This window comes from Megascapheus bottae, chromosome 26 (assembly GCF_031878675.1).
Source record: "Megascapheus bottae isolate mThoBot1 chromosome 26, mThoBot2.hap1, whole genome shotgun sequence".
Taxonomy (NCBI): Eukaryota; Metazoa; Chordata; class Mammalia; order Rodentia; family Geomyidae; genus Megascapheus; species Megascapheus bottae.
In genome coordinates, this window is record NC_143534.1 from 1,936,238 (window position 1) to 1,987,264 (window position 51,027).

Genomic DNA, 51,027 nt, shown 5'->3' on the forward strand with positions numbered 1-51,027 from the left:
CTCCTATAGATTTGTATAATTTAAACAATGTGTATATATTTAAATTTCCTTGTTTGCTGTAACCTGAAAGGTTACTATGCATGGAAGTAAAGGGTTGAATAAGCCAAATATAAACAGATGAATCACAGGACACAGATAGGCCAGTATGGCCTCTGGTGTGCCTGGAGAACAAAAGGTTGGTTTTACTGGGGAAAGAGGAAGTGGTGAAAGTTCATTGCCAGCAGCCAGAGCTGTCTTAAAGTCAGGCAGGTGTGCAGTTCCTGGCTTTTCAGGGCTCTGGAAGCAGGCATTGGTCACCTTAGCGTGTTCCCAGAGGCTTCCTGGCTATTTGGCTAGATGAGACAGGACTGTCCCCAGAGCCCCAGTGGATAAGCTGAGCTCTCCAGTGTGTAGAGGAAGATGTCAGCCTGGATTGCGGGGCCAGCAGCTGGTGGATAGCTCAGCAGACATAGTGGGACAGATAAAAGGACCCGGCTTTCTCTAAGGGCACTTGGGTTGAAGGAAGCAAGCCTACCTTGTTTGAAAGCTACAGGTGGTTTTGATGGTGCAGAGAGCAACAAACATAAAATGAATTTTAAAAAATTCATTCACTACACGGTTCTGCAGATGTGAGGACACCCGGTCTCGGCCGTTTTGAGCAGGTGTGACTGGCAGTGTCCCCCTGCCCTTTATCTTGTGGAAAATCTTCCAGAGTAAATGGCGTCCAAAAGGCTTGAGTGAGTAAGTAATGATTTTAGATTTCCTGGTGGAATGGGGTGGGCGAGGAGGGGAGGACATTATGGAAAAGGATGAACCAAGCACCCACGCGCAGCTGAGCGCTGAGCTCTGCACCCAGAGCATTTCTGGACTTTCGTCAACCACGATCTCCTTGAATACACAGCCACGGTGGTTACCAAGGCTCTCCTACCACTTATATACCATGCAATTATTCCAATTATTCACCTGGTTTAGCACACATGACCTGTTCAAAAAAAGGAAGGTTTTTTTTTAATGTATTTATATTTATGATATCCTATTGAAAACAGAATTATTCACAGGATTTTTCTCTTTAAGTAAAACATTAAAAAAAATTCTGCACTGCTATTGGTACAGATGTATCACCTGACATTTGTGTAAATCTGAGGGACAGTTATTAAGCACCTTTAGTGGTTTCCACAGCTTCAGAACTTATGTAAAACATTTTAGGATGACCCTAATAACAAGAATAAAAGTTATAAAAGCTATACATCGGGATAAGCACTTGTTATTGGAGTGCTTGATATGTAAATGACAAATACAAAGAGAAAGTGAGACTAACTCGTGGGGTTGGCTACATACAAGGTCCACACTTTCCCCAAATCTTGTGATGTCTCTCGAACAGATTCCAATTCTGTAAGGAAAGATATGCCTCCCAGTTCAGCACTGGGGTCTTACAGAACACGAGAGGTAAAAGCCGAAGCAGGGACTGCAAAAGGGGTACAACATGCTGGGGCCAGGAGAGCTGGGAAACTCTCTGCCCACCCGGGGTAAATTTTTCACGTCCTTGAGGCTAAGATTTCTTCAGCAAAATGAATTGGCTTATCTGTGGGGTTATTTCAAGATTCCCTCCTCTCCTTGCTCAGGGGGTTTTACATTCTGATCTCCATCAGTCTCTCTGTGAAGTTCTCACTTAACTTCGCCTCTTCCTCCCCTCCATAGTTTACTGACCCAAACTCCTTACACTCAGCTTGCCAATCTGAAATCCCCATTGTCCTAAGAACCTGGGACGCAACTGGAAAGGTCAGGAGGTGATGTTTCCTAAACTTGTTGTAGACACATATCTGTGACCACACAGATGTGGTCCTTGAATTAGACCAATGAGCCATTCAAGGTCTAGTGCATCATGAGAAATACTCACTTGGAACTTTCTGGACTGCATCATGCAATTAAAAAAAAAGTGGCCAAGCTAGAGGGGATCAAAGAAGGAACAAGTTTGTGCTTGAGAGTTAAGTGTTTTTCAGACCCCAGGCCGGGGGTTAGGGTACTGGTCACTACAGGATGGACTCCTCCACAAGAGGACATCACTGCCAACAGCTGGCACCGGACACCTATGCCAAGATGCAGCTGCTTCGGGCAAAGAGGAATCACTTGGTAATGTTTGGTATCATTGAAAATGATCATCATTAAAAATGATGCCCTATTCTCAAACATCTTCCTCTGTATCTTAAAATTCCTACCTTCGACTTGACTTCCTGCTTCTGACTTAAGCCCATAATAACCTACTGGGATTAGAGTTCCACCAAAATCCCAACAGTTTATCCGGGGGCCATATCCCAATCCTGTACATCTGGAGGCCACGGGGGGCCATGGAAAGGCAGGGCGGGCGGGCTCCAGACAGGATGGAGGTGGTGAGGGGCTGGGGAGCGGAAGAGTAGGAGCACAGAGAAGTCTCACCCACGGAGTCCAGGAAGGCTAGTGCCCTCTTTCACTTACACCCCATGTCTAGGCAGGGCCTGGCTGCTGTGCTCAGCCACGGGGCTAGCGAGGGTCTTCGCGTAAAGGCTGAGCCCATAAGGCACAGATTGGGAAGGGACCCACGTGGTCCACAGAGAGGGCTGTGGGTGAGGACCCAGCAGGGGTCTCACTTGAGACTCCAGAAGCTTGTGTGAGAATTGGGGTCTGGCCCCCCAGGGAGGAGGAGTGAGAGGAAGGCGGTGCGGGCCCAGGCTGGGCCTTGGGGTCCTTCAGCTGCAGAGCAGTTTCCAGGCCCCACGTGGGGTGTGTGTGGAGTGAAACCCTTGGCAAGGCGCTCCCGTCTTCACTTCCGCTCAATGCAGTCGACGCCCACGGTGTTGTCCGGGCAGCTGCAGGTCCTGCTCCCTGGGGTCGCCAGGCAGAGGTGGGTGCAGCCGCCATTGTTCACGGAGCAGTAGTTGTGGCCTAGAGAAGGCAGCAGTCAGTCCCGCCTCCCCTCGCATCCCAGCGCGGGCCGCTAGCCATCCAGGGCCCTTCCTCACTACCCGCACCTCGGTTCCAAGAAGCCACGCTGCAGGGGATCCAGAGGAACGGGGACCCTGCGCTAAGCACTCGCCATCCCGAGCTCTGTCACCTAGTCACTAAGCCGCAGACACCCCTGCCGATGCTCCACGGACTCATAAGAGATCCTGGGGAGGATTCCCGACGGTGGCAGAGCCCGAGGAAGGGTCTTCCCATGGCGGCCAGGCTAAGCTCAGCTTCACCCGGGCCTCCGCCCGGTGAGTGCCGGGATTCCAGGTGTGTGCGCCACTACCCCTGGCTTCAACGCGCTGACTGGAGTTGGAAATCGGGGCCCAGCAGGTGCTACCACTGCTTATCCCAGCCACAGAGTGAGAACCTCAAGCACCAAGTCCTCTTCCTTTAGCTGGCGCCATGGAAATCAGGGGAGAAGACAAGTCCAGAGAGCAGCAAGAGGCTGGCCCGGTGGGACTTTTGGCCACCGGCTCATGTCCTCATCTTAAAATGGACACGGGTGGCTCACACCTGCAGTCCTCGCTACTCGGGAGGCTGAGCGCGGAGGATTGTGGTTTGAAGCCAGAGTAAGCAGGAGGCTCCATAAAATTCTTACCTCACAGAACCAAGCTGGAAGTGGAGCTATGGTTCAAACGGTACAGTACCAGCCTTGAGAAAATGAGCTGAGACAGCGACTAGGTCTTGATTTCAAACCCCAGGATTGACAAGAAAAAAAAAAAAAAAGAAAGAAGAGCAAGAAGAAGAACTACAAGAAGAAATAGACTAATAACATTGGAGAGATGGGGTTGAGGGTCAAGTGAGGGCTCAAGGCCCTGAGTTCAAGCCCCAGTACCAGCACATACCAAAACCAACAGTATGTGTTTGGCACTGGAGTCCATGTGCTCTCTGCAGCCTGACCCAAGACTTTATGTCCCTGTGCTGCACTGTCAGTGTGTGGCTCTGGGCCCAGGACACCGGTCGCCCCCTCCCCCTCCCGGATCCCCAGGAAAGCGTCAGGGTGAATTACCTTGGGGACACTGCGTCAGGGCCAGTGTGATGCCGTAGAGCCGGGTCTGCTTGTGGGGGTGGAAGGTGTCCATCTCTTTGGAAATGGCAAGGTCGATGGCTGTCACAGCATTACTGGAAAACACAGCAGGACGGGAGTGAGCGCCCAGCAGTGCAGACTCCTCTGCCTGCGACGGGTGGGGTCTCCCGGCCTCCCACCCCGCTCCTGGGGCGAGCAGAGCTGGCAGTTCTTGGATCTAAGGAAGGGTTCAAATCAGCTTGTTCAACTTGCAGTTCCAGGTGGGCCTCGGTCTTTCTAACCCAGGCCTGCGGCCAGAACAGGACATGAAGCCCACCAGCACGTGACCCCTGGGGGCCGCAGTGCCTGACGGGGAAGTGTCTGGCCAGGACCCCCTCCCCCGTCCTGCCCTCCCCAGCAAGGTGCCCTGGCTGCTGCCCCGGGCTGCCGCTGACTCACGTCTTCCAGTCGGTGTAATAGAGATTCTTCCCGTGGCTGGTCAGGGCAAAGGGGTACTGGAGGCCCTCCAGGGCCCTGCGGCTGCCAGGCTGCTCTGGGTGCAGGCATTCTGCCCGATGGGTGCCTGTGGCCGCAGACAAACCCCTCACTGTTGACCCAGACTCGGCCTCGGTGCCCAGGGCTCCTCCCTCAGCCTCCCGGCTACCCACCCAGCCGGCCAGCGTGCAAGGACTCGGACTGCTCAACCGCTGCTGGTGATGGGCAGGCAGAACTTGTAATTCGGGGTTCTAGCCTTACTTGCTGCCTGGCCCCATGGTCGGTATCTGTCCGTGTACCTCCACAGCACCCAGGACACGGGAGACGTACCCTGAGGGGGGGGGCTGCTCCCCCCCACACCGTCCTGCCCCCCACATCCCTGCCTGAGGGGCACCCTGGGGTGTCACCCAAGACGGGCACCCAGCAGTGACTGCCAATCCTGGGCTCAAAGCCTTAAGGGTGTGCATATAAAACAGTGTTATGAGTGACTCCACCATCTTCCTGTACTGCCATTTAAAATAGGGGCCAGCCAACTGTGCATGTGCGTGCGTGTGTGTGTGTGTGTGTGTGTGTGTGCGCGCGCACGCGCGCGAGTGTCTGTGCATGTGTGTGTGTGCGCACAGTCAGTACTGGGTCTTGAACTCAGAGCCCACACACTCTTAGCTGGCGTTTTTGCTCAAGGCGGGATCTCTACCACTTAAACCACAGCTCCAGTCCTGGCTTTGGGATGGTTAACTGCATCTTTCCATTTTGTCTACCTGGGCTGGCTTCAAAGTAGCTAGGATTACAAATATAAGCCACAGTGCTCTGGTCCCAACTCTTTCTTAAAGGGCCACAGAGTTAACTACTTCAGGTTTCCCAAATGAAGTCTTTCCGTAGCCCTTTAAAAGGAACCATTTTGCCATGTGAAACACTCCCCTCGTGTCTAGGCTACGGCAGGACAAGGCGGCAGCTCGGATGTGAGTGCGGGAGCCTCCAAGCTTTCCATCACCTGCGTCCACCCAGCAGAGCTGAGCCGAGAATGGGTCGAAGGTCAGGCCATTGGGCAGGCCGAGGTCGTCCTGCACGAGGACTCTCCGGTTCGTGCCGTCCATGTAGGAAGTTTCAATTTTGGGGTTATCTCTGTCCCAGTCTGTCCAGTAAAGGTTCCTGGAGGAAAAAACCGAGGGAGAGCGCGACAGAAATCCTGAAGACTTAAAGTTTAGGACGAACACGTCTTTGTGTGTCAGTCCCAGGGCTGCACTCGTAGCCGGGGAGCTGTCCCTGGGATTTCTTGCTCAAGGCTAGCACGCGACACCACTGCCACACCACCGCCACACCGCCAGCCACAGCAGCGCGGCCGGGTTTGTTTTGAGATTAGCATCGCACAGATTTTCCTGCCAGGTCTGGCTCTGAACCAGAACCATCAGATCTCAGCCTCCTGGGTTGCTGGGGTTATAGGTGTGAGGCACCAATGCCCAGCAGAATACTTGTCAAGACCAAATTCAGGAAGTAGAGGTGTGGCTGAAGTGGTAGCGCCAGCCTTGAGTGAAAAGGCCAAGAGAAAGAAGCACAAGATCCTGAGTCCAAAACTCGGTCCTGGCACAAAGATAACGAAGGCAAGGACCTAAGAGAAGGAACAGGAGACCAGCAAACAGGGTGGCTGACAGGATGTGCAGGTGACATGGTGAATTTTCTTTTACAAGGACCTTGAGCTTTCGCGCCTTGTCCACAACTGTCATTCTGTTGCCCGTAAGTCCAGTTTTCCTTTTCATAACTGACATGCGATAGCTCAAAAAGGCTGCCAAGCAAATTAAACAAAACTTGCCAACTGACACGAGCATGCTGCTAATTCCCCACGCACGGCTGCTTCACAGGGACTCAGCAGACCCTGAGTGTTGGCAGAGGCAGCGCTGGAGGCCGAGGTGCCACATGACCCCAGCCTGAGGGAGCCGGCTGTGAGGGGACACAGTGCTCAAGGGAGGGGCTGCAGGAAGCCACAGGAGGGCAGCTCCAGGTGGGTGTGTGTGTGGGGAGAGCTGATGCAGGCGGGAGCCCAGGGACACAAAGGCCACCCCAAATACTCTTTAGGGCTTTGCACAACTTGAGTGTTGATCTGCGTCCAACCCATACAGAAAATTCCCGTTCTGAGGTGGTGTCAGCTTGCAGCCTCTCGGTAAAAGATCAAAAACAATGTGACACACACAAAGTGCTCACTGGAGCACGTGCCTGGCCCGGGGCCAGCACCCACGGCAGACCCTCACCCTGTGCTCATTCATCTCAGGAGGGGAGAAAGCTAGACTCAGAACCTTGCTTGAGATGTCTAAGGACCCAGGTGCACACAGAGCAGACCAGCACAGACATGCACACCCTACCCTCTCACGGGGTCCACCACGATGCCCCTGGGATTCACCAAATACGTCTCAAACAGCACCCGGCGCTGTGTGCCATCCAGCTTGGCCACTTCTATCCGGTCCAGCTGAGAATCCGTCCAGAACAGGTTGCGGCCGAGATGGTCCACAGCAAGGCCCTCGGGGCTCCCCAGATCTACCAAACACAGAGCAATCCTGCTTTTCTAGGCAGTCAGCGATTTCTGGGCAGGTAGGACGAGCTGTATCCTTTTTCCTTTGCTTGTGGTATTAAGGACAAGCCCAGGGCCTCAGATGCGCCATTAAAGGACACTTGCTAATCACATAGTGCTGCATTCTGGGGCTCGGTCCTTCTCCTCTGCAAACAGGGATATGAAATGCTTCTTGATTATAAGACAAGTGAAACAGGGCCGGGAGTTTGGCCTAGTGGTTAAAGTGCTTGCCTAGCATGCATGAAGACCCGGGTTCGATTCCTCGGTACCACATACATAGAAAAAAGCCGGAAGTGGTGCTGAGGTTCAAGTGGTAGAGCTCTAGCCTTGAGAAAGTCCAAGGACAGTGCTCAGGCCCTGAGCTCAAGCCCAGGACTGGCAAAAAAAAAAAAAAAAGACAAGTGAAACAGATCAGGCATTGCATGCTCTCTCTCTCTCTCTCTCTCTCTCTCTCTCTCTCTCTGTCTCTCTCTGTCTCTCTCTCTGTCTCTCTCTCTGCCCCCCCCCTCTCCCCCCTTCTCTCTCTCCTTCCCTCTCTCCCTCCCTCCCTCTCTCTCTCTCTCTCTCTCTCTCTCTGCCAGTCCTGAGACTTAAACTCAGTGGTGCCTGAGCACTGTCCTTGGACTTTCTCAAGGCTAGAGCTCTGCCACTTGAGCCACAGCACTACTTCTGGCTTTTTCTATGTATGTGGTACTGAGGAATCGAACCCGGGTCTTCAGGCATGTTAGGCAAGCACTCTACCACACCAGCTCTCCTCTCCCTAAAATTTATTCCTGCTGATCTTTCCTCTATGAAGATCACAATTAGGCTTCATTTTGTTGTTAATTCAGCAGGATTTTGCTTGGTGTCTCAGTATACTTCAGCTTGGGTGATTATTAGCTTTCAAAGCAACAGGAAATAGCAAATGATGGCCTATTCCCCTTTTCTTCTATGTCTTGAAATCACATCACAGATAATGACAACCACATTTTCAAAATAGACAAAGAGGCAGAAGGGCATTCTCATACTTCTGCCCTTAAGCTGAGGCATGAAAACTAGCTGTCCATGTCTAGAAAGCGATTCCAGTCAGACCTCAGTGCAAAGCTGGACAGAGTCCAGTCAGCCTCTGCTGACCCCACTCCACGGCCTCTACAGAAGGAGCCCGGGAAGAAAGCCAGTGCCCCACGGCAGCCACCGGAGAAATGAAATTCGAATTCCAGAACTGTATTCAGTCTCAAATGAGGCGTGCACATTTGATATTTTCAAATCATCACCTGTGAATATTGTATAGAAGAGGACTTTATACACCAAGTGTCGCCAGCATGATGCTGTTTGTTGAACAAGAATCCCCCAAATCAGATGAGTGATGACTTAAGCTGCAAAGAAACGCCATGGTCTATCCTCTAGATCAAACGTGCTGTACAGAATGGCCTTGGAATGGAGAGCTCTGATCAGTGCGTATATTTATTTAGTCCTTGGCTCACATTTTGCTCTGAGCCCACAGCCACAGATGTGTGCAATTTTATGTACTTACTGACTGTGCCAGCACTGGGGGGCTTAAACTCAGAGGGTTGGGAGCTACCTGTCCCTCAGCTTTTTTCCCCCCATCAAGGCTGCTACTCTACCTCTTGTGCCACAGCTCCCCTTCTGGGGCTACTTAACTGGAAATGAAGTCTAATGGACTTCCCTGCCCAAGCAGATTCTGAACCTCAATCCTCAGATCTCATCCTCCCGAACAGCTAGCTTTAGGGATGTAAGCCAGCAGTGCCCAGATTCACACGGACATCTGAAGGGAAGGCTATCTGTGTTTAAATGTTCAAGTCGGGCTATACCGGAGCCGCAGGAAGTTAATCATGACAGCAACCTGATGAAATCCCAGAATTGTATGCAAAAGTTGATGCAGGTTGCTATACTTCCAGGTCATTCAAGCAAGTATGGGGGTGAGGAGGCAGGAGAGATTCCCCCCCCCCGCACGTTACAGTTGACCACTGTCTTGTTTATAGATGCCTGGCTCAGGGTCACTCTTAGTCATATGCTTCTGACCACCCAGACTTTCTATCCACTTGCTTTGCCTTTGGGAGAGAAGTCATGGAACTGACTGAGAAGCAACTTAGGCTCAGGCACCAGGGGGCGATGTGGAGGTGGACGCGCCAGGGTGAGTTTGCCTCCATTGCTTTCCAAGAAAGGTGCCACTGGCCTTGCTTTGACTGTATTACCCCAAGGCAAGCCGCAACACAGTCCCCGACATGGTGACCTGTGAGTGGCTGAGGACACTTCGCTGCAATTGAGTAGGCGGCTCTGAAGCCCAAGACCCCGGGCCCCCACTCCCACTCTGTAGGCAAACACCCCCATTCCCTCCCCAGCGGGCTGAGAGGGTGAGAGTCTGCACCCACCTTGTCTAATGAGGGTGGCAGGCTCTCCGCCAAGCAGGCTGGCTCTGCCGATGGAAGGCTCGGAGATGTCCGTCCAGTACACCATCTTCTCCACACAGTCAAAGGCCAGTCCAATGATGACTTTCTCCTGCGGGGAAGGAGACGCTGAGAAGAGGCGGCCCCACCTCCCCACGCTCACCTGTCTCTATGCCTGCATCAACCAAGCGTCTTCAGGCCTCGGATTCACTTAAACACTGTATCACTGCGCTGCATGAGTCTTCACATAGGTGAACATGATGCAGATGTGCATTCATGTCCATGTACAGGAACGCATACTGTGCATTTCCATCTAGCTCACTTATTTTCTCATGGAGTAGAAGTTGAAAATAAATAAAAGGCAGAAATAAAACTTCTCTAAGGTAACAGCTGTTTATGCAGGAAGTCCTGGGGAATCTATAAACTAATTAGCCACGCGCAGTGGTGGACACCTAAAGGCCCAGCTTCTTCAAAGACTGAGGCAGAGCCGGGTGTCTGAGGCTCACGCCCGTGATCCTAGTTACTTAGGAAGCTGAGATCTGAGGATCATGGTTCAAAACCAGCCGAGACAATAAAGTCTGAGAGACTCTTATCTACAATAAACTATCAAAAAAAGCTGGAAGTGGTGCTGTGGCTCAAGTAACAGAGCACTAGCCTTGATCTTCTTAGAAGCTCGGGGACCGGACCCAGGCCCTCAATTCAAGGCCTAGGACTGGCCAACAACAACAAAAAAGAACATAAAGAAGACTGAGATAGGAGGACCACTTGAGCCCAGGAGTTTGATGCTAACCTGAGAAACAAAGTGAGAACCTATCTCTAAAAAATAAAAATAAAAAAGATACTAAAAAAACCTTACCATACCTATTACAATGACGGAGTCCAGCAACGTCGCAGGACGTCTGGTTCATGCCACCCCCGACACCCCACAAGCCACATGGGGAACGGGGATCAAGGGAGGTGCCCGCTGAGGGAGACACTGGCTGCCTCGCTCTGCCTGCCTCCCAGGCCTCAGGTCTGCACTCACCGGGATGTGCAGCAGTGCCCTGGCTTCCTCTTTCTTCATGCTGCTGCCCTCCAGGGGCAGGTGCTCGATCTTCCCAGCCTGGGCAAAGAGCAAGTGGGTGCCAGGGGGAAGGGGGATGACGGCGGTGGGCAGGGCGGGCCTCTGGTCAGTCGGAGGGGGCACCGTACTCAGGCCTAGGAGGCAAGGAAAGTCAGAGAGTGAGAGAGCAAGAGGGGGGGAGAGAGGGGCAGGAATGCAAATGGATGGACGGACGGACGGACGGATGGGGACACACGGACACACACACACACACACACACACACACACACACACACACGCACCACAGCCCAGGCATCTCCCAGCTACACGGCAGAGCCAGAGGGAGAAAGCCCAGTTCCTGAACGGGCATTGTTAAGAGGGTAAGACAGGGCAGAAGTCTGGCACCATGGGCCCAGTGGATGGAAATGGCTGTTTCTTTGAACAGAAATGACTGTAAAGCTGGCCAGGTCCAGGGAATCACACTTGAAATCTGGGCACCCAGGGGGAGGGGCTCCCTCTCCCTGTCCCTGCTAACATGGATTCCTGGCCATTCTGATCCTCCTAGCTACTTCTGGCCCTGCTCCACCTCAGGGTTCAGGGACACACACACACACACACACACACACACACACACACACACACACCCTGCCCTCTCACCCTTCTTACCTCCACCGTCCCTCATACCTAATCAGGGCACCCCCTCCACTCTCCCCTGGGTACCCATAAACACTTTCCTGTGGGACATGGCGAGGGAGGGGCCCAGGGGAGAGGGGACGGCCAGCTGAGCAAGCGGCCAGCCCTGTCCAGCCGCACTAAGATCACTCACACGGGGGCCTCATCCCGGCCCTGGTCCTGGTGCCCTCCAGCTCTCGGCCTTCACGGTCCACACACCAGCAATAGCCCAAGCTGCTGTGGCACTGGGTGGGCATGTACTGCCCGTGCTCGTCACACTCGGGGACAAACACTCCTGGCAGCTGGGGGCGCTGGGCATCCGCTGTGCCCAGGAGGCGTTCCCGATCATGCTGGCACCGCGTTCTCTCCACCTCTGCGGGCGACAATGAAGGTCCATGCCACCAGGGTCGGTGTGCCTGGCGTGCCTCGGGCACCTGTGTCCCAACCCTGTCTGCCCTCCCAGCTGGAGCCACAATCCCTGGGCCTTACGTTCCCTAGACTCAAGACATTACTATCTAAAGCACCACGACTGCAACAGAACATGAGCCATTTCAGAAGCAGACCGTGCCATGCTCGGTGCTTGTGGCCGCCGCCACTGCCCAGTCCTAGAATACCCACACAGAGCTCACAACTGTAATCCTCGCGACTCGGGAGGCCAAGATCTGAGGACTGCAAACTGAAGGCAGCCCAGCGGGAAAGTCCATCAGACTCGGGTCTCCAGTTAACCACTGAGCAGCCAGAAGTAGTAGAGCACCAGCGTTGAGCAAGAAAAACGAAGGAACAGCATCCAGGCCTGGCTGGCTGGCTTTGAACCGCGCTCCTGCGCAGCTAGGATTACAGGTGTAAGCCAACAGCACCCAGATTGCTTTGGTTATTTTAAAGATAGGTCTTGTTTTATGAACGCAATCCTGCTACACTTCTCACACAGCTGCATCATGACCTGGACCATCATACTCTGCATTTCATTGATGGATAGAGACTCTCAAACTTGTTTGCCCAGGCGGGCCTTGAACCACCATCTTCCTGATCTCAATTTCCTAGGGTAGCTGGGATTTAAGAATTGACAAGACACAGACATCTCAGTCCTGACTCATAACATTTGAAATGTTTATGGCAAGCCGGAAGCTCAGTGGTCTCTTGGGATGTTTCGCTGTCTGGCCGACAGACAGTGGGAATGATCTGGGGCTGCAGCGGGGACCCCAGCTGGGGCCACCAGGGCCTCTGGGGAACTGTGCATCAAGAGCCTGGGCTTGCTTGGAGCTGGGAAATGCTGACTGGGACGACAAGTTGATTTGCCGGGCTGAGGGAGGAGGCACTCGAGGCCTGAGGAAGGGCAGGAAGTCTCAAGAAGGGACACCCAGAGCAGGAGGAGAGGAACAAAGAAAGGACTGGGTGTGAGACAGCTCATTCCTGGTCTCCACATCTGCATTTCATTCCCCGGCCTGCCGGAATCGGCTTCTCTGTCACATCAACGCCCCGTGCAGCTTCTGATGGGCTCCAGGGAGAGGAGTGGGAGATTCAAGAAGCCAAGCCCCTCTGGGGACAGAGCACAGGGTCTGATGGGAGGTCGTTTGTTTGGTCTCTTCTGGCCTGGTGTAGGGCTCTGGAGACTCCAGCAGCTGCACAGATCTGACAGGTCGTGTGCCCGTGGCTGGACGTGGTGGTGGGATGAGCGGGGCCAGGTCTGCTAGCTCAGACTCCCGGCTCAGCCTCTCCTACCCCACGCCCAGTGGGCATTTGAGAGCCCAGAATGGGAATGTATTTATTTGTTTATTGGTTGATCATGGGGCTTTGAACTCAGGACCTGGGCTCTGCTCCTGAGCACTTTTGCTCACGGCTAATGCTCCACCACCTGCACCCACAGCAACACCTCTAGCCAGTTTTCTGAGCAGTTTATGAGCAATAAAAGTCTCATGGACTTTCCTGCCAAGCCTGGCTTTAAACCATGTTCTTTGAGCTTGGCCTCCTAGACAGCTGGGGTTATAGGTATGAACCACCAGCTCCTGGCCCCAATGCGGATTTATAAGTAGAGGAAAAACATTGTTAACCTGGCCGTCTTGCTTTTTCCCCTTTTTTAAAACAATTTTTTATGATGGTGCTGGGGCTTCAACTCAGGGTGCCTAATGCTCTCGTTAAGTTTTTCTGCCCAAGGCTGAGGCTAAACTTCTTGAGCCACATCTCTACTTCCTGCTTTTTGCTGGTTAACTGGCAATCAGAGTCTCTCGGAGAAAATGAGAAAATGAGTCCTTTCCTGGCTCAGAGTTGAAGCATGGGAACGGGTACAGCTCAGGTAAAGGGCTGCACTATCCTTCAACACAACTGGCGCGGGAGTCCAGTGGAAAATGCACTGCCAACATTTTCAAGGATGTTTTAGTCAGTATTGGTCCCCGGCTGGGGACTTGAACACGAGAAACACAAATCCTTGGGCTATATCCCCAAGTTTGAGTCCTGGCAACTTCATATGCTGAGCCCCGACTGCCACGGTAACGTGCTAGGATGCGAGGCTTCTAGAAGGTGGGGGATGTGGGGTGGCGGATTTCTGCAGGGAACAGGGCTCCCTACACAAACATGTGAGCAAACAGCTCTTATTAACACTACCACTGCCTCATCTTCCTTTCCCAGCCTACAAGTCTGAATTTGTTTCTGTTTAATAAATAGTCATAAAGACAGGACAAAGAATCAGATGAAAACAAACACAAACAAAACTGAAACACCTGTGTGTCTTTGAACTGGAGCTGTGGCGCCAGCCTTAAACATGCTTGGGGTGCTAGTCTACCGGCTGCTACAGTGCCCGTTCCAGTGACCAGGAACTCGGCTCTCAAGCTCTCCCTGTTCAATCTGTGGTCAGTGCTCGATACTCATCCATAACTCCAGGAACAATAAGGTGACACTGCTTGGACTCCTCTAAGTCATCTTCTGCTGTCAAGGCCCAGTAGTGAGCTATTTAAGTGTATTCAGCCCGAGAGAAATTCATTTTCTGGTATAACTGTTTAACTCTGCCTTTCCAAAGGCCAAGCAAGCCACAAATCATGCAAAAGCCAATGCATGTGGCTGTATTCCAATACAACTTTATAAACACAGACAGCGGGCCCCAAAGCTTACTAATCATTGTTCTAGGCAGAAGAAAACAGCTTAACCCAGTAAAATGTAATATCCAAATTTTAACTTTAATTTGATAGACTCTTCTTTGGGATCAAGACTATACTCCAAAACTTGGCCCTAGTGAGAGTGAACAAATCCTTTCACTTCCTGCCAGGTAGGGTGGAAATGGAGCTCTCGGGATGTTCTGCCCCAGGAGCTAGCATGGCTGTGGGCCTGAGGTTACACCCCGCCCGGCTCCAAGAGCTCTCCCACTTCCCTGGGCACTGACCACTGACCCCTGATGTCACAACACCATCGGAGCAATGGACTCCCCCACCCCCAGACCCCTCACCTCCAGGCACACAGTGGAAGCCATCTCCCTGGTAGCCGGGTTTGCAGCGGCACGTGAAGGACCCAGGTAGGTTGTAGCAGATGGCATCGGAGTGACATCGGCCTGGCTGGCACTCGTCCATGTCTGAAAAACCACCACAGGCCCCGAGACCATGAGATTACCTCCGGAATTCATGACTGACACAGTCATTCACACCACTTGCTAACGTTTCCAGGAACTTTCCACTCTGGAAATGGGGACTCACAGAACATGGATTCTGGAGACACAGATGCTCTCACTATTTCTATCCAACACTTCACTGTGACCATGTTTTCATGAAAAACCAAACTGGCCAAAGGAAGAAGGGTCTGCTCGTATGGAGCAGTAATCCCTCTCACCTTCAACAAGAGCCACCCAACCCCTGAGTCTTGAAGACAGATGAGTGGCCGGCCTGCAAAGCCTCAGCAAGGCCTGGAGAACAGGAGAAGGTCTGCTTGAGCGGTGAAGAAGCCATGTCATCTCAGAGTCACCACCCACCCTGGAAAGTGTAGACTCTGCAGAGATACTCTGCCTTACCACATTTATCAAAACAAACCCTAAGAATTGGAAACAAGGTATTTTATTTTCTCTGTTGCTGTTTTTGTTTTCTGTACCTTTTGTCTTCTTTCCAAGTTTATCCATGTAGAGGAGGGGAAAGAGGGAGCCCAGAAATGGAGGGACAGAGGGCTTCCTAGACATTGTGTTGAAAATGAACCACACAATTTGTAGGGGGCAGATGGGAGGGAACAACTGGGAAAAAGTGAGGGAAGGGATGACACTGTTCCAAAAGGAATGTACTCTTTATCTGGCTTACGTAACCAGAGACCTCTGTACATCATCTTCACAGTAACAATTTAAAAATAACTCTGCTTTACAAATCAAGAGCCGCAGGGTGCTCTGTTCATTAGTCATATACCCTAAAATTACCTCATTCATCCCCGGCCGAGCAAACTGACCCCATGTGTGCAAGGGTTCCATCATACCTTTCACTCTGACTGCAGGCATTTAGTCAATAAGGAAACTTGGTTTTTATAGAGAAATCTGTGCAACCCAATTGAATGATTACATAGATTCTGTTACATAAGTTCTTGGACTTTACGCTCTGCAGGACAAGACTGTTTATCCTCTTACAAAACACAAACAACACCCTCCATGCCAGCAGAGAGCAGGTGTCTGATTATTGCATAATCAACAAGTCACATAGAACAAATTAGCTGGGGAAAAACAGCCCCGAAAGAGAATGTAGTTTTTTTTCTGCATGTTTCTGGCTCCAGGAGAGATACAGGAAGGAGCCCACTCTCCCAGTGGCCCTGGACCTGAGTCCTTAGATTCTAAGGAAAGCTGGTAACCAGACAACAATTCCACAGGAAACCCTCGCAGGGTGCGCAGAAAGCCACGTCGGAGTGGCCACGTACCTTGGCATGCTCGGCCGTCCCCGGAGAAGCCGGGCAGACAGGAGCAGATATACGAGGTCCCCCCGGTGTAGATGCACTGGGCCCGCTGGGGAATGTCACAGTCATGCAGGCCAGCCTCACAGTAGTTGATGGGCCGCTGGTCCTCGATAGCTTCAGAACAAAAGGTCCAGGTACACTGGTGGGAGACGGCCCTGAGCCCCTCCCACCCACACTTCAGGCCAGTCTTGTGGGCTCTCCAAGATCCCAGACCACCCTGCACCTCTGCAGGCTTCACTCTGGTTCCCCACTAGGTTGTGTGTCTGGGGTTGCGACTCTCCACAGACTGACACCCTGGCTCTCAACTGTGCCTTTACCCTAGGACTCTGGCTTAGGCTACTCTGCTCTTCAGTCCAGGAACAGGATCCAGGACCCAGCTGCCTTCATCTGGGTGTGGAGACACAGCATCTGTGGGAAGGCTTCCCACGGTGACACATAGCTCACTGGGGGAAAGACACGCTGCCAATGCCAAGGTCAAAGTTACCCACTTCCAAGTGGAAAGGAGAGAGCACCTTCCCCAAAGCAGTGAAGGGTGTCCTGCCTGAGAGACGGCAGGCGGCCCTGGGGCGACTCTAAGCTTTGGTGGGTCACTCACACAGCCTCGGATCCTTCTGCTCTAGACAAACAGAAATGCCTTTGGCACCCGGAGCACAGGGGCCAGCAGAGGGGACTGCTACATTCCAATGGCTCGGATGATAGTGCTCACTGAGGAAAATGGGCGTTGGGCCCTCCCTGCCTTGTGTGGCTGCCTGGAGATAGATGGGAGTCAGGGATCTTACTGGGGCCATTTTTTTCTGGCGTTCGGGAAGCCTCAACACACAGGTCAGGGGCCTCTTCCCTGCACTGCTGGGAAGACCAGGAAGGCCTGAGCTCAGGGAAGCACAGCCATCAACGTGCCTTTTACTCTTGGGGCAATAGGAGCCTTTCTCCCCACAGCTGGCTCAGAATTGGATATAGAACCAAGGAAGGCCGGAGGTCAGGGGGAGAGACCAGGCTTAGCCAGTGACATCTCTGTGCCCAGGCACGGGCTCCTGCAGCCCTGCCTATGGTGAAAGCCACAGGAGGCCGGCGACCTCAGCTCCATTATCCACTCACCGATGGGAAGCTGAGCACCCCCTGCCCCGGCCCCATCCTCCCATGGGTGTGACATCACCCTGCCTCCCCCACACGGCCCCAGGCAAGATCTCAGTGACCGTGAGGGGTGCAGAGTCCACCACCCACACTCAAACCAACACAGGATGTCAAGACTGTTGTGCTAAAAGCCAGCTGCCATCTGCTGTAGCTCTAAAAGCAGAGGAGGAAGTCAGGCTCTGGACACAAATCTCGCTCTCGACTGAGAAGAAAAGAAGGAACTTCAGCAGCGCCAGTGAAATCTCAGCCCCGTGCGAAGGGGACAGGCCTCCAGAGGCCCCAGATGTTTGGGTCACACTCAAAACTCGAGGACTGCCAGTTCCCTCCCGCCCTGCCGACACCCACTGGGGCCTTGGCTTCTAACCCAAGCTCCCAGACAGCAAAGGAAGCACATTCTAGGCTAAGCAAACAGCCGGGGGGACAGCAGCTGGCTGACACCGGACAGGAGGGCGCTTGTCCCTCGGCAGAGGCAGACATTCTGAGGTCAGGGGACCAGCTCAGCACCCTGGGCCTCCAGGCCTGGAAATCTCCAAGAATCTTTGAACTTAAAATGGGCCTGTTGTAGAACCAACTTGTCAAGGCAGAGTGGCAGGAAAAATGGACAGGATAATCTGGTTCTCTGTGTTCAACCTTACTACCCACACCATGGTCAATCAAGAGTGCAGTTAGCATCATTAACAGTACTGACTTATTTTAAACATGCTTAGAAGGGGCCGGGAGTGTGGCCTAGTGGTAGAATGCTTGTCTAGCATGCACAAAGACCCCGGTTCAATTCCTTGGTACCACATACATAGAAAAAAGCTGGAAGTGGTGCCTGTGGCTCAAGTGGTAGAGCTCTAGCCTTGAGAAAGTCCAAGGACAGTGCTCAGGCCCTGAGTTCAAGCCCCAGGACTGGCAAAAAAAAAAAAAAAAAAAAAAGCCTAGAAGTTCTGCTGCGATTCATGGCCTATAAGATGAAGATCCACAAATGAAATGTCCCCTAGCAAGATGTTAGACGTAACTCAGGTAGAATTCAGTCTAACAGTATAAATATGTCACAGAGGATTCCTCTTTCGACATGAATCCTAGTTTACACAGGACATGATCTTGACAGTTATTAAACGTTTACTGAAGCCAGCTGAGGGTTGCTCGTGCTTGTAATCCTAGCTACTCAGGAGGCTGAGATCTGAGGACTGTAGTTCAAAGTCAGCCCTGGCAGAAAAATCTAATTAACCACCACCAAAAAGCCTTATACAGATAAACAAACCAAAAAACCCCCCAAAACTCAGACATAGTGCGACAGGACAGACGGATACATAGATAAAGACACAGTGCAGTTTGAGGCTTGCAGCAGGTGAGGTGGTGCCATTATCAATGGCTTGGTCTCTGCAGGGGTGACTCCCGAGCAGGTTCAGGACAGTGGCGTTGTGGGATCACTGTTGCAATCTGCCCTTCCCGACAGACAGACCAGAAGTGCTGCAAAGCAGCTGGGTGACCTGGGACGCCTCCACCACAGAGCTCCCCGTGTGAACCCTGCATGCCGGTTCTGATAAGCGGCCCGGAAACTTACCCACGCACGTTCCCCCATCGGAAAAGCTGTAGCCCTCCACGCACTCACAACGGAAGGTCCCGGGGTGGTTATTGCAGACCTGGTGGCTCCCGCACACTGAGGGCTGTTCTGCACATTCATCAACATCTGCAGCAAATCGTTTCAGGATGAAGATTTGCTTTAACCTCATCAACATCACAGAAAGCATTTTCCCCAGAACACGCATCAATCTTTAGATAAAACTTTCTATGTCTACAAAGTAATAACTTAGGCAGTGACCCACCAGGCCCTTTCAAGTAAGCGGGTGCCCCCCCCCATCTCCCTGTTCCTGGAACCAAGCTAGTTCCCAAGATGGGGACCGTCCAGACAAGAGCCTTGTGTCAGATTATCAGACACAGGAGGATGCCTTAAAGGTGGGCGTGTATTGAAATATGCTGCTGGACTTTCCTCCAATCAGAACCACTAACAAGAGCTGGACATTTTAAAACCTAGCTATGACAATTTGACTGTTGCCTAGAGCTTAATGGACTAAAAGGGAAGTGGCTAATGGACCACCAGAGAGGCCTCTTCTCAGGTGACCTCACTACAGCCTCGGCCGGGGGTAGGGTTCAAATCCAGCCTCCGTAGTGAATGTGGTCTTGGACAGATGGGTAAATAAATGTGACAATACTCCTCTTGCGGGCTCATCTAAGGACTGGGGGAAATGGATGTAAGCCTGGGATTGCTCAGCACACGCAGGACCTGTGGCTCTGAGGAGACTCAGGCGCTCACCCTCCCCTCCCCACCCCCACAGCTTTGGCAACAGACATGGCCGATTCTGGGAACACAGTCCTGAGAACCAGGAACATTTGCTCTGGGTCCCAGTCGGCAGCTACTACTAGTGTAAGGCCAGCTGGCCAGGAAGAGAAACTGTTAACCTCTTGTTATCCCGGTTACCCATCTAGCGACAGGTTGATCGGAAACAACTGCACAAAGTCCGCCTCACGCTCGCCTTATCCCCTCCCGGAATGTGCGTGCAGAGTGTTGCATAACGGGCTGAGGCCATCGGGTCCCTCCGCCTCCAGCCTCTTCAGGGTTGAACGTGAATCGTTCACACCAGTCTGGTCCCCGTGTCCCCCTCAGTGAAGCCCAGGCCCTGCTGACAGTGTTCTCAGACAACACTGCACGAGACAGGCCCATCTGCAACACACGCCCCAGTCTGCAACTCAGCCGCCAGGCAACAACCCAAACGAAAGTCTTTCTGAAAGTTGTGTGTGTGTGTGTGTGTGTGTGTGTGAAGTGTTTAGGACACAGGCTTTCAGATAAGGGCCTTTGCCAAGCGCAGAGCTGGAGGGTTTATGAGCAGGCTGGGCTGCAACTGGGTGTAGATAGGGCCACCCAGCAAGCAAAGGTCTCAGGTCCCGTCTACCAGCTGCTGCTCCCACACCCACGTGCTCCATTCCACACTTCTCGGGAAGCTCCCACAGATGCACCGACACGCTGTTTAGCTTCAGGGCCTCTGGTGGCTTGGACTCAACTGTGGAAAGCACAGAGCAGTGCAGCAGGCTCCCATCAAGGCCCCGGGGCTCAATCCATGCTCCCTTTTCCCTGGGAACCACTGTGGTGAGGGTCACTGTGTGTTCAGAAAATCCTCCCAGGCCCTCAGGCTCCTCCCACATGAGGAGGAGAGCCACAGGCCAACAGGACCTGGGCAAGGGGACAGGGGACGGTCTTTCTCACAACGTCTCATTCAGAGATGATCCTACCCACTCCCTCCCCCGTCAACATCTTAGGCCAGGACCTAAACCCTTCCTTTAATGGGACCATGCCTTGGTAACCATGGGGGATTGGTTCCTGGTAACCATGGTAACTGCCTCAGCACACGGGTGACCAGTCACACTGCTCACCATCCGGCTTCCTGTCTAGCATGATATTCACCTGAAGTAACTACTCCGCCCATCAGGGGAATTCTGGACTCTTACTATGCCATTTTCCAGAGCTACTTTTCACACATTTTCCCAACTGTTTCTCCCCCTTTTCCTTTAAAGATCAGTTTTCTTGAGAAAAAGCCTCATCGCCCATTTGTTAAATATCTTCCATATACTCAGTACTTGTTCCCTGGAGGTGAACCAGAACCATCTCCACAGACAGCAGGCAGAGAGGCGTGTGAACCCTGCCAGGCATCAGGTGTGAATCATGGGCATCGTGGTTCAGCTGGGAATCTCCAAGTTATCTGGGAAGGTCACCGTGAGATGTTGCAGAAGCCAGCCTCCTACGTCAGCACTGCAACCCTGAATCATGGGTCATTCTCCTCACCCATACTTCCCAGCTCAAAAATGACCCACAAAGCCATCGGCTTAATGTGTTTTCCTCCCAAAAGCCTCATGTCCGGATGCATCAGCGCCTTGCGCCGGGACTACAGGAGCCAGGCTGGGGCTATCCCACATTCCACGCGGCATGGCCATGCTTTCTGTCCTCTGTCCCTCCCCTGGAAGCAGCGGGTCATGTGTGGCTTGCTTTGTCCACTGCTCAGTCGTCCTTCTGGAATATTAGCCGCGTGGAATGTGGCTTTTGGAGTTGAAGCGGGACTACATAAAGACGGAGTCTCCCTCCCCCGTGACTTCCAGGTGTGTTGCACACACACAGAGTGTGAGGCACCCTAAGCCAACACTGTCATTTGAGACTGTCCTGCTCTTCAGGTAAAGACCAAGCAACGGTCTACAGGAAAGTCTTAGAAGTTAAATTATACATAATGAAGCAGCACTGGAGGAAGGGGTGTAATACAGATGCTGAGTTCCGGTACTCGGTCACTGGCTCACGTCTGAACTTCCATGAGGAGAAACAAGAATGGTCAGGGATATGGAGAAACTGGAACTCCATCCACAGCTGGCAACATGTAACATGACACCACCACCAACATGGTGGTTCCTCAGAATATTAACACAGAATTACAGCCTGGCCCAGTAGCTGAGCATTGCTGAATCACACCTATATGCCCAGCTACTCAGGAGGCTGAGATCGGAGGATCACAATTTGAACCCAGCTTGGGTAAACAAGCCTGTGCGTCTCCAATGGCCAAATTACCAGTAAAAAGTTGAGAGTAGAGCTGTGGCTGAAGTAGCAAAGCTCCAGCCTTGAGTGGAAAAGCTAAAGGACAGCGCTCAGACCCTAAGTTCAAGCGCTAGTACTGGCACACACAAGTACATGCACACACACACACACACACACAAATATGATTCAGCCATCTCACTTTAGGTAGGTACCCAAAAGGTCTACAGACAGGCTCGTATCAGCATTCTACACAGTAGCCAAGAGTGTACACCAGATGCCCAGGGGGAAGAACAGATAAAATGTGCTACATGCACACGCAATGCCTTCAAGAGAAAAGAAATCGCAGCTCACACCGCAATATGGACACACCTTGAGGACAAACACTGTCTGATTATGTGACATTCCCAGGATCACGAGATTTACAGACGGGAGACAGAGCAGTGGTGGTCAGGGGTTAGGGAGAACAGGAGTTGTGCAGTGGGTACAGATCTTATTGTGCAAGGTGACACGTGTGCAAGATGATGATGGCGTGTGAGTAACAGCATTCCACTGTACACTAAAATGAATCTGGGCAGGGTGACTCAGTCTATAATCCCAGCACTTAGGAGGCAGAGATGAGGGAGGGATCATGAGTTTGAGGTTTATCTTTAGCCGACGCTACCTAGTGAGACTCTTAGAATAAAATAAGGAATGATAAGAACCGAATGGTAGAGTGTCTTATGTGTGCAAAGTGCTAGATTTGATCCCCAGTGAATTTTTTTAAGGTAACCTTATAAATTTTATATGTATTTTACTACAAAAAATCCCCCCCCCATCTCTAATTAGACGATAGGGCTTGAACTCAGGACCTGGGCACCGTCCCTGAACTCTTTCGCTCAAGGCTAGCAATCGATCACTTTGAGCCACAGTGCTACTTCTGGTGGATAAATGAAAATAGTCTCCTGGACTTTCTTGCCTGGGCTGGTTTTGAACGGTGATCCTCAGAGCTCAGCCTCCTGAGCTAGGATTATAGACCTGAGCCACCCGTGCCCTTTTACAATGAGAAACTGAGAGGGTATAGAAGGAGCCAGGACCGGGGGCCAGGAGTTTGGCCTAGTGGTTAAAGTGCTTGCCTAGCATGCATGAAGACCCGGGGTTTGATTCCTCGGTACCACATACATAGCAAAAAGCTGGAAGTGGTGCTGAGGCTCAAGTGGTAGAGCTCTAGCCTTGAGAAAATCCAAGGACAGTGCTCAGGCCCCTAAGCCCAAGCCCAGGACTGGAAAAAAAAAAGAAAGAAAGAAAGAGCCAGGACCATACAGAGAGAGGGAGAGAAGGAGGGAGGGAGGAAGGAAGGAAGGAGAGAAGGAGGGAGGGAGGGAGGGATGGAAGCAAGGAGGGAGGGAGGGAGGGAGGCACTTTGTTCTGCTCTGCCGTGTTTGCTGGACTACAGGTCTAAAACCTACATGTTCCCTCCTTCCTGGTCCCTAGACCCCCAGCGCCCCCATAAGAAGGACAGCTGTACCATGGCAGGTCTTCCCGTCTCCTCGGAAGCCAACAGAGCACTCGCACATGAACCGAGTGCCGGGGCCGGGGCGGCAGGCGGCGTTGGGGTCGCACCCGTGTGTGCCGATGTAGCAGGGGTTCTGAAGGGCATCTGGGGAGCCATCTGTGGGGCAGACAGAAGCAATGGAGGGTCAGGACTTCTCACGGGCTCTGCTGCCACAGGAACAGGTCACACAGGGGTGATGAGGACACAGGAACAGCCGCCCCCAGGCTGGGTATTGAGCTCGCAGACCTGATGGACACTGCCGAACGGCTGCATCAGTTACCCTGACCCAGCCACTACTGGCAAACGTACTGACATTAATGGCACGGCATCCAGATGCACAAGTTTTCTCCCCAATCCTGGGACTTGAACTCAGGGCCTGGGCACTGTCCAGGAGTTTTTTCTACCACCTGAGCCACAGCACCACTTCCAGCTTTTTCTGTGTATGTGGTACTGAGGAATCGAACCCAGGGCTTCATGATTGGTAAGCAAGCACTCTACCATGAAGCCACCTTACCAGCCCCCGAGATGCAAAATTATTAATGGGCCAATTCAAAATATAAAGAGGAAGATCCTGCTGGCTCAGGCCTGTCCCCCAGCTACTCAGAAGGATGGAATCCGAAGATCATGGTTTGAAGCTAGCCCAGGCAGGAAAATCCAAGACCCTCATGTCCAATGAACCACCAGAAAACCAGAAGGGGAGCTGTGGCTCAAAGTGGCAGGGCACTAGCCTTGTCCAAGCACAGTGCCCAGGCCCTGAGTTCAAGCCCCACCACTGGCGAGAGGGGGGGAGGGAGGGAGAGAGAGAAGGTGAGAAAGCAAGCAAACTGCTAACATCTGAGGTCTGAGGGCGGTGGCAGCCTGCCAGGGGTCCCTGGGTCCTCACCCCTCACAGGCCCGATGGAGTTGCTGAGTGCGTAGCGCAGGATCCTCTCCTCCTGGTTGTAGAGCACGAAGACGCTGTCCACCGAGAGCTGCTGCGTGCTGGGCAGGGCGGGCTGTGCGTCGTTGTCGTGGGGACACTCCTCGAAGGTGATGGTCTGCCGCCACTGGTAGGTGTGGGTGTGGGAGGGCGTAGCGCCGTCCTGTCCCGGCGCTGTCACTGTGTACTCTCGGGTGGAGGATGACGTGATCACTGGAAGACAGGAGGGAGCCAGGGGACACGGTGACATGGGCAAGGAGCTCTCCTCGGGGCTTTGAGCAGTCCCTGTGGTCACGCACCGAGGGTGGACCAGGAGGACAGCTTCGGAGAGGCCAGCTGCTGGGCCTGGACATAATGTCCTTTCATTTACTCCATCTCTTCGGGGTATCAAACGCGTAGCTTTTGGCATCAAGTGACTCTCCAGAAGCGGAGAGCCAGAGGGGATTATGGTTCACAGACAACTCAAGTAAAATAATGATAATGATAATAATAATTATATATATTATATTATAATTATTATTGTTATTCTCTGGATTCCATCTCAAATCAAGGCCGGGAGCTGTGGCACCCACGTATCTTCCCCTGTGAGCAGGAGAAGCACAAGAGCTGACAGCCAGGCTGTGCAGGCCTGCCAGGATCCCGCCTGGAAAATAACCAATGGAACACAGGGGCAGTGGGAGGGTCCGCCTAGCAGTACCTCCAAAAAAGAGAAGAAAAATAAATGCAATGAGTTTTAGCTGCCAGTTTGGGAGGCACCACTCTAAAGCATCATGAGCAAAGCTCAGTAGAAGAGACAAGCCGCCCACTCGGGAGGGCTGCAGTGGGGCCGTGTGCTCGACCCTCCTCCCCTTCCTCAGCGCATAAAGGACTCTTTGTATGTGTGGGCTCTGCAGTGCAAGCCTGCAAGGCAAGGGAGAAACAGAAAATACAGTAAGCCCTCTGCCACGCCATGCCCTCCTGCTGACCCCTAAGGGCTCAAGCAGGCTGCCTGGTTCCACACAGCCGTCTAACGGCAGCCTTCAAACATCTGAAGCCTTCAAACCGTTTGACTCACTACCTAACTGTTTCTAAGAACAGGTTCTTGGAAAAGTCAGAAATCTGGCCAAGATTTGTGCCAATAATTTAAGTCATCATGAGTGGGAAAATGGGAAATAACCTCAGCCTTAAGGAACACAAGAATGGTTTATGTTAACAGCCAGCCAATAGAACAGGACTGATTCCAAGGCCATTTACAGAAACTGAGAAATACATACAAATTGATGTTAACAGAAAGGTGAAGATCCAACAGTGCAATCTGACTGCAATTTTAGTTAAACAAACAAAAACAACACCCTGGACTGTAAATTACATAACTGCATTGTATCAATCAATGACACATTTCCTGACTTTTTTTTGTTTTTTTTTGCCAGTCCTGGGCTTGGGCTGAGGGCCTGAGCACTGTCCTTGGACTTTCTCAAGACTAGAGCTCTACCACTTGAGCCTCAGCACCACTTCCGGCTTTTTTCTATGTATGTGGTACCGAGGAATCGAACCCAGGTCTTCATGCATGCTAGGCAAGCGGTACTCTACCACTAGGCCAAACTCCTGGCCCTCATTTCCTGACTTTTAAAATAACAAAATGAGTATATTAGAGAATGCATTTGCTTTTCTCAAAAACACAGGAAATATTTAGGGGCTGAAATGTCAAATAGTTAGGAAAAGAGTTGCATCGTGTGTATAACATTAACTGCTGGTAAGGTCAGGTAAACAGTATGAAAATTGCTTGCACTGTTTTCAATTTTTCTGTTAAGTTGAAATTAGGTACCAAGGAGAGAGTAAGTGAAGTCATAAGAGCTACAAATGACACCAAACATAACCCAGTTATACTATTCTCTCATGGATTATGGACTGCAGGAATATCTGGAGAAGGTATAGACAGAGGGTAAATGTGAGAGACTGAAATACACCTGAGTTTAGTGACCGTGTTCAGGCTTCGTGAATTCGTTACCCTATGCTCTGTTTTCCAACTTCTCACCAAGTGTGTCTGATGACTAGACGTGAGGGTGGAGTGCTGTAACTAGGGCAGATCTGTGTGTCCCCTCTCCAAATCCCACAGGTGCCCAGGGCAGTGTGGAAGGCACAGAGGGGTCAGGAGCACCCAGTACCCAGGCCTGCACTCCCCGGGGCTCGCCCTCCCCTCCTCCCCCACCCCCTCTCCCAGTACTCCCCCCCTCCCCGGGCGGGCACGCCCCACACCGGGCCCTCGGCACTCACCCGAGCTGGAGTAGTGGTAGAGCTCCGTGTAGGGCTCGATGTGCACTGAGGAGCCGAACGGGATCTGGGGCACGCGGCCTTCCAGCTCCGTGTTGATGGTCAGGTGCCCGTGCTCGTCCACCCCGCTGAATTGCTGCTTGACGACCAGCTTTCCCGGGTGCCCCACGAAGGTCACCTCGGCCTGACGGGTGAACTCGCCCCCTGGAAAATGAGATGGTGGGTCACCCTCTGCCCAGCCAGGGCCCTTCCTGGCAGACTCAGAATCACAGCATTTCGTGGTACTCAACAGCACCCACTGATGACACGCTGACTTTCCGTGCTCTGTGGAGACACCTAGGTCTCCACCGAGAAACTCCTGCTCCTGGGTCAGAACATGGCCCTCGGAGGTCCAGGTCAATGGTGAGAGAGAGAGAGAGAGAGAGAGAGAGAGAGAGAGAGAGAGAGAGAGAGAGAGAGAGAGAGAGAGAGAGAGAGTGTGTGTGTGTGAGTGTGTGTGTGTGAGTGTGCTGGTCCTGCGGATTGAACTTATGTCCTGAGAGCTGTCCCTGAGCGTTTTCACTCGAGGTTAGTCCTCTCCCACTCGAGCCACACCTCCACTCTGGAGGTTCTGCTGGTTGACTGGAGAGAAGAGTCTCACAGACTTTCCTGCCCAGATAATTTTCAAATCGCAATCCTCCTGAATGGCCAGGATGGAAGGCGTGAGCCACGGACACCCGGCTACTCAAGTGTGGAAGAACTACAGGACCGCCAGTCTTCAGACAACCTGCTTCTGAGAAGGCGTCTGCAGACAGAGCTCCGGCCCCATCCCCGCCCAGGCCTCTGTTCCACCGCACACCTGCCCATGAGCCTCCCCGCGAGTGAGTTACCAGTGATGCGGAAGCCGTTCTTGAAGCCATCCTGCTCCACCGCGAACATCCAGCCTATGACGCCTCCGATGGGCGCCAGGGGCAGCAGGGAGTAGCCCACGGTGTCGGGGACTGTGCTGATGGCCGTGTAGGAACGGCCCTGGTTCATCACCACGTACGAGTGGAGGTCGGTGTTCTCGAAAACCACGGGCACCTGGCTGCTCCCCACGAAGATCCTTCCCTTCACCTTGCCGTTGACGCGCTGCGGGGAGCCTGAAACACAGCAGTGAGGCAGGCGGGGCCTGCGAGCACCACGGTGGCGAGGCCCGCAGGACCAGGGCCGTTCTCTTTGTACAGTCAGTGCTACCACACAGTCACAAGTGGGGGCTCACACCTGCCGATGGGAGGCAGAGATCAGGAGCTCTGAGACTCAAGGCTAGCTGGGTGTAGGGCTATGCACCTGAAGTCTCCACTGTGCAGGAAGTCAGGCTGGATGAGGCAGAAATGCAGAATCCACCAAAGCAGAAAGAGCTTGGAGGCATCGTTCAAGTGGTATAGCACCTGCCTAGAACTGGGGGATGAACCCCATTCTCTGAGGGCCAGCCCCAGTCACAGTCACAGTCACACACACACACACACACACACACACACACACACACACACACACACACACACCCCCCGAATCATCTTATCTAGATGGGCCTGGACCTAAAAGCTATCTCTGGTCTTCTACTGTGTGTGCCTGAGATGCTGGACAGGATTACAGAGCAGCCAGCACACACGTGACCCCCGAGTAGCTGGGCATATGTTAGTTCTAGCGTGGCAGCCCTGGCTAACAGGAAAAGAATCCAAAAATGCATCCTCAGAATAACTGCACAAACAAGCCAGAAAGCCAAGTTCAGGAAACCCAGCAAACCCTCTCCACCAAACCCCTGAGCAAGGGAAAAAACAAAAACAAAAACAAAAAAAACCAACCACTTTCAAGCAGCAAGATTCCTGCAAGTATGTAACCCTGTACTATTACAAGGTGCACACAGAAAGAAAGTCAAGACTTGTCCTATTAAGCTTGCTGTCAAACAGCTGCTGGACATTCTCAGCTGATACGGGCTGGGAATAGAGTTCAGAAGGTAGCTCTTTAAGAGTAAGTGTTCACTGTAGATCCCAGAAGACTGTCCAAGGGTGGGTGGAGAGATACAGAAACCAGGCCTCCCACAAAGAGGCAGAGGCACACACCTCTGGGGGAATGGAATTTGGAAGGCAATTTAAAAAAAAAATTACTTGAAAGAAGTTAAAAGAATCCTTCAAAACTCATTTGAAAAACACACTACATTTTCTTTTGTTGCCAAAGGTTAACATTTTAAAAACCTCCCTTTATGACCCCAAAAGACTTCCTTCTTCTTTTCTTTTCTGCACGCTAACTCAGTAACCAGCCAGGCACCAGCAGCTCACACCAGTAATCCTGGCTGCGTGGGAGGCTGAGATCTGAGGATCAAGGTTCAAAGCCAGCCCAGCAAGGAAAGTCTGGGACACTCTTATTGCCAATGAGCCACCAAAAGGCCAAGAGAAATGGCTCAAAAGGTAGAGTGTGACATGAGAAGGCCCAGTGTGGAGCATTCTATAGCTTTTGTTTAAATTCTGGTCTGTGGCTACAGAGGTCACACTGAGTGACCCAGTACCCAGCCCTCTCATGTCACCTGAAATGAGCTCCCCACAATCCTCTGCGAGCCCCAGGACCGGCTGGTCCCAGTGGTGGCTGACCTCAGCAACCATACAGGGCCCTCTGGCACTGGCCCCACAGAGAGCTTAGTACCCTGGGTTAACTGAGACACACCCATCAAGGGCTGCATGCTGGCTGTGGTTTCTGGGACACAGGAAGGAGGAGCAGAGGAATAAACTGCACCCACTACAAACCCTGGTCTTAGGCATGCTTCAGTGGCCCTGTGAGGTGTAGCAGCCACGAAGAGTTAGGTAGAAGACAGAGATCTATTAGCTGTGTGCAGCCGACCCCAGCAGAAAAGTCCTGAGACTTATCTCCAATAAGCTACTCAGGAAAACCCAGAAGTGTCATGGAGGCCCAAGTGGTAGAGCGCTAACCTTGAGCGCAAAAAGGCTCAGGGCAGTGCCCAGACCCCAAGTTCAAACACCATGACTGGCAAAGATTAAAAAAAAAAAAAAAAAAAAGAGGTTGAGGTACTACGGTGGTTCTGGCCACTTACGAGGCAAAGGTCAGGATATGAAAAGTTTGAGATTAACCTGGGAAAAATAGAAGTTAGTGACACCCTCTCTCACGTAAGATAGAAATAGTGGCATATGCCTGTGATTCCAGCTATTCAGAGGCAACGGGGTGGGGGGGAGGGGAAGCAAGATTCCCACCTCTAAAAAATAAGATGCAAAAAGGGTCAGAGGCATGGCTCAGGAGGTAGAGCACCTGTTTACCCTAACAAGAGCCAAGTCTTGAGCGCAAACCCCAATACCTCCAAGAAAAATAACAATACCACAGCACATGGAACTGGAGAGACTCATGCCAGAGGCCAGCCTGCACCCCAGAAACCCTGTCTCAGAAGAAAGAACTGGAGAGATTGGGAGGATAAAGACATGGCCTGAAGAGCAAGACAGGTGGCAACCATCCTGCACCTGCACCAGCACCCAACATTTCCACCACGGTCACCGCCTGGGGCCTGGGAGGTGCTGGAGGCAAAGAAGCGGCCCTGGGGGACAGACATCCCCGGAACGCCCAGCACGAGGGCACTGCCCACCCCCAGAAGCCAGTTACCTTCTGCCACACACTGGCGGCCGTTGCCCATGTAGCCAGCTACGCAGCGGCAGCAGAAGCCGGTGGCAAAGTCCCTGCACTCGGCCTGCACAGCACACTGGTGTCTGTTGTTGGCGCAGGTCTGCCGGGTATCTGTGTTATAGCTGAACACTGTTGGGAGAAAAGAGCAGCACGCCTGTCAGCGCTGCCAGGACTCCCAGGAGAAGGTCACCCACAGCTCCATCCTAGCACGAAGGCCCGACTGGACCCTCAAAGCCCACTGTGCAGGGAATGGGGTGGCTCCATTCCTCAAGCCACATGCAGACAGTCTCAAAGGAGCTGAGAGGGGCTGGGGGTGTGGCCTAGCGGTAGAGTGCTTGCCTACTGTGCATGAAGACCTGGGTTCCATTCCTTGGTACTACATACATAGAAAAAAACCAGAAGTGGTACTGTGGCTCAAGTAGCAGAGCTCTAGCCTTGAGAAAGCCCAAGGATAGTGCTCAGGCCCTGAGCTCAAGCCCCAGGACTGGCCAAAAGAAAAAAAAACAAGCAAACAAACCTCCTCTTGTTTCTGCAGGAATGATTCAGAATTTCTGATGTGCAAAAGCTAATCAGGAAAAACTCCTTCATTACACCAGGCCTAAAAGCCTTTGACATAAGAATCAAAAGGAATCTCTCCCTAGGTTAAGGTTTTACCTCCCACATATATTTTGCTAGAATCGTGAAGCAGTCCATTAACTTCAATCATCTAGAGCAAATTAATTTGGACTCAAGTTCAAAAGCACAGAGGGGGTGATGCTCTCTTTATGACTGGAGCCTCAAGGAAACGCTCTGGGCGGAGCAGGCACAGGGCCTGAGCGGGGCAAGCTGAGCAGCTCTCTCTCCGAGGGCTGTTGCCGGCCCACAGATCTGAGGACAACTACTCAGAAATACTAAGAATGTGCTGCCAATAAGCTCAGAGAAATCGCTTGTTTGGACGGAGAGAAGAACATCTGACAGATACACTTCCGGTGCAATGGAGGCTTTCCCCAGTGTCTGGTGGTATATAGCGTCAAGTTGGGTGGGGGGGGGGGGCCTGCACACAGTCACACTTAAATGCAATGGTTTCAGAAAAGAGGAGCTCAGAGGGAAGAACTCAGATAAGACTCAAAACTCTACATCTACAGAAAACACAATCCACACTGGGGAGAGGATCCTGAACTGAGCACAGCTACAGTCCTGAGTGATTCAGAAATCGCCCCTAGGAGACCGGGGCAGAGGCGAAGGCCTTGTCCTGACATTATGCAACTTGTCCCTGGGCCTCAGAAGTCAGTAAGCAGGCCAGCCAGCGTGCACGCCGGCCAGCATGCATGCCAGCTTGCCCAAGGTTGGGCAACTTGTTAAGAACAGACACATCTGACTGCTGGTGTGAGACATGGAACAGGCAAGAAGAAACACGAAGAAGTGAAGGACACACTAACAAGGCCTCTCAGCAGAAGCCGTGACGTTTGAAAGCTTGAACCAATCCTTGCATTGGAGGCTCGGGGGTTACATTTCAACCTTGAGAGAAAGGGGGGAAAAATGAACTCTGTCGGTCTGAATCTCTCTCATGAGACACATCAAAGCATGCTCAGATTATTTGCACATTTCCTCAAAATGTAGCCCCCCCTGCAAACTTTTTTTAAACCCTCAGCTACTAGGGCTGAGGAGAAGATATTACACTGTAAGACTCTCTTTACTAAAAGAAGATCTGCTTATTTTGAATTTGGAAATCTTCACAACTCATTGTGCAACTCATAGGAGCTGGAAGGAAAAAGAATCAGCAATTCCAGAACCAAGAGGAAACAAATGTTAACGCCAAGACACAGGAGGAGCTCAGCTAAGATGTTTGTTCAGGTGGACGAACACATCTCTGGTCTCCCAGAAGTCACAAACAAGGAGATCAGATTTTCAAGGGGATTTTCAAGGCGTGTTTCTCCTCACCAGGGGCGGAATGGAAGGTGTGTGTGTCCTTCTTCCCCAGGCTCCAGCCATGGCCCCGAGTGCCGACGCTACAGGGCCTCTCTCCTTGTCCGGGCCTCACCCTTCACCCCGCCCACCCACACACCGGCACCCCAGCAGCCGCTTCAGTGTCTTACCAACCCCTGTTTCCTCCACTTCATCCACGTCGATGATGTGTTTCTGGGGAAACGTCTCCACGGGCAGCTGGAAGGACCTGGCCCTGGCCCTCTCCACCGGGGACCGTGGAGGCCTCTGGGTCGCCTTGTGGCCTGGGGAGAGGACCCTGGGCACACTGTGTGTGCCAGCGCCTCCCCTCCGGGCAGCCTCGGAGAGGAAGGAAAACGTGCTCACGTCCTCCAGGCCCAGAGACGGGGTCACCATGAAGTAGTCTTCATCCTCGTCGGCGTACTCCGTGGTGTCATCAAGGCCCAGGTTCGAGTCTGCAGGCACCACACCACTAGCCGTGGCCGGACTCCCTATCTCAAACACCCACACACCCCGAGCGCCGGAGTTGCTGCTCCTACAGAAAAGGAAGGGTTCTTGAGAACAAGCCAGCGCCTCCGAACCAAGCAGCCCACACCAGCCACAACAGGGGCCAGAGCACAGGAAGACACAGCCCCTGCCCTGGTCACCACAGCCTTCCCAGCCCAGACCCCACACCAGCACGCCGGAACACCGAGAAGACTCTCCACGTGCCTGACCTTGATCTGAGGTCATTCATTTTCCTCATGCTTGTCTATGATCGTCACACAGAGCTCCTAAAACCCTTGACATTTCCCCATGATCAAAGTGACCTTGGAAGGCTATGGCGTCCATGAGACTCTTAACTCCAGTTATAGCAGAGGTGGTAGAATGGTTGTTTGGAGTTTTGCTTTGGGAGTTTTGGGTTTTTTGTTTGTTTTTTTGTTTTTTGTTTTTTTTGTCAGTCCTGGGCTTGAGCTCAGGGCCTGAGCCCTGTCCTTGGACTTTCTCAAGGCTAGAGCTCTACCACTTGAGCCTCAGCGCCACTTCCGGCTTTTTCTATATATATGGTACCAAGGGATCGAACCCGGGTCTTCGTGCATGCTAGACAAGCACTTTAACCACGAGGCCAAACTCCCAGCCCAGGAGTTTTTTTAATGTGGCTTTTTCACTCAAAATTAGCCCTTTACCACTTGAGCTACATCTCAATTCTGGTTTTTTGCTGGTTAACAAGAGCTAAAAGTCTCATGGACTTTTGTACCGGGGCTGGCTTTGAACGGTGATCCTCAAATCTCAGCCTCCTGCATAGCTACGATTACAGGCGTAAGGTGAACAACCAGTACTGGCCTAGAAACAGTTTAAATGGAGTATCTAAAAAGTGAACTTGCTACTTTTTCATGCTGAGTATATCCCTTTCAGCCTACCCAAAAAATGGTATTTCATAATATAACAAACTATGTACCAATCTACATCCACAAAGATGTTTTTAGGTAAGGATCTACAATGCCTACTATATCTTCTTTGGCAAAATATTATTCAGGGGAAAATGCACAAAGAACAAAGAAAGCATACTTGGCCAAATTTTCAATGGATTCTTGGTCATCTGCAAATATGTTATATGCTCCATCACTCTTCCAAAGGAATCCCACTAAACCTTTGCTGAAGGCAACCATGGCAGGCACTGGCTTCTCGTCCTTCTTCGAGAAGGTTGTGGAGAACTGCAAACCTTCCTCAGGATAAAGGAAAATGGCATACGAGCTGGAATTGGAGGAGGCCAGGGCAGCCTGGAACGTGTTTCTCTGTGAAGATACGGGAAAATTCATTACCCAGCAGCAAACCCATTTCAAAGCATGCCTCTCACTAAGGACAGTAACTAAGTTCTCACTTTAGTCCAAAAGAATCAACTATTTCTCAGTAGCAATGCTGAACTGTCCCTATAATGTGAACATGAAACTTCCTGATTAAGGATTGCGTATACTCTGAATAACTGTGAACTTAAGGTTAACCAAAGGGGACACCGGTGGCTCACGCCTGTAAAGCCAGCTACTCAGGAGGCTGAGCTCTGAAGGTCATGGTTCAAAGCTAGACTGGGCAGAAAAGTCCCCGTGAAACTCTTTCATCTCCAATTAATCACTTAAAAACTACAAGTGGAGCTGTGGCTTAAAGCGGTAGAGCACTACCCTTGAGCAAAAGCACTCAAGGCCAGCACCCAGGCCCTGAGTTCAAGGCCCACATTCAGCAGGAGGAGCTTGCAACCTGCAGAGGCTGGGGAGATGGCATTGTGTCAAACACTGGGTGAGAAGAAAAGGATGGCATATCAGGGAACTGCGAGGAGGGGTGGAGGTGACAGACGGCCAAGTAGCAGCAAGAGCTGGGAGGACATGCAAGGACAGCAAAGCAAAGCACGTCCCACAGGCCTATCCCAGATTTCCCGGTGCTGCAGTCGCTCTGTGTCCAGTCTGAAGGCGGGAAGGCGGCATGGCCAGAGCCATGGGAACTGGGCTGGGGGCTCACACCTGCAATCCTAACCGCACAGAGCAATCTTGTTTCCAAGGAAACACTGAGACCTGGCCCCCAAACTGCCTCAGGTCTGGAGCTGGTTTGTCCACCTCCTCAGCTGCCCAGCCCCTCGGGGCCACATCTGCCCTGCAAGCCTGTCCCGGCCACTGCGCCACTGCGCCACTGCGCCGAGACACCATCCTGCTCAGGAGCGCCTGAGGTCATGATTCCATAGTCATCAGGCATCCAATCAGAAACTCAGGTCCTACTGTCAGCCACCGGCAGTCAGAGAGCCTGGGGTCGGCCCAACCCTGTCTCTGCCACGCAATGGTCTCCTTAGATCGTGTTCAAATGTGCGATACACACTGAGCTTAGGGAGTTGTTTTTGGACCGGCAATCCAGTGCCCAACCAGACTTTATCTTGACCAACTCCCTAGCCTTGCTGGGCCCAGGAGCAGCACGGGAAGTGCCAAGTGCCCCCCTCCTGAAGTACTCACCTGGCCCTCCTGGGCAGGGCTCGGCCCTTGGTAGGGGGCCACAGATTCCCACGTAACGACCACCACGCTCGTGGGCTGGAAAGAGCTATGCGGGAACCCCCTGTGGACATACTCGGCCGCCAGCCGGGTGGCAGAGGGGGACCGGTCCTCACGATAGTACACCTTCCCCACGCCATCAGTAGTGTCCAAGTCTGCCAGGAAGGGCGCAATCGTGCCAAAGGTGGGCGGGAAGCGGCCAGGGTGGGACTCCATGGCTGGTGGCTGGCTGGTGGCAATGATGCCATTGGTAGTGACCTGGATGAAACCCAATATGGTTAGAGGGGCTGTGGAGAGGACCCCCGCTCCTCAGGGGGCTGAGCCCCACCGCAGAACTGCAATGCAGGCACACCCCAAGTAACACGCAGCAGACCTGGGATGTGCCATGAGCCTGAATGGTCAAGCCTGTCTTCTCCCAAGCAAGACAGACTGGCGGACAACACACAGGCAACGGTCACAGGATACGACTCACATGTGCCAGTCACCATGACGTGAGCAAGTGTGTGCCCCCCACGTGATTTTAGGTGACTTTTTTTTAACTGACAAGTAGTATCCAAACATGTCTTTTTTTTTTTTTTGGTGCCAATCCTGGGACTTGAACTCAGGACCTCAGTATTGTCCCTAAGCTCTGTTTTGCTCAAGGCTAGCACTCTACCACTTGAGTCATCTGCTCTATTTCTTTTTTGGTGTTATTGTGAATTGGAGCTAAGAGTCTCATGAACTTTCCTGCCCAAGCTGGCTTCAAACTATGATCCTCAGATCTCAGACACCTGGGTTGCTAGGATTACAACATGAGTCACTGGCACTAGGTACATAAGTCATAATTAAAGCCTTGCATACTTAGTGAGCAAATGGAATCATCAGTCACTCCACACTGTGGCTGTGGGTACAATGTGGGGAGGGATCTAGTGCCTGGCTTAGAGGAATTAATTTACTGTTCAAAGAGGGGATAGAAGACATTAACAGATGATGATGAGGCGCCGGGGTTTTGTGTCTGTAATCACAAACTTACTTTGAAAACCAAGATTTAGGCCAACCCAGTCAGAAAATCCCACGACAGGCCATCTCAACAGCAGAAGCTGGATGTAGCAGTGCACTTCTCATCCACGCTACAGCAGTAAGCTAAAATAAGTGAATCACCGTCTAGGTATATGCCTGAGCAAGAAACAAGACCCTATCTCAAAAGCAACCAGTGCTAGAATGGCCTGCCTAGCAAGTACGAGGCCCCGAACTGAGACAGAAGGACAAGGAAGAGCAAGAGCAAGAAGAAAATCTGCATTGTGCCTAGATGAATCCAGAAAAGTAATAGCTAACAGCCACTGGCAGTTTACCTGTTCCAGAAGACTTCCTAGCATCTAATCCTATAGAAAATTCTAGAAAAATACACTCCTCAGGTGACCTATTTCCCATCACCACCTGGTGATGGGAAGCAAGACACTACCTGCAACATGCAAACCTCTGAGCACAAACACCTCCTGGGCTAAGCAGGAGTAGGAGGGGGGCTGCAGTGAGAGAGCAGTGGCTGCGGCTTTCTCAAACCCCCAAAGTTGGCAGTGGCCAGAGATCTCAAGGGAAGCCACATCCAGACAGCTCAGTCTTAAAAAGCTGTTTCCCAGTGCAATTTAGATCAGCCCAGGAATTTTGAAAATGCTTTTATTACCAGGGATCTGGGCGCCAGACTGTTGCTATTTTCATGCGGAATTCTGGCCTGGAAGTCCAAGATTTATGCAAGGATCCAGAAGCTGCAAAAGCCTCAGTCAGAGCCCACCCGGGAGCGGTCACTAGCATCATTCTGGGTAGTTACAAAACTCAGCCTGTGAGGAGGGTGCAGGGCACTGCAGGGGAAGTCACCCTGCATTCCTAACTTCCAGCTTCTTCCCAGAAGCTATTTCAATGAATGCGAACTTGGTGAACAGTATTCCCTCTCCCCCCACATGACTCTCCTCACGGGGTGAGGTGGGGAGGCCCTGCAAGGCTGGTGTGATCCCCCAAACCTAGAAGGCTCCCCTTTTTTAATTTGTCTTCTCCTACCCCCGGCCCCACCCATTCCTCCTCTTTCCTGCCTGCAGGGCGGGTGAGCCTGTTCCCTCCCTCACTGCTGCAGTGGACCCCATCCTGACCCCATCCCTCCAGCCTCTGGACCAGCATGCAGGGCAAGAGCGTTCCACGCGGGCCAAATCTGTGTACCTAGGCTGTTCTGGAAACGGGACGTGATCTGCGGGGCCAAGCTGGGCTCCGAGGAAGAGGGAGGTCTCTAAATCACTGCCACAAGGCACACCAAGACCCTGACGCTACAGGGAGGGCGTCTACAGGAATGCAAGAGTCTGACTCGGCCGGAAATAGGGGAGAGGAAGAACACTGTAAATGTCTCCACAGGAGGCAATCAGCGAGGTCTAAAGTACAATAGGGACATTCTGAAGGACCAGACTTCTTTAATAGATTCACTTGGGGGGTGGATGAGGGGCAATAGCTAGTTCAACAGCTGGGCTACTCAAAGAAAATCCAATGAGGAGCCCAGAGCAGTCGCTCACGCCTGCCATCCTAGCTACTCAGGAGGCTGAGATCTGAGGATCAAGGTTCAAAGCCAGCCTGGACACAAAAGAACCTGAGACCCTTATCTCTAACCTCTAGAAAATGGGAAGTGGGGCTTGGCTCAAGGGCAGGGTGGTAACCTTGAGCTAAAGAGCTCAGGGACAGCACCCAGGTTGTGTTCAAGCCCCATGACCCATGAAAAAAAAAAAGAAAGAAAGAAAGAAAAGGAATATACTCATTACCTGACTTATATATAACTAGAATCCCTCTGTACATAGCCTTTATTTAAAAAAGTAAACAGATTTATGACATTATTAAGCAATTATACTTTGGGTAAGATCTATCTTGCTATTCTGCTTTTTAGAAAGGCTTGAGATATATTGACATAGTTACAATGAAATAAAATGTTATGGGAAGTTCATAAAGGTAATCTAAGGGGAGCCAAATACAATGTTATTGGTCACAAATTAACACTTGTTCAAGCTGCGATGCTTAAGTTTTTTTTTCTATAACGGAAGTTCAGGTTGGAAGCACAGCTCGGCTGGTAGAGCACCAGCAGGGAGCGAGTCCAGAAACAAAAAAATAAAAAAGCGAGTTCAGGTCTTTCAAGCAGAGAACAAATACGACTGAAAGTTTACCAATGGTTTTGATAGATGAGCCAAAACTCACGCTGCCAGGAGAGGCATCTCTGAGCCTCACTCTGTCTCTGGGACCAGGAAGGGGCGATGGAATGACCCTGGACTCACAAAATGACCTCGCGGAAAACGTACAGGGAAAGCTTCTTGGTATGGTTCTTGGCAACCACAAAATTCTGGGGCATGACACTAAAAAAGGCAAGTAGGGCTGCCTTCCCTCCCCATGTGGCACCCCCTCCCGGTCCTCCCCTCCCCTCTCCCTTGCACGGGGCAAGCTGGTTCTGAGCTGGTAGTGCTGACCAAAGCAGATCTAATCATTAAAGTTAATCAAGTGTTGCAGAGCCTGGAGGCTACCCAACAGTGTACCCCGCAGTCAAGAGGAAAAAAAAATCAAACAAAAGCATTACACAGCAGTTTCTAGTATTCCCTTTCCTAAATCTATGCTAGTGGAAGAAGAAAAATACATCTGGGCTATGAGACCAGACTTCTGCTCTGGTAGGAATGCTGATGAATGAAAAGCTGAATGAATTTAGAGTTTACATGTGCTGGGAAAGTGTTTAGATGGCTTACAACTCTTCACACTCCGCATGGTGGGCCCTGTTTAACTGTCCTTATTTAATGCCCCTCGCCCCTCCCCCTCTTCTCAGCGGAAGCCAACAGCCTGGACATTCAAAGTCTGCCCTTCACCACTGGGCCAGCGCCCTGACTCCCCAAAGCACCCAGTGAGCTGCTTGCGAAATACAGTGCAAAACCTGTCTGAATTATTGAGAGAAATAATGATAACCACAGATACATCATCATTATAAGGCGGCTATATTATGGCAACAATAATTACTAAATTAGCACTGTAACCACATTCTTTTGTTGTCAAGCTAACCAAATACTGCCTCCATGGAATTTTTGTTGATTTTGTATTAAGGAGTGGAAATTTACTTGTCACAAAGTATCTGAGAGGTGAAACTGGTAGCTATGGATGAAACGAGATGGACAGCAAGCCCAGCTGATAACAGGGGCCCCATCCTGGAGCCTCGAGTTCCCATAGTACCTTGGGTTCCTGCTCAAATGCAGCTTCTTCCCATAATGTGTGTTCTCACTCGAACGCGTCTCCCCATAATTCCCTGGTGTCACTCAACCAGTGAAAAGAGTGGGGTTTGCACGTGTACAAGCCATGGAGTGGTGAGTGGGAAAGCCCAGGGGCCATGTGAACTGCCTACCTATAAAGGGGGAGGGAGGACTCAATGGACTCTAATTTCCTGGCCTCTATTTTCTTTCATGACTTTCCTTTCACTTTCAGTAAACTTACTCTGTTTACCTTTTAATTCTTTAATGGGGGCAGGAATAACTTCATTTCCCTAGACGTCGCGCCATCTCTTTCCAGAACTGCAGCTCTGGCCCTGGAATCCTGCTTCCAGCGTCACCTCACCTGGAGGAGGTGCTCTTTAGCAAAGTACCACCTCGTGGTCTACCACTTACTCCAACACACAGCCAACAAGCTGCCTTGTCACTCAAGCCGCTCAAGTCAATTATACCACAAAAGCCTGGGCACAAAAGCGCTGCATAGGAAACAGCTGGAACCACTTACAGGATTGTTTTCACCAACTGACAAGGGGGGGGAGACAGCGTTACAAACTTAGAATGGAGGGGCGTTCCATTTCTAAAAGGCACTTCCTGTCTCCCTCCTTCCAACTCCTTTCTTCCCTGTAAGCTACACACTGCCTAGATCTCTGGAGAAAGTCTAAATGCAGACGCTTTACACACCAACAACTGCCTTCGTTTTGGGCCTCAATCGCCTCATAATTCACATGTCCTGGAAGACAAAAGCCATCTTTGTGGCTTCCAGGAGCCCAGCAGTAGTCTTCCTGAAGGAAGAGCAGGGATACAGTGGGCAGAGTACTGCTCTAAGCAGAGGTCGCGTCTGTGGACCGAGTGAGGTGGCATTAATGACATCCTGTTCCTGGTGTGTGGGGGAGTGAGGGGAGGCGATGGAATATAGCCAAGCCCGCACTGCAAGTGTGTCCCATGAACCCTAAGGAGCCACAGAAACAGCTCTGGTTTCAATTTAGCCACGGAAGCCGTAGAATTACCAAGTGAATGTGAAGCACAGCGCGAGGTAAGGAGAGAAGCATCCTTTCAACTCAATCCAGTTACGGTCTGACGAGACTTGGGAGGGGGTGGGAGACTCTCCTAATGCCTGAGGCGGGCAGGTAGCCCCATGCCAGGGTGAGGACATGCAAACAAAACCTGCAGTGAAAACTCTCCAAGGCCTCCATCCCTCAAAAGGAAAATGGTTAGACAGCAGAAACATAAACCATAGCCAGGAGAGGGAAGATCACACTGCGGGGAGCTTCCGACTCAGGGGACCTGGTACCAGGCTAAATCCAGGGATAAGAATTTCTCACAGGCGCCAAAGGCTAACGCTGGGATTCTCGCCCAAGCACATACAACGTGTCCCTTTCTTTTTTCTTTTTCTTTTCTTTTTTTTTTTTTTTTTTTGCTGAAAGGTGCTGACTGTTCTGCCCTCCACAAATGAACTAAAGCAGGAGAAAAACTTTAGCATCCCAGCTTCGACTTTGTTTGTCTCTGCTCTACAGTAATTTTGTAATTAATCACCTTTGGTTCCAGGAAAGAAAGGAGGGATGGGTAAGAATGACAAGGGCTGAAATTCCCTCCACGTGCAGCAGAGTCCAGCAGGACAGGCCACCTCCCATGAGGACAATAACCCACACCCTGGAGGAGGACAAATCATCTCTTGGAAAGTAGCTCGCTCCCCTCAGGTGATGAGGCCAGAACCAGAGCTCAGGTAAAGACTGGTCAGGCGGCATTTGCAGCTGGGACTCCACGCAGACCTTCCTCTGTCCCCCATCCCACCCAATTCTCCCACTATCTACACCTAGCTCCTGTCCCTGCCCTCGGCTGGCGAGAGGCACATTAAAACCCTCCTTCCTCATGGCTACATTCGTGGTTTTGAGTGTGTTCTTCAGACAGGGACTTACAATGTAGCCCAAATTGGCTTCACACTTTGAATCCTCCTGCCTGCCTCCACGTCTAGGTCTATGACTACAGGTACCCACTCCTCGGTCTGGTGGGTGGGACTTCACATTTCAACTACTGGCCTGTCCAGGAAGACTGGGGAGGGAGGGAGAGAGGGCTGTTACTCCATCAGGCAATCTCTAGAGAATGCTGCCTTAGCAGCTGGGGTGCAGAGATCAGGGCCTTCATTGTGCAACGGGAGCTTGGTATGAGCAACCTCTTTATTTTAATGTCGACATGATAGGGTGAAAGCTCAGTGCTTTGGGCCTTCTGTTTCTGCATCAGGATGGTGCAGCCCTAGGGAGCTGTGCTGTGTCCCTGAAGAATGGGCACAGTCCATGAAGAGAAAGAAGGCCGGTGGCTGGGGCCTGGACTTAGGGAGACAGACTGCAGCAGGAGAGGTAGGGAGAGCTTGAGCAGAAGCACTGCCAGGGTCTGGATTTCAGGAAACACAGATGGAGGCTGGGAAGGAGAGGGGAGGCCCGGCCCATTCCCCCGTGCTCAGCTGTGGGGCCCCTCTCTCCGCAGCTCTGATCCTCACTCCAGCCTCCTTCCCACCCCACACAGCTGCCCTCTACCACCTGCACACGGAAAGATCCGTGACTGTCCAACTACTGCATCCCTAGGCCACATTATGCCATAGATGCTCGGAGGAGCAGAAACACACGGCTTATTTCAACCTCTACAGCCAAAACTTTGAGTTGGTACGTGAAAGAAAAGTAAGTCAAGTATCTGTGGGATGAATAACCTTAACACAGGAGTACATGTTTAAAAAAACAACCAGAAACGTCCTGAAAAGGTCAATGTACTTGCTTAGTGTGGGGTCATTTAACTAAAAAAATATAATAAAGTCAAGGGGAATTATTAAAACTAATTTGCTGAAAATATTAATGTCCAAGATAAAACGGGTATGGAAGATAATCTTGTCAAACCTCTTCCTTTTATAAACAAAAAGATGAGAATTAGAAGAGCAGAAACAATCTGACTTCATCTGTAGGCCAGCCAACATGACCGGTCAGTTTCCTCTCAGGGGTGTGTGTGTGCGTGCATGCGCGTGTGATGAGATGTGCTCAGAAGTATGAATCCTCTTTAGCTGAGGATATCCTTTTCTTTCTCCCCAGCATGAAGGATTTTTACCTCCCCGACCAACTGTATCCATTAAACAAGAATGAGGTCATTTTTTCAGTTTTATGAATCAAAGACAAACGATTGACTATACAATGTAGTCGTCGGAGTCCAGGAATTCCTCTGCTGGCCAGCCATCAGCAGAGGCCAGCCGAGATGAGGACCTTCCGGTCACAGGAAGGAAATGTTTTTATGGCTCTGCACAGCTTTATTAGTTTTGAAAACCTCACCCAAGGAGTGCTGAGTTTATTGGAAAGGCAGCGGGACTCCTGGGAAAGCTCTGATGAGACCCTGGGAGAGGGGTGTGCAGAGGAGCTGGTCCCAGAGGGGACCAGATGTCACCACACAGGACGCCTGCAGGGCCCACGGGGGTCCTGTATCTAGGACCTTCCCCAGAAAAGCCCTCCGCCTGTCACACCCAGGGTATTTGTGTGTGGGGGGGTGCCCACATGTGCCAGTACTGGGGCTTGAACTCAGGACTTCCCGGGCAGGTTTCCATCCCAGATCCTCAGGATTCCAGAGACAGCCGCCCTTGCTCACTCCCACCCAGCACGCGTCACGTGAGACACAGTTCCACGTCCCACCCCTGGGCCTCTCACCACGAGCCTCGGTGACATTACTCTTCATGAGAATGATGACATTTTCCAGACGCAAAACCCCCAGGGAGAGAAGTGCCATGGCGGGGGAATCAAGCTGAAGCCTGGCTCGTCTGTGCTGATGGACAAACGTGTGTGTCCTGGGTCATGTATGTGTCGTGTCCTGTCGTTAGTGTGTTGTGTGTGTCATGTGTGTGTCGTGTGTGGTGTATGTGTCATGTGTTGTGTCGTGTGTGTCCTGTGTCGTGTGTGTCGTGTGTGTGTGTCATGTGTGTCATATGTGTCGTGTGTGGTGTATGTTGTGTGTCGTGTGTGTCGTATGTGTCGTATGTGTCGTGTGTGTCGCGTGTGTCGTGTGTGGTGTATGTCGTGTGTCGTGTGTGTCGTATGTGTCGTGTGTGTCGTGTGTGTCGTGTGTGTGTCGCGTGTGTCATGTGTGTCATATGTGTCGTGTGTGGTGTATGTTGTGTGTCGTGTGTGTCGTATGTGTCATGTGTGTCGCGTGTGTCCTATGTGGTGTATGTCGTGTGTCGTGTGTGTCGTATGTGTCGTGTGTGTCGTGTGTGTGTCGCGTGTGTCGTGTGTGTCATATGTGTCGTGTGTGGTGTATGTCTCGTGTGTCATGTGTGTCGTGTGTGTGTCGTGTGTGTCGTGTGTACTGCGCACGTGGGGCCCAGTGCTGGTGACCTCCCTCCACCATGCCGTGTGAAGGGCGCGCTCGCTCGGGCAGAGGGCGGGCGGCGCTCCCGGCGGGGCCGTCCAGGGCCTCGGGAGGGCGCGCGGCGGGGCGAAGGGGGCGGCGGGGCGAAGGGGCGGAGGACGCGGCCCGGCCGGCGCTGGGGCCCGGGGGCGCCGGGCGGCACAAGCCCGGCCCCGGGGCGCCCCGCGCCGTCCGCCCTGACCTCCGGACTCCGACGCGAGGCCGGCGGGAGCGGAGCGGCGGCCCGCGCGAATCCGGAGCCCAGGCCGGCGCGGGGCCGCGGGCGGAGCCGGGCTCGGCTCACCTCCCCGCCGGACACCCGCCGCGGCCCCGCAGGGGCTCCGGCCCCCAACGGAGGACGGGACCAAGACACGCGAGCCGACGGGGAGAGGGGCCCGCGCGGAGCCCGGCTGGGGCCCCCCGAGCGGCGCGGGCCGGCAACGCGGGCGTCGACGGCGGGGCGGCGGCGGAGCGCGGAACCCGTGCGGCGCCCTGCGTCCGCCCCGCCCGGCCTCCCCGCGCCCCAGCGCCCCGCGCCCCGCCGCCCCACCCCGGCCTCCCCGCGCCCAGGCCGGGCGCCCGGCCTCCCCGCATCCCCACCCGCCCGGCGTCCCCGCGCCACCCCGGCCTCCCCGCGCCCCCGCGCCCCACCCCGACTCACGTAGAGCGAGGCGACGCCCGGCTCGTCGTAGAAGTGGAGCGGGCCCTGCAGCTCCAGGACCGGGGAGACCACGTCGTCCCCGGCCGCCAGCTCCAGGTCCCCGTGCCCGGGCCCGAAGGGGAAGAGGCCGCGGCGGCCCAGGCCGCCCCCGGGCCCCGCCAGCAGCAGCAGCGGCAGCAGCAGCGCCCGCAGCGCCCGCGTCCACGCCGCCCCGCGCCGGCTGCCCGCGGCCCGCATCGTCCCCGGCCAGGTCTCGAGCGCGCGCCGCGGCGGAGGTCCGGCCCGACCCGCGCGCGGGGAGGCGGGCTGAAACCCGACGCCCGAGGCGGCCCCTCCTCGCCCCCCGCCCCGCGGTGGTCCCTCCCCGGGGAGGAGGGGAGGCGGGGAGGAGGGGGGTGGCGCCTCGCCCGTCCGCCCCCGCGCGTGCCGGGCGCGGCCGCGGGGCCTGGGGAGGGCGCGGGGCCGCCCCGGGCTCCTCCCGGAGAGGCTTCACCCGCGGGTCCCCGGCCCCGGAGGGGGGCGGCTGTAGCTGGGAGACCCCCGGAATCGGGGCGGGCCTGGAAGGAGGGAGGTGGGAGTCCGGAGAGACCCGGGAGGGGAGCCCCGGGCCGAGCTCACCGCCCCGCGATGGGCGCACCGACCGGGCGCGGGTGGAGGGTGGGAGTGAGGAAGGAAGGGGAGAAGGCCGGGCGGGAGAGCCACGGCCGGGGAAGGGGCCAGACCTCAGCCAGCCCTGCGGACTCGGAGAGGAGCCTGGAGAGGAGCCCCAGGCCGGCAGGACGCGCGGGGGAAACGCACGGGAAACGTGCGGCCACCCTGGCGGCATCCCTGGGGCTCGAACTCGGGGCCTCACCTCGCCACCCTGTGTGTGACGCTGCTGCCCTCCGCTCTTGACACCCCTGTTCTGTGTCTCTGGACTTCATTAGCCCAGGAGCTCACAGGGAGCCCTGTGGGCTAAGGACAACCTGTGCCACAGGGATTCACTCCTGTCTCTTCTGGAATAACCCTAGAACAACGCCCTAGCTTGGGCCAGAGCCGAGGCCCTGAGCTGGGAGCCTGTGGTGATGGAGAAGCTCCAGTTGTGTTCATTCTGGAGCTGGGGTGGAGCCCAGGGTCTCAATCTCACTGTGTTCCTGCCCTGCCGGCCGCCTTGTCACCACTACCTCAAGTGGCCTCTGGGTAGCTGGAGTTGTCTCCCTTGGTCAGGAGTGACTAATGGGGCCTGCAGTCTGCTGTCAGACCCAGCATTTCCATGGTCCTCCCTCCCAGAGGCCCCCCCCACTCCGCTCCATCCCATCTGGGGCTAACGGCTGCCCATTCTTCCAGTTCAGGTCTTCAGGATGCAAGCACCACGCCTTCCACAGGCTGAGCCACATGGGGAGGAATGAGTGAGCTCCTTCTGTGCCGGTACCAGGGCCTGACAGGGCCTGGAATCAGGTCTGAGCACTGTTACTTAGCTTCTTCCCCTCAAGGCTGGTGCTCTACACCTGGGCCCTGTCCCTGCTTCCCTGAGGAATTTTCTTAAACTGTCCTCATAGCTTCCTAGCTCAGAGGCAGAGAAGCCGCATTCTCCAGCTTTGCACCCGCCCACAGCAGTCCCCCTCCCTACCCTGTCGGGGACCTTCAGATGCCCCTGAAGCATGGAGGGTGCACAGACACTCTCCCTTTATGGTCCTCAGATGGCTGCTGAAACTCCCATTGGTCCACACAAGTTTCCTGGGTGAACACAGGGCAAAGCTTTTCTCCGCCCTGCTGGTTCAGCAGCCATCTCTCGATCCAGCCTGGCTGAGGCCTGGGTTTCTGTTTACTCACAGTCTAAGTGCTCTCTTTATCATTTTTTGCAGGTTCACAATCAAAGAATTGTTGTGAGAATTGGATAAGATAATCCACAAAATCCTCAGAGCAGGACACAATGTCTGTATTCAGTTGATAGTAAGCTATCCTCATTATCTAAATGCCTGGGTTTTATGATTCTGATTACTTCAGCATTTACCATGTCCCATAACCCCAGTCAGACACTGTGCAGGGAGTTTGAAGGACCTCTACTGTGAAGGAGGCACAGCCCCTTTAGGAAGAGTCTTCCCATTATGTTGGTGGAGATGTGTCTTAGGAGACAGACACAAAAGAGCAGGAAGAGATACGGACTGGTTGGACTCTTGCTTCTGCAAAGGGCCGTATATGGCAGTGAGTTGAATGCTGATCTAATTGCACAAGCTAGGAGCCAGGACTACAGGCGACACAGAACCCACCCAGCTTCATAGCTAACGGAAGAGCTGGGATTTTGATCTCACTTTGTGTAACATCAAAGCTGACTCGGCCGCACGCAATGGCACAGTTGGTGCCCCTGACATAGAAACCTTGATTTCTACTCACAGTGTTCACACCAGGTCTATTCATGCAGTGCTCTTGGTCCTCTGTGCCTGCCATCCAGCCTGCTCCCGTCTATTTATAGGCCAGTTCTCTCTCTTCAACAGAGTCCATTCCTTGTGGGTTGTCCGTGCTGAGTCCTCTACCAAGACAGCATGGACTGTGTCCCTGTCACTCGCAGCTTGGCACTGGTGGCTCACACCTGGTATCCTGGCTGGAAGTGGAGCTATGGCCCGGGTAGTAGAACACCTGCTAGCCTTGAGCAAAAATACGTTAAGAGACGGCGCCCAAATTGTGGTCTCAGAACCAAAACAAAAATATGTAAAAGATAACGCAGTGGCTGGGCCCCAGTGGCTCACCTAACCCTGGCTACCCAGCAGGCTGAGCAGTCAGCATCGTGGTAGTCAATCGTGCTTCCACTGTGAGTCTAACTCCCTGATGAGGCAGAGGGGCAGTTTGGACTGGGATAAAAACCTAGCAAACTGCCCTGCACAGGGTGCCTGGCAAGCTCTGGGTAGAGTAATGGCATTGTACCCTTTTATGCCAAAGTAAATAGACTGGAGGAAATCTCCTGTATCTCTTCATTTCTGACACTGGAGGGTCCTGCATTTCTAACACTGTGAAGCCAGTGTTAGACCATTCTGCCCAGAGCCCTCACTTGGCTTAACCCAAGCTGGCCCTGCTCCTGGCTGGTAGGGAAAAGCCAAAAGTAGGATCACCATTTGTTAGTGCTAAGACAGAGCGAAGACTCTGAGAACATTCACCTTTGCATAAGGGGAAAATGTGGATTTGCAATAGGCCTGCCAGGTTTAGCCTTGAAGAAGCTAGAAGGAAAGGACCCATGGCCTCCTGTGGTTACTGCTCAGGATTTTTGCTGGAGGAGGGAAATTAACAACTTCCTGGGACAGGAAAGATACCCTGCCATCCATGCAGGTCAGCAGGAAGAGGAAGCAGGTGGGGACCTGCCTTGCTTGAGCTCAAGCTAAAGAGGGGCTTGCTGAGCTGAAGGAAAAACACCATCAAGTCTTACCGCAGTCTTGTTGCTAAGTAACTGGGATAAGTACCCTTGGCTGGCTTGGAACCGCTATCCTCAGTTCTCAGGCATGAGCTATCAGCGCCCATCTTAGAAGTTAGGGATCTTAAGGCCTCTGAAAGTTTAAGCAAAACAAGGAAAAGTTTGACAGCTTATGATTAGCCACTTTCATGGACAAGTAATAGGACACTGGAAAAAGTCCTTTTAATTGACTATGGCTAGCTGTATTGGTTCACCTCCTATAAATTATACATATAGATAGCAGTACAAATGCAAGGTGTGATTTTTATAGAGACAACATGTCATTATCGTATGTCACGTTTAACAGTTTTACCTCAGACTAATGAAGGCTTTGTCACAGGCTGCGGCCAGGCCCCAGGCCCGAGCTTTTGAGGAGCCTCCAGTGTGCAAGATGCTCAGCTTGCCACCCATCCCTGTAGCCGTCCTGGGCCACCTGCCCTGGCCTCTCCTCCTTCTGGAAGTCCTCCCCTCCATGGAGCCTTCGAGTCACCTTCTGCCCATCTCCCAAGCCCCTGTCCCTGCTGAGGTTCTCCGAAGATCCAGTCCCCTCTGTACTGGTCTGGAAGCCTGGAAGTCTGTCTGTCAAGGCACCAGCCCCTTGGGACATTCTCATGGGGCAGGAGGCAAAGTGTCAGAGCCCTAGTCCACTCTAGAAGCCCTCTCCCCGGCGCCTCTGGGAGGCCCCAGGCGCTCTCAGCCCTCCCCTCCCTGAGACCCCCTCCCGAATCTTGTATTGGGCCAGTAGCTCATGCCTGTACTCCTAGCTATTCAGGATTCCGCCAGCCAAGGCTGAAAGTCCATGAGACTCATCTCCAATCAAACACACACACACGTGAAGCTGTGGCTCAAATGGCAGAGCAACATCCTTAAGCAAAAATGCCCAGGGACAGTACCCAGGCCCTGAGTTCCAGCCGCAGGAATAGCACGTGCACACATACACTCTCTCCTTTGGTGCTGCCTTCTAATTTGTTGCCTCCCCAGCAACCTGGGGGACATGTTCAGACCCAGTGGTGTTTGTTTTGTTTTTGCCAATGCTGGTGCTTGAACTCCGGGCCTGAGCACTGTCTCTGGGCTTTCTCAAGGCTAGAGCTCTGCCATTTGAGCCACAGCACCACTTTCAGCTTTTTCCAGGGATCGAACCCAGGTCTTTGTATATGTGAGGCAAGCTCTCTACCACGAGGCCAAACTCCCAGCCCTGACCCAATGGTTCCTGTTTTGTATTTTCATCATTTTATCAATCAAAATAAGGGCCCCACGTCCTATGTGTCCGTGGGCCCTGCCACAGAAGCCAGCATACCGTGGTTTCTCAGGAAAGGCTTGCTGCGCGGAAGGGATTTGGAGCAGAAATTTCCCTGTTCATGCACAAACTTACTTAATGAGAGCCCTGAGCCAGCAGCCACCTCTGTCACCTCCCTGCCTTGTCAACCCTGAGGCTTGGGAGGGACAAAGCCTCTGGTCTCAGGTCCTGAGGTAGAAATAGTATCTGTAGTTGTGGATTTCAAACTGAAGTCATTTAAAATGAGTGCAAAGAACACATTGTCTTACTTGTCTGGATCTGGTGACACTGAGGGGGAAAGCCCTGTGCTGACCACTTCGTTCCAGGAAAAGTAAGATGAGCAAAGCAGAGGCCAGGACAGCCACTCGGCTTTAAACAAGGAAGGAGCTTGTCTTGGGGGGGAACTTTTTTCTGACCTAGAACTTGTTCAAATACAGTTTTCTGACAGCAACAAGCTCTTTCTACTAAAAACATGCCTTCAATGAAATTCCATGTCTCTCTCTCTGTCTTTCTTTGTCTCTCTGTCTCTGTCTCTGTTTCTGTCTGTCTGTCTCTCTCTCTCTCTCTTGCACTCTCTCTCTCACACACACACACACACACACGCACGCACGCACGCACATGCACATGCACTGGCACTCTTGCTCCCATCCCTGTGCTTGGACAGAATCAGACATAAAGAAACAGGAAATCGCATTCTTGTGGTCTTGGTGACTGGGTGGCTGTGTGGACCCCGAGTCCTTTTCCTCCATCTGCAAGACCCACACACGAAGCATCCCCCCGCCCCCTGCCCCCAATAACAGCCCAAATATGGTACTGTGCTTCAGCACAGAGCTCAGCCCCCAGGGGTGTCACAAGAAACCAGAGCACAAATATTTACACACAGAAGAGAGGCTGAGCTCCTGGGACCCCCCCCCCCAGGAGAGACAAGTGGCTGGCTGGCAGGCTGACAGATCGCTTTCTGGGTTTATTCTGAAGTTGTGTTATGGAAAACAAAGGAAGAATGAAACATGGGTCCAAGGGGTTGTTTGGACAAAAGCAGCAGCCAGCTGGCGGCTCCTCTGCTCCTATCCCATCCTGCTGTCCCTGCCAGCAGCTCTCCCCTGCCCTCAAGAGACAGGGAAGCAGTCATGGTTCAGAAGTAAGCTCCTCTCTTTAAATCTTGCATTTTGCTAGGGTCCAGTGTCTCATGCCCATTCTCCTTGCTTCTCAGGAGGCTGGGGTTTGAGGATCACAGTTCAAAAGCAGCCCAAACAGAAGTTTGTGACTCTTGCCTCCATTAATCACACACAAAGCTGAGAGTGGAGGTGTGGCTCAAGTGGTAGGGACTCCATCTTGACTAAAACAATAACTAAAGGGCAGTGCTCAGGCTCTGGCTTCAAGGCCCAGTACCAGCACCAAAAACAAATCAGCCAACAAACTTGTATTTTAAACATTACCATCTCTCTATTGCATTTACTTTCCACTAAATCTATAGGCTTTTTGTTGTTGTTTTGTTTTGTTTTTGCTAATCCTGGGGCTTGAACTCAGGGCCTGGGCACTGTCCTTGGGCTTTCTCAAGGCTAGAGCTCTACCACTTTAGCCTCAGCACCACTTCTAGCCTTTGATGGTTAGAGATAAGAATCTCACAGACTTTATAATCCTGGGAACAAAGATCCTGAGATCTCAGTCTTCCAAGTGGTTAGGATGATAGGTCTGAGCCACAGTGCCTGGAATTCAAATTTTAAAAACATAAAAGTAATACTTACTCATGTGTCAATATTAAGATTTGTTGTTCAGGGCTGTTAGGTTTTTTTTTTTTTTTTTAATGTTCCCATCCAGTCTTCGGAACCCAGAGGGCATGTCACCTTCCCGGGAATCTCAATTCTGACTCAGTGGATTTCAAAGAGTCACAGCCACGCATGACGAGGCTAGTGGGGTCCTTGGGGACAGCACAGGAGCAGGTGTTCTGGCCCAAGTCCTGCCGAGGTTTCCAGGACTGGAAAGAGGAGCAAACCACACCCAGAGCGTGTACAGGATTTAATCTTAGTGTCTGAACATGCCCAGTAGGTGGCAGCAGACACC

At 52.6% G+C, this 51,027-nt stretch overlaps 1 protein-coding gene across 2 annotated transcripts; it reads right to left on the bottom strand.

Annotated features, from left to right (window-relative positions):
- Positions 1-1,348: 1,348 nt before the first annotated feature.
- Nid1 (nidogen 1) lies at positions 1,349-44,543 on the bottom strand. Of its 2 annotated transcripts, none has more exons than XM_090318769.1 (20): positions 44,270-44,543; positions 34,955-35,248; positions 33,531-33,757; positions 32,135-32,517; positions 30,039-30,188; positions 27,287-27,538; positions 26,421-26,621; positions 24,132-24,380; positions 23,222-23,365; positions 18,709-18,834; positions 15,993-16,142; positions 14,560-14,682; positions 11,281-11,499; positions 10,437-10,609; positions 9,398-9,524; positions 6,820-6,991; positions 5,457-5,614; positions 4,430-4,553; positions 3,974-4,086; positions 1,349-2,898 (listed from the first exon to the last, which is right to left on the bottom strand). In XM_090318769.1, the coding sequence occupies exons 1-20, from the start codon at positions 44,504-44,506 to the stop codon at positions 2,777-2,779; spliced, it is 3,744 nt and encodes a 1,247-aa protein (XP_090174895.1). In that variant the 5' UTR covers positions 44,507-44,543; the 3' UTR covers positions 1,349-2,776. The 2 variants fall into 2 exon arrangements, with proteins under 2 accessions (XP_090174895.1, XP_090174896.1); XM_090318770.1 differs by lacking the exon at positions 1,349-2,898 and adding an exon at positions 3,558-3,647.
- Positions 44,544-51,027: the final 6,484 nt, after the last annotated feature.

Coding starts and splice junctions, on each gene's coding strand:
- Nid1 (XM_090318769.1), bottom strand. CDS start 44,506: ATGCGGGCCGCGGGCAGCCGGCGCGGGGCGGCGTGGACGCGGGCGCTG. Junction 30,189..32,134: donor AGTGGAGGAAACAGGGGTTG/GTAAGACACTGA, acceptor TTCTCCCAACAG/TGTTCAGCTATAACACAGAT. Junction 14,683..15,992: donor GGACGGCCGAGCATGCCAAG/GTACGTGGCCAC, acceptor GTGGTTTTTCAG/ACATGGACGAGTGCCAGCCA.